This window comes from Rhinolophus ferrumequinum, chromosome 17 (assembly GCF_004115265.2).
Source record: "Rhinolophus ferrumequinum isolate MPI-CBG mRhiFer1 chromosome 17, mRhiFer1_v1.p, whole genome shotgun sequence".
NCBI lineage: Eukaryota > Metazoa > Chordata > Mammalia > Chiroptera > Rhinolophidae > Rhinolophus > Rhinolophus ferrumequinum.
The window spans coordinates 8,863,818-8,934,669 of record NC_046300.1 but is presented as its reverse complement, the minus strand read 5'-3'; the positions used below and the strand labels follow the sequence as shown (position 1 = coordinate 8,934,669).

General features: G+C 44.5%; 3 protein-coding genes across 7 annotated transcripts; 2 read left to right on the top strand and 1 right to left on the bottom strand.

Moving 5' to 3' along the window:
• Positions 1 to 18,080: 18,080 nt before the first annotated feature.
• On the top strand, positions 18,081 to 24,562 carry RTP3 (receptor transporter protein 3). Of its 4 annotated transcripts, XM_033131501.1 has the most exons (5): positions 18,081 to 18,179; positions 18,858 to 18,940; positions 19,887 to 20,038; positions 20,258 to 20,612; positions 23,119 to 24,562. In XM_033131501.1, exons 4-5 carry the CDS (start codon positions 20,458 to 20,460, stop codon positions 23,834 to 23,836), a joined length of 873 nt encoding a protein of 290 aa, XP_032987392.1. In that variant the 5' UTR covers positions 18,081 to 18,179; positions 18,858 to 18,940; positions 19,887 to 20,038; positions 20,258 to 20,457; the 3' UTR covers positions 23,837 to 24,562. The 4 variants fall into 4 exon arrangements, with proteins under 4 accessions (XP_032987392.1, XP_032987393.1, XP_032987391.1 ...); XM_033131502.1 differs by lacking the exon at positions 19,887 to 20,038; XM_033131500.1 differs by lacking the exon at positions 19,887 to 20,038 and having other exon boundaries at positions 20,101 to 20,612.
• Positions 24,563 to 26,745: 2,183 nt separating this feature from the next.
• Positions 26,746 to 56,165, bottom strand: LRRC2 (leucine rich repeat containing 2). 2 transcript variants are annotated; one of them, XM_033131458.1, is made up of 9 exons: positions 56,054 to 56,165; positions 45,141 to 45,284; positions 42,765 to 42,972; positions 40,606 to 40,762; positions 38,568 to 38,704; positions 36,945 to 37,090; positions 35,366 to 35,521; positions 31,101 to 31,237; positions 26,746 to 28,765 (listed from the first exon to the last, which is right to left on the bottom strand). In XM_033131458.1, the coding sequence occupies exons 2-9, from the start codon at positions 45,263 to 45,265 to the stop codon at positions 28,716 to 28,718; spliced, it is 1,116 nt and encodes a 371-aa protein (XP_032987349.1). In that variant the 5' UTR covers positions 45,266 to 45,284; positions 56,054 to 56,165; the 3' UTR covers positions 26,746 to 28,715. The 2 variants fall into 2 exon arrangements, with proteins under 2 accessions (XP_032987349.1, XP_032987350.1); XM_033131459.1 differs by lacking the exon at positions 56,054 to 56,165 and adding an exon at positions 53,929 to 54,057.
• A 10,455-nt stretch (positions 56,166 to 66,620) lies between these two features.
• Positions 66,621 to 70,302, top strand: TDGF1 (teratocarcinoma-derived growth factor 1). Its single transcript, XM_033132781.1, has 6 exons — positions 66,621 to 66,711; positions 67,496 to 67,548; positions 67,633 to 67,767; positions 68,208 to 68,322; positions 68,418 to 68,527; positions 69,761 to 70,302. The coding sequence occupies exons 1-6, from the start codon at positions 66,623 to 66,625 to the stop codon at positions 69,868 to 69,870; spliced, it is 612 nt and encodes a 203-aa protein (XP_032988672.1). The 5' UTR covers positions 66,621 to 66,622; the 3' UTR covers positions 69,871 to 70,302.
• Positions 70,303 to 70,852: the final 550 nt, after the last annotated feature.

The following is a 70,852-nucleotide window of genomic DNA, read 5'->3' as shown; positions in this document are numbered from 1 at the left end:
GGTAAGTGCTTCATCACTGGCTCCAACACGAATATTGGTTGATATTTTTGTTTATGTTAAAGAGTAAAATGAAGGAGAAATGGCTGGACATGTGTGGGAACTTCACTTATTCATCAGTGACATGAGCAACTTCTTTCCTGAATCAGATAATAGTTTTCTGTTTTGTTTTTAAAGTTTTTAATTTTTTTATTTTTCAGTTACAAGTAACATTCAATATGATATTAGTTTCAGGTGTATAGCACAGAATAGTTTTCCAATACTGAAGAAATATTTCCTCAATTGTCTGTACTAGTAACAATATTGCAGCTATAGAGACGACACACTTCTGCATCATTAACATAATCTGCATCGTTAACAATTTCTCTATTACTTTCATAAATTTAACTCTAGACACTCAACAAAGCGATAAGTCTATGAAGCCCTGATTTGTAGCATTTGTCCACTTCCATGGTATAAAAGCTCCACCATGGCCAGTTCCATGCTACCAGCATGGATGGACTTCACTGAATTTGGATTTAGGAAGAGACGAGTCATATCAATTATGTAGTATTCCCACCATACACATCCAAGAGGCATAAGTCACCTCAAGAGCCACAGGAATGCAAGGGAAGAAGGTCAGAGTGGGACAACGTTTTGCTAATTCCTGACAATCCACAGCTCCAGCTCTAGCTCCAGTACAGCTCTGCCGAGGACCCAGCAACCCTTCTCCTAGGTATATGCCAACAGAAATGTGTACATGTGTGCACCAAACACACAAACAGGAACGTTCACAGGAGCATTAGCCATAAACCCCCAAGTGTCTCTTAGTGGTAGACGAGACAGATAAATCACTGTACACTAAGCAATGAGACAGAAGCCAGTGCTGCTACCTGCTACGTACGACATGGCTGAATCCCCCAAAGATAATCCTGAGCAAAAGAGCTGGGACACAATAGGAGCACCTCCCACCTGGCGGCACTCATATAAAGCTCAAGACCAGGTCAAATTAGCCTACGGTGTCACAAGATAGGAAAGTCGTCACTTTGGGGAGGAAGGGCAGCGACTGATGGGGGCAAGAGTGGGGCTTCAGGGTGCTGGTACTGTGGGTTCTTTTTCTTGACTTGGCTGGTGATTGCATGAGGGTGTTCATTTTGTGATAACCCTTCTAGCCTTACAGATGTTAACCCACTTTTCTGTGTGTACGCTATGTGTCAGTAACAAGTTTATTTTTAAAAGGCACCAGCATGAAGACACCCATGACTGCAGCCTTACGAGTAGTCTCCTCGGCTCCCCAAGGTGCCGTCCTGGCTTAGGACATACCAGAAATGCTCCTCTCTGAAGCCCTCCGGAACCTGCAGAGCAAAGCTTTCCCAGAAAAATGGCCTCCTGCCTCAAACGCCAGCACTCGTCAATGGCTGCAGAGAGAAGGGAGGAGAGAGCGGGAGAGAGAAGGGAAGGATATTTGTAAACAGACAACAATTCGGTTACCCAAGTCACAGTGGGATGGGTGTTTGAGCTGGGGCATGGGCTCAGAGAAGGAAGAAAGGAGGGAGGGAGAGAAGAAGGAACAAAGGTGTTTGGCAGACAGTGGCCAACACCTGAGCACAATGCAAAGCACTGTTCTGGACTCCGTGTGTGCACAACTCATTGGACCCACAGCCACGCCTGTGACAAAGGTTCTGTGGTCATGCCGCCATCTCACAGACGAGGAGGTGAAGCACTGGAGAGCCCTCCAGAATGCTGCAGGCCCCAGGGACTATGCTCTCCTCCCCACCCCCCACCACTGCTCCCCTAGAAAAGGAGGGGATTCCTTTTCTAGTGTATTCCTGCTGAGAAGGCAGTGCCCAGAAGGGGTCAGAATGTTCTGCTCCAGAATGTTCTGCCAATGCCCTCCCTCCTCCCACACTGGCACTGAGCCCTATGACCCAGGGGCCCTAGCATACTATTGCCAATTAAAATTAGCTGTGTTTAATGAAGCAGGGACATCAAAGGGGCCCACAGAAGGAACAAGGAAACAGACGCAAGTCAAATGTTCCCAGCAGGTGCTGATACCCTAAGCTGTGCTGTCTCATAGAACGCCCCCGCCCCTTTCACCTCTACTCCCCCAGGGCAAGAACCCACCACCTTGGGACAGACAGGGCAACTCTTCCACACCCTGGGGACCGTGAAGTGAGCTCCAGACTGGAAAGGGTCACCATGCCATATGGGTCTGGTCGCTGAGGCCATGCAATCTCCCGGGCCAGCCTCTTGCTCTCCCAAACCCCTACCAGCTCCTGGAGGAGTAAGGAGCGAGCTTTCATCTTTTCCTTTTGTTGATTAAATTCTGCATCAGGTCAGACCTCAGTCCAGGGCCCAACTGGAGTTTCAGGAATCAGGGAAGCTGGTATCAGAAAGCTCAGGGAGCAGCCCGGCTGCGACAGAGGCAAGTGGCCCGGAAGGTGGTGACAGGTCTGCTGCCTGGGCTCCAGGCTTGGTTCTCCTGGGTCCTGGCTGTGCTCTGGGCGGAGACCAGCCAATGAGGGCTATGAGACACTGCCCGCTGGGAAGGGAAGCAGAGTGCCCTGCTGGGGAACAAGAGTGAGCAGGAATGGGGGCTCTGGGACAAGGAAGTAAACTGGTGGGAAAGAGGGAGTTCTGTGGTGCAGGATGTCCACCCACAGTTCCCGTAACAGCTGCTGGTGGCAGTGGAGGGCCATCTGCTTGCTTAATGTCACTCACAGGGATGCTGAGGTCACAGGCCGAGGCTGGTGGAGCTTGGGCGTTCTGAGGACCGCACACAGCTGTGTGAGAGAGTATGGGATCTCCTCAGAGGAAAGAGGTTTCAGGAAGTGCCTGCTGCCTAGAAGGCCCTCCAGCCTTTCCTGCGCCCAGCCTTCCCTCTTTTCAGAACCCACTCAGGCTGACTAGCTCCTTTGCTCCCCACAGGGGTTGGCACGCAAATTGTCGCTACCATTTGCTAGGTGTAGAAACCCAGGCCGAGTCAGGTCAACGATCCAGGTCCCCTGAAGGGGTTGGTGGTGGGGTGTGTGCTGTGGCCACTGGGTGAGGAACCTCCCCTCTGTGAAAATATGTGAAGTGGGCTCCCTTCTCAGAGGAGAAGGCAGAACCTGCGGCAGCAGACTGCTCTGAAGCTGGAGGATTTGGCTAAGACTAAGAAAGACAGCAGAACTTCCACCCTCCGTGCAAAGGGCGCAGGAAGGAACCTAGAAGAGAAAATGCGCTGGAGAACCTTCCGGGGAAACGTTTAAGGCCTGTCGCAGCCCTAGAAAGGGAAAGACAGAAAGACAAGAGAAGGAGGTTGGCCTGTCCTCTAGAAGTGACAGGAGCAGGCACAGGCGGTTGGGTTCTGGAAGGGTGTGTCTGTGCCAGGAACCCGCTCTCCTGTAGACTACACTAATGCAACCCGCTTCCCTACCCACCCCCAGCAGGAAAAAGGGAGCCACTCTAAGTTTTTCTACCTCCCTACCCACCGCAGTACCCTTGTGAGATGGGTGGGAGAAAGGCCCAAAGTTGGGGAGGGGTGATCTCAGTCACCTGGCTCAGTCACCTGGCTGAGTCCAGTCAGGTGACTGGACGCCTCAGTCACCTGGCTCTTGAGGATGACACAAACCAGCCACGAGATGAATGGCAGCATCCAGCTTCCAACAGTGTGCCTGAGCCATAGGCGTGACATTGCTAATTCACCAATTTGAATCTCAGTTTTCTCATCTCTAAAATGGCAGTAATAATCTCCCAAAGCTGTGGTGAGGATTAGATAATTCATGTAAAAAAAAAAAAAAACCACAATTTAGCCTAGTGTCTGGCCCACTAAAGAACTGTTGGTTCCAGTCTTCCTTTCTGCTCTGCCTGCCACCTCCCAAAGCTACATACTGCTGGCTTGTTATCATCACTCGACACATGATAAGTGATTGATTGAAAGAATGGGAGAAAGGAGGCGGGAAGGAGGTGGGGAAGACAGGAGGTGGGGGAGGAGGTAGGTGAGAAGGAGGAATGCTAGCCAATACAGATACCACTCCCCAATTCCTCAGAGCCTCTCTTGGGGTTGGGGTGACCTAGGAATCGAGGTCCAGGGCTCTTACCCATGTCCCCAACCTCCTTCCACCCCACCGCACTGCTCCCTATCCCAGGGCCCTCTGTCAAAGGCCGGCAAACTTCGCTGAGCTTGCCAAGGACGTGTGGGGGTTCTTAGTGAGAGCTAGGGCTGCCTCACCCATGAAGCAGGAAAGTTCTTGAAGTTCGCAGAAATCTCTGAGCCTGCAGGGGTACACGTGTCTTCTCGTCTGTAGTGACCCTCTCATACCCCAGAGGGACTAGGGCTTGAGTGAATAGGTGTTGGAAAGTTGGGGCTGTGTTTTGTGGACGTGTTCAGTAACTCTGTTGTTCTCGCTCGCTCTCTCCCTCTCTCCTTCTTCCCTCTTCCCCCAACCTCTCCCCCTTTCTCTCTCTCTCTCTCTCCAATAAATCAGAAGCCCTTCCTAAAAGGCAGAGGGCTGTAGGCCCCAGGAAGCTGGGTTCCCCCTGGGAAGAGCAGTTGCGAGTTGTCTCTAGGCAAGCAAGCAGAGGTCCTGTTCCAGGGTGCTCGGCTGAGGGGCTGGAGGCTCAGGCAACCAGGGTTCAGCGCGGATAGAAGTGTTCAGAAAGGCTTTAACTCCTAAGAATAAAAATCTGAGGGGCCTCACCAGCTCACTAGGCCCCTGAAGGTAGAGGAGGGATCATAGCAATAGGCCTCCCTGCTCTTCTTCCCTGGGGCTCAGACACAGCCTGAGGCTCCTGCCGTCCATTCACTCAACCCACCTTTGAGCACTGGGCTGGGGCAGGATATACCAGTGAATACAACAAAAGTCCCTTAATTCCTGGAACTGACATTCAGGGGGCAGTGAGGTATGAAGAGACAGGTAACATAAACATCCTGGGCCACTCAGAAACATGATTGGAACTGTTGAAAGATAAACGGAGGCATTTAACATTTTTAAGAATTTATTTGAGCAAAACTGGATTTGAATTGGGCAATGCCACGCCAGAAGTGGTTAGGAGAGCTCCAATAGGAGCCAGGGGAAGGACTGACGAGAGAAAGTGGGGGAGCAAAGGAGGAAGTCATTGATGGGCTGTACATAAAACCTAGTCAGCTGTTTGTGACTGGTTGTCCTTAACATTTTCAATTCTTGACCTTGAGGCATTTACAGGCTTAGAGTTGGGTTTGCTTACGTAGGCCACAGCAGTCTAGTGGCCTTTTGTTTCATTAATTTAACCCAGCTGCCACCAGGGCTTCCCTCAGCCAGGTTCAGAACCGCCTTCCACACTCAAGACATCCTGGGTGGTGGAGTGAGTCCTCGGGCTCACAGCTGTCGGTGTGGCAGCAGGGTGGGACCCCTCACCCGCTCTTCTCCCTCACTCTGTGCTTGTGTCATTAGAGCAGGCTGAGGACTCACCCTGCCCTGAATTCAGAGTCCTGTCACCCTGCCCTGAATTCAGAGTCCCGGTGTATTTGAGCTGCAAGGCTGAGGGGACTATGTGGTGTGTGTGTGTTTACTGACCTGGCAGCCACAGTTCCTGCAAGGCCCATCTGGGGGGGTAGGAAAGCTGTGGGGCTGAGAAAGGCCGGCTCAGCCCCATGGGTGGGACCAAGGTGCCCTCTAGAGGTGCAGAGCCGGGACTCCTCTCCATCCCTCACTCCAAACCCCTGCACCCCAACATGCTATGGTCAGCCTCTGCTAACGACAAAGATACTGCCTTCCTCACGGCCGGGGAAGGAGCTCAAAGAGGATCCCCTTGTTTTACAGGGGAAACTGGGGTTCCGGAAAGAGAATCTACTTGCCCCAAAATGGGTAAAAAAACAATGGGTATATTTTTTAAAATCAACTTTTCATTCTGGCTTAGTTTTAAATTTAGAGTTACAAAGATAGTTCAGAGATTTCCCATCCACCCATCTTCCAGCCTCCCCCATGGTTCCCGTCCTACATTACCACGGCACACACGTCACAACTGAAGAGTTGACAGTGGTGGGTTACTAGCAACTGAACTCCAGACTCTGTCTGGATGCCACCAATTTGTCCACCGATGTCCTCTTTCTCTTCCATGATCTCATCCAGGACACCATGTTGCATTTAGTAGTCACCTCGGATCTGTAACAGTTTTTGAGTCTTTCTGGGTTTGTCATGACCTTAGCAGTCTTGAAGTCCTGGTCAGGTTCTATAGAATGTCCTCCAGGCTGAGTGGGTCTGACGTGTGTCTCATGATTAGACTACGGATGTGGGTTTTGGGTAAGAACACCACAGAGGTGGGACGTTCTTCTCGTCGCATCCTATCGGGGTGGGTGACCTCCACACATCGCTGGTGGTGTTCACCTTCTCATCACTTGGTTAAGTGGTATCTCTAGGCTACTCCACCAAAAAGTTACTGTTTTTCCCTTTCGCTACTGTACTCCTTGGAAGTGAGTCTAGCCCACACAGAAGGAGGGTGATGAGACTAAACAAAGTCTCACCTCCTACAGGAGGGAATATCCACATATGTTACTTGGAATTATTATGTAAAAAGGATTTGTCTTTCTCTCCTATTTAATCTATTTAATCCTTTGTTTATATCAGTATGAATTCACGTATGTTTATTTTATATTTAGGGTTATAATCCAATATTAGGTTATTTACTTTGTGGCTCAAATTGTTCCAGCTTTGGCCACCAGGAGCTCTTTTTATTCTTTTTTTTTTTTTTTTAATGATTTTATTGGGAACAGGACTTTATTGGGGAACAGTGTGTACTTCCAGGCCTTTTTTCCAAGTCAAGTTGTTGTCCTTTCAATCTTAGTTGTGGAGGGTGCCGTTGAACTTCAAGTTGTTGTCCTTTCAGTCTTAGTTGTGGAGGGCGCAGCTCAGCTCCAGGTCCAGTTGCTGTTGCTAGTTGCAGGGGGTGCAGCCCACCATCCCTTGTGGGAGTTGAACCCGCAACCTTGTGGTTGAGAGGACGCACTCCAACCAACTGAGCCATCCGGGAGCTCAGCGGCTGCTCAGCTCAAGGTGCCATGTTCAATCTTAGTTGCAGGGGGCACAGCCCACCATCCCTTGCGGGACTCGAGGAATCGAACCTGCAACCTTGTGGTTGAGAGCCCACTGGCCCATGTGGGAATCGAACAGGCAGCCTTCGGCGTTAGCAGCACGGAGCAGCACGGAGCTCCAACCACCTGAGCCGCTGGGCCAACGCCACCCGGAGCTCTTTCAGGTTGGTTCCTGCAGCTCTTTGACATGCCCCCATCCTTTGGGGTTTTTTTAAGCACTTCCTGTCTTTCTGACACTACAAGACGCTCCAGGATCATCTTATATTTTCTCTGCCCGGGCCTAGAACCAGCCTTTTCACCAGGGAGCCTTCATTCCTTTTATTGGAGAATGGTATTTAGAAACCAAAATATGAGCACTGGGTGTGTATGTTGGTAGTAGGCCTTCTGAGCAGACAGAGCGAGGTAAGAAATGGACAGGTAATATATGTAAATTACATATTGTGGCGCGGGGCAGCCTGCGGGGTCTCTCGTCCCGCTCCCCACAGAAGAACGCAGGATGTGGCGAGGCCAAAAAGGAAGACCCACGGGGCCATAGGTAGGGGAGTCACACCACTATAGTCTCACTGGAGGCTGGATTCACCTGATGTGCGACCTGCTGTCCGCTTTTCTGCCAACCAACCGACTCCCACTCCCCAGCGCAGCCGCGGCAGTTGTATCAGTGGCCAATTGGCTAACCTGCTACAGCTGACGGCCAACTCGCCACAGCCGATGGCCATACAATCACAGTTGATGGCCATTTATTACCTGAGCCAGCACTTCTCCACGTGAGGCTGAGAGCCTGGAAACTGCACTCCTGGCTCTGTCCCCACACTCTACCCCTACAGGGTCTCGTCTCACAATCTACGTGACAAGCGTCTTCCACGAGGGGCCCTGTGCGAGGAGCCTGGAGGTGAATGCTATTTCCTGGACACAGCCAGCGTTCTCACATATTCTCGGCAGCGGCTGGTCGAGACACAAAAGCAAACATCCGCCAGTTCCACTACATGGTGGTATGTTCCCAAACAGTCAAGCGGTCCATTAAATCAGGGATGGAAGGCAATTCCCCATAGTCCATAGTCATTCGCCAGGGCTGTCCTGGGGGTGAGGGACGACCTTGACCTCATCCTCAGCTCCCACGGAGGACTCAGCAAGTGTTTCCTCCTGGGACTACAAGTCCTGCGTCCGGGCTGCCTCAGCAAGCACTTCCCAACCCACAGGGCCGCAACGTCCTTCGCTTTCTCCGGCCTCTGCTGGTTGGGGAACCGTCCACATCTTCCCACCCTTCCACGGGGGTCCAGCTCTCCGGCAGCTCCTCCTGGTCTTCCTGGGACTGAGTGTTCATAGGCACAAACTGCTCCACCGTCCTTTGGAGAGCTTTGGCCGGTACCGTACCCTGCTCGCTGCGCCATGTGTCATGCAGGGCAGCCTGCAGGGTTTCTGGTCCCACTCCCCACATAAGAACGCAGGACATGGTGAGGCCAAAAAGGAACACCCACGGAGCCAAAGATAGGGGAGTCACACCACTATATTCTCGCTGGCGGCTGAGTTGGAGACACAGGAAGCAGGAGCCACAGAATCCGCAATCCACACTCCGCCACACGTACACAGACATATTTACATTGTTCCCGTCTTTCTCCATATGTGTATATATTGAGTTTCATACTGATGTCTCCAGCTCCTCCGGACTGGTGCTAGCCTTCTTTTCTTGAGTATCTGTAGCTCCTCTGTCCTACGGTGTGAACAACCTGGCTCACCTTCTGTCACCCATTTACTTATTTGTTCAACCCCAGCACACCTGTGAAGCAATATCAAAATCAGTCACCTGTACCCCTCTAGGGGAACAAACTTACCAATTAGGGTTATGATGTTTACAGCCGCCTTCATCTTTAGCCTTACAATTTCCAGGCGGAACCCTGCTTTCCAGAGTTATTTAGATTGCCCCCTTCTTCCCCAACCCCTTCAGCATAGTTACGTCATGCATTTGTATAAAGTTTGTGCGAATTACCAGAGCATTGCCTCCCAGCTCTGAATGTACCCTTCCATACATGCTCTGAGATGGAATTCAAGCGTTTGTCCTCTAGAGGGCGCACGATGGTAAACTTACCAGTAGAGGGTGCTGGAGGAACATTGCAGGAGGAAGGGGCCCTCCTGCCATTTCCAGTGTGGGGCAGGGAAGGGCGGGGTGGGTGTCAGGATAAGCAGTCTGGGCTGCAATTTTGCTGCCTGGATCTGGTGATAACCTTTTCTGCAGCCTTCTCAGTACACGATCCAGAGCCCCGCGCAGGCTCTGTGCTCTGGCTGGCCTGCTGTATGCTGGCACTCAGATTCCCTGCCCAAGACACTGAACGGCCTGCACACCGGGCCTGTGGCCCCAAGGGTCACATACTCCCCTGTGCCAGCCTCCACGTGGCTTCGCTCAAATACTCAGAAGGCCTGGCACCCAGTGAAAGTCTCTGCTATCTGCTGGGCTGACTACCTTTCTCAAAGAGATCTGACCCCCCTTCCAAGTCTGTCCTTCCTTAAGCACTCTCCTCAGCCCTGCTGTATCACACAGAGTTTCCTTATATAGTTATTCTTGTTCGTAGTCCTTTATTGGTTCCTCTGCTGCCCTAGGAGCACTCCCGCTGGGCGAGGTTAGCCTCAGCCCCAGAAGAATGTGCCCTATTTAATAAAACAGCCCAATTATGGCACTTTGGGACCAAGGACAGTGGTCTCAACTCAGGGGGTGGTCTGTGCCCCTGGGCCAATGGCAGCTGGTTAGCGTCCTGCTGCCAAATCCCAGCCTTGAGTGTTCACTTGGAACTTGGCTCTGGGAGCACTGACCAGGGATCCCTCCTGGTGGCTCTCCCTGGCTTTCCTGAGTGGCGGTGAGAGTGTATCTGATGTCACTGGACCAGGTGAGCTTCTCCTGCAGTCTGGTCCCGGGACAGGCCAACCACAGCCTCCGCCATAAGGGAACAAGGACCCATAAAGCAACCAGGGTCAAGGGCAACTCCGAGTTACAAGTCAGTTTTCTCTCACATGAGTCCAGTGTGTTTCCTGCTTCCTGTCCTAGCCATGCACCCTTTGCTCAGAGATGCTCAATGTAGCAGGTGGAAAGGTAGGTAACATGCACGCGCCCAAGCCCGAGAGGGAAACACCCTCTAGTGCCACAGCCAGGACAGCTCATGGCCACAGTGCAGCCACAAAAGGCCTGAGTCAGGGGACCAGGACCGGCCAACCACATAGTCTGGAGTCCTTGAAAAAACTCTAATCCTTCCCTCATCTTATGTCTTTGTATTTTCGATTTCTTATAAGATACTTAAAATATACACAAATACAGAAAGATTGAACAGACTCTACTTCCAGCTTCAGCAATGGAATACGGTCAATATAGACAATGCCCCTATGTGTCCCCTCCGTGATCACATCCGCCCTCCTTTTGTTTATGAATTTCCTTATGTTTTAGTACAAGTGAGGGAGTCCCAAAGCGACATACAGTATGGTGTTGGGGTTCTGTGCGTCATATAAGTGGGGTCATACTGTGTATATTCTCCAGCAACCTGAATTCTTTGCTCAATACTGGGATTCTGAGATATGTCCATGTTGATGTATGTAGCTCTAGTTCAGAGGTCAGCAAGCCTCTTTCAGTAAAGGACCAGATGATAAATATATCAGGCTTTATGGACCAAGAGGCAAAATTGAGGATATTATGTTAGTATTTAAATAAGAAGAGGGCAGGCCAATTTCCACAAAACTTTTATTGATGAAACTCAGAGTATAATAGTAATAATTGAATACAGTTGTTTTTTTTGTTGTTTGTTAGTTTTTCGTTTTTGTTTTTGTAATACGAGTCTAATAACAAGAAGAATGGAATGCTTTTGGGGGGAATAACATCAAAGTTAGTATTCCCTTTCTATTGCAAATGTTCATGTTTATAAACCATTCATTGATTTATAAAATGTCCCTGTACATTGATTAACCTCTTTTTAGTTAAAATGTGTTGAAAATAACTTCTCCCATTTTGTACCTTCTTTTCTCCATTTTTGAATGTCTTACGAGGCAAAAATTTAAGTCAAATGTATAGCTCTTCTGCTTTTTGTGTCTTGTTTGAGTATGTACTTCAAAAAGTTTTAAAAGTTTGCTTTTTATAGCGGGTTCTTCATCCACAGGAAATTAAGGTAGGGATCTAATTGAATTTATTGGATAACCTATTGTCCTGCAAAATTTTGTTGACAACTCCACCTTTTCCTAATAACTTGCAGTAGTATCTCTTTCATGTATCATATTTCTAGGTATGGGAGTGTTCATTTCAGGGCTTTCTATTCTACTTCGTCAGACAATTGTGTACACGGCTTTGATTACTATAGTGAGTATTTTTTTTAAGGTGTTGATATGTAGTAGGGAGAATTCCTGCCCCAACTTATTTAAAATTATCTTGATTATTTTGGCCCTTTCTTCTGTACAAATTTTAGAATCAAATTTGTCAAGTTCTATGAAAAATCCTGTTAGAGTTTTGATTGAAATTGCATTGACCTTTTAGATTAATTTGGGAAAAATTGTCATTTTTATATTGAATCATCTGGCCCGTGTGCATTGTATAGTTCTCATCTGGGGAGAGATTTGGGTCTTTTTTAAATGTATTTTTACAAAATTATATAATTTTTCCATAAAATCCTTCAACATCTTTCATTAGATTTATTCCTAGGTCCCTTAATTTTTCATCATTATTATTGCCCTGTTAAGTGTCACTTGAAAAATTTTTTGTTTTCTAAGTATTTGTTGGTGCTGTATAGAAATGCACCTAATTTTAGTCTATGCACCTTCTGTCCAGAAAAATTGGTGAACTCTTAATAATTCTCATTGTTTATCTGTAGATTCTTTGGGGATTTTTTTCCTATGTGAACAATTATACTATCCATGAAGAATGGTGGGTTTTCTTTCTCCCTTTCCAATCCCTATAACCATTTCTTTTAATAACTTATTGAGCTGCCTAGGACCTCCATTACAACATTGAATAGAGGTTCACAGGTTAAATGATGACAAGTACACTTGTCTCATTTCTGATTTTTTTTTTTAAGATTTTTTTATTGGGGGAGGGGAACAGGACTTTATTGGGGAACAGTGTGTACTTCCAGGACTTTTTTTTTTTTCCAAGTCAAGTTGTCGTCTTTTCAATCTTAGTTGTGGAGGGTGCTGTTCAGCTTCAAGTTGTTGTCCTTTCAGTCTTAGTTGTGGAGGGCGCAGCTCAGCTCCAGGTCTAGTTGCCGTTGCTAGTTGCAGGGGGCGCAGCCCACCATCCCTTGTGGGAGTCAAACCAGCAACCTTGTGGTTGAGAGGACGCGCTCCAACCAACGCTCAGCCATCCGGGAGCTCAGCGGCAGCTCAGCTCAAGGTGCTGTGTTCAATCTTAGTTGCAGGGGGTGCAGCCCACCATCCCTTGCGGGACTGGAGGAATTGAACTGGCAACCTTGTGGTTGAGAGCCCACTGGCCCATGTGGGAATCCAACCAGCAGCCTTTGGAGTTAGGAGCATAGAGCTCTAACCGTCTGAGCCACCGGGCCTGACCCTCATTTCTGCTTTTTAAGGGTAAGCTTCTACTGTTTCACCTGGTGGAATAATTGTGCTGCAGGTTTTTATTAGATACTATATCAAGCAAAGTATTCTATTCCTACTTTGTTAAGAATTTTTTTGTTGTTTGTCTTGCATGGATAGTGGGTTTTTCTGAATACTGTTTTTTATTTGTTTTTTTTCCCTTCTGTTTTGAAGATTATGTGTTAATATGGTGAATTGCAGTAGTATTTTTTCTGTTGAAACATTCTAGCATAAATGCAACTTGGTCCAATAATTACTAAATTAACTTTGCTGGGTTTTTTATGGTGGTGGCAGAGGTGGGGTGTTATAACTTAAGTTCTTAGGTGATGTTGGCCTATCATTTTTTCTTGGTTGTTTTTGAATCAAGGTAATACTGTACCAATAAAATGAATTATCAGTGTAACTTACTTTTCTAAGACATGTACAAAAATTGTGTAAGATTGGAATTATTTTTTCCTTGAATGTTTTCCAGAATTCACCTAGAACAAACTAGATCACATAATCTAGACCCAGTTTTTGTGGTTTTCCTTAATAACTATAGGAATATTCAGACATTAAATCAATTTTAATATTCTATAATTTTTAGGAAATGAAAATTCTTCTAGGTTTTGTTTTATTTATTTTACATAATAAGTATTTATTTTATTTAAATTTATTGTTATAAAGATCTCCAAAGTAGAAAGCAAGACATATTTGTCACACATGTAACTGAAAAAGAACCAATATGGAACTTTTATTTTCAAAATTCCAACAAACCAATAAAGGAAAGCTACACAACCCAGTTTTTAGATGAAGGAGAACTTAACCAAGTAATTACACAAATGAGAATATCCAAATCATTCAACATTATGAAATGGTGCTCCACTTCAATAGTCATCAGGGAAACTGATCACAATATTTAAATCACAATAAGATACCTCTACATGCCCACTAGAAAGGCTAAATTTTGAGAACAACAATACCAAGTGTTGGTGAGGATTGGAGCAGTTGAAACGCTCATACACAGCCAGAGGTATTATCACTTTCAAAAACTGGTGTATCTAACATGTGCATACCCTATGGCCGAGCACTTCCACTCTTAGTTCTATTTCCAACAAAGGCATGTAAAGGTGCACAAAAACATGTCTATGTATATGCATAACCCCATTATTCATAATAAGCCCAAACTGGAAACAACACACATGGGCCACAACAGCAGTATGGATCAATATATTGCAGTTTCCATTCAGTGCAATTTTCAGGATTGGGAATGAATAAATTACTGCAACATGGATGAATCTCATATACATACTATTGAGTAAAAGAAGTGCTGAAAGATTAACTGAGGCACGTTAACAGTTTTCAAGAGTTTATTTGAGCATACATCCATTTGAATCAGGCAGCACCGAAGCCAAAGTGGCTAGGTGTGCCCCATGGACAGGAGCTGGGGCACAGGATTTCACAGAGAAGACACAGAATCTAAGCAAGGGAATGATTTAAATGGCCATAGCTTCAACAGTTGCCGTGTTTGGGAAAGCCCAGTTGGCTGTTTGTGATTGGTTGTTCTTAAGTTTCATTTTCTCGGAGTCCAGAGCGTGAACTCTGGCTTAGTTTTCAGTTCACTTAGGTAGGCTTCCAGGGCATGAGAGCCACCGCAGTCTAATGGACTCCTTTTTAATTGCTTTACCAGAAGGAAGACTTGGAAAATAAATACAGGCTTATTCTATTTATGTAACATTTTTTAAAGACAAAATTAAAATGTCGTTGAGAGTTGCATGTGCAGTGGTAATTATTACACCAGAGTTAGGAGAATGGTTATTTCTAGAGAAGAGGAGAGAGTTTTGATAGGAAGGGACACCTGGGGGCTTTATAATTATTCATTATGTTGAGTATATGTGTTTTACACACTCTTCTGTCTGTCTGTTGCATAAAACATTTTTGAAAACAAAGTGCACATCTTAGAAGTCAGGATAGACAGGTATGAAAGGGATAAAAATATGTACTGTTAAAAACACAACAGGCCCAAATTGGACTCTCCTCATAGCACAAAAGCAAGACAACTTAATTACAGGGTTGGCTCTCCCAGAAATGGAATCTTAGACTAGTCAGCCAGGAATTGCCAGATCAGCACTAGTCAGGTAATCTGCCTGATAAACCTCTGCCGTTCCTGAAAGGAAAGTAACCTGGCAATAGCCAACCCATTTTTGTTTTTGTTTTCGTTTTTGTTTTCCTAATGTAAAATCCTTGCTCTTGCTCCCTCCTGCGTAAAAAAGCTTTTCATTTTCACAGCTCCTGGGAGCTCCTTTCTATCTGCTAAATTGGATGCCGCCCAATTCATAAATTGCTGAATAAAGCCAATGAGATCTTTAAAACGTACTTAGTTGAATTTTGTTTTTTAATGGTATCCGTACCTATTTTCTTAAAATGTGGCCTATAAAGGAGATATTTTAGCTGTATTTTGGACCATAAGTGTGACTGCAGATTTAAAAGATTTAAAGGAGGATGAATGAATATATCAGGAATTAAACTGGAATGACTTTCCAGGAACCAATAACAGGTGAAGTGGGGGATGTCCGTGGTGAAACCCTGGGCCATTCCCACTTCTCGATTTTCCTAACTAAACACATAATTTTCACTCCCTCTGCAGTGTTTTATTCTTTCTTCAATCAGCCAAGAATATGGTTACATCCTTTTTCTTTAACCCTGTTTAATTGTTCTCATTTTCATTTTAAAAATGTACTGTGAAAAAAATGTTTCTTTTCGTTGTTTTGTGGAATAGTCATATATTCAGATTGTTTGTTCTACTTGAAGACAATGTCAAGAAATTTACAGGAGCTGGAGATGCTCAATTTCAGGCAAGAGTGGGATTAACGTCTAAGAGATGTTTTAATCTTTGGCTTCTCTCACTTAAATCTGTAACCAGTGAGACCGTGAGTGACCTTGTGGAGGGCTCAGTCAGCCCAGGGCCACTTCACTGCCTGTCAGCTCATCCCTGCTTTCTCCTTTGCCCTTTGCCAGGGTTCTTGGAGTATATTTTGTGGGGTAAAGCATAAAAACCCTAAAACTTGGGAATAATTTAAAATATTATTTGTTCCTGTTATGCAGCTTTTGGATCTAAGTGCATCAACACACACTTCAAATGGAGGGAACCTGACGCTTCTCATATGTCTGACTTGGTCTCCGAATAGGGGACTTTCGCTCTGAAGGCAGAGCAAAGAATTGGGGCTGCAGCAGAGGAGGGAGTGCCCTGCACACCTTTCTGCACACCCCCTGCCCACCTGCTCTCCCTCACCGCAAGTCCTCTGCCCAACTAATCCCCACTGCACCGTGCATTCTCAGAAGACTTGTAGTGTCCTGCCCACCTGGCCTGCCTACAGCCCTGAGTGGTCTGACACCCAGGGGCATGAAGCCCCCCACCTAAAATGATCAGGTTTGGCAGAAGAAAACAAACACCGAGACACCCAGGTAAATATGAATGTCAGATGAGCAACCAATCAATTTCTTGGGTAAGATAGTAATTTTCATGTAAAATACAATACTAAAAATATTATTTGTTATCTGAAATTCAAATTAAACTAAAGTTCAAGTTCAAACAAAACCCTGAACCACTTCCTTTATTGGGGTCTCACACTTGGAACTATTTTGCACCCATCCTAATCACCCCTGGGCCCCTAGGCAAGCCCACTCCAACCCGAGCTCCATGGGAAGACAACAGAGGGCCTGAGCAGACAGGTCACAGTGTGAAATCAGACTTCATCACGCCCCGACCCGGAACTCTTCAGTGGTTCCCCATCACACCTGAAATCAAATCCTACAAGGCCCTGCAGCCCTCGGCTGCTTCTCCACCCTCATCTACTCCTTCCCCCTCGTTTGATTCTAGCCGTATTGGTTTCCCTGCTCCTCCTCAAACACGCCAGGCCCGCTTCTACCTCAGAGCATTTGCACTGGCTGTTCCCTCTGATCTGAATGTGCACCCCCCACCACCCCGTCATATATTATACTTGACCCATTCCCTCACTTCAGGCACTTCTTGGTGCAGATGTCAGCTCACCTGGCAGCCTTCTCTAATGCCGCTGAAACAAGAAGGAAAGTGTTGTCTTGTTCAGTCTCCGTTGGGGAACGTGTGCATAAGGGGATTCACACTTTTCACCACCCTGTGCATGTGCCAAACTTTCAGCGACGGCCTCCTCCCAGCAGCAGGCCTGGGATCCAGTCCAGTGTTCAGAGTGACGGTGAGTGTCCAGCAGAGCCCTGACCGTGCCCAAGGAGAATGGACTCTGGGTTGGAAAATGAGTGTGGAGGGCCGTGCCACAACCCTTTCCCACGAGGTAGGGAGTGACAGAACCCTGCAGTGCCATTGCCAGGTAAGAGGCAGTGAAGCAATCTCGTGTTTATGCTTATAAATATCCATTTCCAGAGTGGATGGGTCTCTGTGAGAGTTCAAGGTATTCCAAACGAGATCCTGGAAATTGTTTTTGTCAAGCTTGAGAGACTAGTACGGGCTTACAAGCCTTTCTCTGCACTAGGCATGCAGAGCATCCCTCCACATACGAGGGACCATTTCATCCTCAAAAAGCCTGAAGTGACTTGTCCACTGTCCCACAGCTTCTCAGAGCCCCAGACCAAAGAGCCCCTGACTTCCAGCCCAGATTCTCTCCCCTTCACCCTCATTCCCTTTAGAAATCTTTTAATTTGCCCTGAAGTTGACAGTGGGTGGGAGGAGCTGAGAGAAAGAGGTTGAAAGAAATAAATTAAGAGGGCTCCCCAGGGGAGAACGAGTGGCTCAGTTGGTTAGAGCGCAGGCTCTGGGCAACAGGGCTGCTGGTTCGATTCCCACATGGGCCAGGGAGCTGCACCCTCCGCAACTAAAATGAAGTCAATGAGCTGCAGTTGAACCCCCAGTGGCCAGATGGCTCAGTTGGTTGGAGCGCGGGCTCTCAACCACAAGGTTGCCGGTTCGACTCCCACAAGGGATGGTGGGCTGCGCCCCCTGCAACTAACAACGGCGACTGGACCTGGAGCTGAACTGCGCCCTCCACAACTAAGACTGAAAGGACAACAACTTGACTTGGATGGAGCTGATGAGAGTCCTAGGGAAAACACATCACTGTTCTCCAATAAAAAGTCCTGGAAATACACACTGTTCCTAATAAAGTCCTGTTCCCCTTCCCCAATAAAATCTTTAAAAAAAAAAAAAAAAAGAGGGCGCCCCAAATCTAGTTAATTCATGATCTGAGCAAAGTAATGTTGAGAAACAAAATTGGAGGAGGGAGGGCAGACATCCAATTAGGGTCCCCCTCCCCCATGTAGGAGCTAAACTTGGGAGCAACAACGAGGGCAGGAAGGAGGTGGCTTGGGAGGTTGCCCAATGCTGCCCCTGCCAAGCCCTCCCTTCCTCTGACTCCTTTCCTTTTCCTCCCTCCCTGTCTTTCCTCTCTCCTATTCACTCTGCCCCCTCCCACTTCCTCCCAGAGCCCTCTGCCCCTCCCTGTGGCCCACTGCTCAGACTGCCAGCATCTGACCCAGCTGGTGGACGTGACCAGGCAAATCTAGGACTGACCCTCCCCAAGAACAGCTTCTGCCACAGCCTTGCGGAGGGAGCGGACACCTCTGGCTCTGGGTCTGTCCCCCTCCTGTGTGATTGCTGACCAGGATCTCCTGGGTTTCCCTTCCCCTTAACCTCCCAGGGTGGCCTCCACCATAACCACTTGGGGGAGTTTTGTAGAAATGCTGACACATTGGGACCAATTCAATGAGACCTTCTGGGGCTGGGACAAGTAGTGTCCCTGTGATCCCTGAGGACAGCTGCTGGGACGGATACGAGCACTGGGCTCGCTTCAGTCCTGCCCAGCTGTGTGCATTTCCCTAGGCCTTGGCATCCCTGTCACCACTCCAGAAAGCCAGAATTCTCTGGAGAATCAGGTACATGATGTTACTCATGACAGAGGGAAGACAGTTTGCCTACATTAATTTAAATGTGACAAACTTTCCCGCATTCTTAAACATTTGTGTTCAAATAGTTATATCCTTTAGGAACGCAGAGTTTTTCAATTAGAATATTCTTATCAGAGGAAGAGGCCAAAGGTTCCCTTTACAGTATGCAGCAAGGCCCGGCTGTTTGGGTATCTTTCAGAGTCTCCTTGCCCAATTACTTCCAAGCGTGGTTTTAATTCAACAGAACAGGCTATGACTTTTTCCCACAAGATTTCTTTCACAGCAGACCAGAAAGTAAGACAGATCCTTTGTTTCAAATTCTCTGGTCACCACTTCCTCTGAACTGGCTCTAATATTGATGCAGGAACTGGAGGAGGCGGTTTCTTTCTCCAGCAGCAGTTAGGAGGCGGTGCAGGGCAGAGGAGTGGACAACGGAGCAACTCGCAGGTGAGCGGCCACCACGTGAGGGAGTGAGCAGAGGTGCTCTGCGTGAGGCGGACTTGAGGACAGGCACAGGGTAGGGATGTGCAGAGGATGGTAAGGAGTGAGGGCTGTGGTTTAGGGTGTAGGTATGACTATGGGCTTGGAGGAGGATGAGCTGGGCAGGGCTGAGGCTGATAGAAAGGCAGGGGTGTCCTGTGAGGGGTCCAAAGCCATGCTAAGCAGCACTGGAGGAGGGAAGTGGCTACAGCCGCACTGGAGGGGCCAGGAGGCCAGGACAGAAGCGACTGTGTGGCCTGAATTAAGATAAGGCCGTCTATACTATTCGGCAGTAAGAAAAGATGATATAGGACCATTTGTGACAACATGGATGGATCTTGAGAGTATGATGGTAAGCGAAATAAGTCAGACAGAAAAAGCAGAGAACCATATGATTTCACTGATATGTGGTATATGAACCAAAAACAACAAAGAACAAGACAAACAAATGAGAAACAAAAACTCATAGACAATAGTTTAGTGGTTACCAGAGGGTAAGGGGTGTGGGGGGTGGTAGATGAGGGTAAGGGGGATCAAATATATGGTGATGGAAGGAGAACTGACTCTGGATGGTGAACACACAATGGGATTTATAGATGATGTAATACAGAATAGTACACCTGAAATCTATGTAATTTTACTAACAATGGTCACCCCAATAAATTAAAAAAAAAAGATAAGGCTGTCTGGCTGGAGGACTCGCTGAGGTGGGGCTTTCCTCCTGGGAGGGAGTCATCAACACAGGTCAGTGTCTGGCTGTCCGTGGATTTGGGGCCCTGGGACACAGGCACCCAGAGTCTTGCCCAGCCTCCCTGCTGCTCCTGTCTTCTCCTTCCTTCTTGAGCCTCTCCTTGAGAAAGTGGGGGACAGTGAAGCACCTTTGGACATAGCCAGTGGTCTCTCACCCACACAGGGACCTTGTAGCCTCATCTCCTGGGCGCAGGGACTGCACCAGCTTCTGTCACCTTGGACAGCTCAGTGTGAATACCGACCTACAGAGACTGGGTGCGAGAGGGAAGGAAAGAGCGTCTCTCCTCCCTGATCGTGAGCACAGCAGCTCAATGGGTGAGGATTTTCAAATGTTAGAACTAGAAAGAGCAACCATAGACCCTCTCCACCGTTTACAGGGGCGTCTGAGATAAAAAGGTGTGTTCCAGGCTAAGGAGAGGGAACAGCAGAGCCAGACTGAGATCCACTCCTCCTGAAGGGGTCTGAAGCTCTCCTTGAGTAATATTTTGATAAATAACATTATACATTCCATGTCTTTTGAAATTCCCTGTGGAGCCTGGTGCTGTCCTCTGAACGTGGAGCCAGACTCAACTGACCTTTGTCCTTGGGCAAACATCTGGTCCACATATCCAGTCCAGGTATAGAGGTGAGCAGGCGTGAGTCTGAGTTCTCTAAAGTGGGAGACTTCATGACCTGCTGGAGACCAGTCACAGCCCAGGAGACCCTGAAACAGCAAGCCCACCACAGCAGTAACAATGCGTCACGACATGAAGGTGTGGCAGCAAGTGTTTCAGGAATTAATTCAGGAGGTGAAACCATGGCACACATGGACCCTGAAACTAGATGAAAGCCTCATTCCCAACACCCTGCAGCCAGGATGGACACAGTACCAGCAGTGGGTCTTTGCCAGGTGAGTGGGGAATGAAACGGGGTGTATTCCAGAAAATTCTTCATTACTGTGTATACCTGTCACTTTTCTTGTTCCATTCCATGTTTGTAAACTGAAGATTAGAGGAAGTAAGGTGCCCATCACCCAAGAACTTTTAGCTTCGTTAAAGATTGTTTTCCTTAATACAATGAACCCCCAAACAATAGCAGGACTGGGCACCGGTGTGGGCTAACACTTAGATACAGAGAAATCAGGGTGTGGGGGGTGAGGGTGAAGAGCAGTGAGGCAAAGAGAAGGGAGGAATGACAGCACAGGAGACCTGCCTTGGGGTCCAGGAGGGAAGGGCCTTATGAATTGAGGAGACCCCCTCAGGGAGGGGGCAGCGGACAAGGGGAGCTGAGCCACACACAGCCATCTTAGCCTTCTCCACTCTGAGCTAATGGAATCTTTTAAAAATAGGACCCTTAGAAGCCATCCAAAGTCTCACCTTCTCTTTTCCAGGTGGGAAAGCTGAGCCCCAAGGGTGGGGTGTTGCCCACCTGCACAGAGGTTGGGGGCCTGGAACTCTATCCCAGGATGGGGGCAGGGGCTTGTTGTCTGCCCACGGCCCCCTCTCTGGGAGAGAGTCTGGGAAGAAGAAACAGAGCTCTCCTCTCCTTGCAACCTGTGGTTTTCCCAGGACAAGAGCTGGCACCAGGGGCATCTGAGCAAAGTCTCAGCTCCTTTTTTTTTTTTCTGAGAACTTTGAACTCTGAGTTGGCACATGAACAGACCGGCATGACCCAGTGTGGGGGCAGAGGACTGCAGCTCAGAAGAACAGGGTCCAGGCCCCTTTACACCACTGACTCTCTGAATGATCCCCAGCAAGGTCATCTCACTCACGGTGGTCAGAGCTCCTTGCATCTTCCCTTTATTTCATCCTCACGTTCACCCTGTGAGGTGGAGGGCTAGGATCAAGATACAGGAGAGAAACCTTGACTGACTCCTTCCTAGCTCCCTCTGACTCAAAATCCCAGACTCCCGGTGCCTCTGCATCAAGCAAGGCCAGGCTAGGCTTGGATGCTGCAACAAATAAACCCTGAAATATCAGTGATTTAACCTAACACATGACCCCAAGGTTACCAAGGCACAGGAGGAGAGAGCTGGAGGGTCTTCCAAAGGCTTCTGTGCCAGGTCTGGAAGTGGCGTACATCATTTCGACCCACATCCCATTAGCCAACTGGTCACATGACCCCGACCTAACTGCACAGCGGCTGGGAAATGGGAGGGAGGGCATGGATAATTTGGTGAGAACTGTCCCCGCCATACTGCAGCCCTCTACATTCCCATAATTCCTACCCTGGGTGCTGCCATGTGCCTCTCTGCCTTCTTCTCTCTCTCCATCTGTCCTGACACGTATTTGTCCAATTCTCTTAGCTCAAAAAATTGCCCTCCTCCCTGCTGAGATGAAGTGTCACTCTCCTGTATTCTGTCTGAGGCAGAGGCATGAGGAATATGGAGTTTTTCAGGCTACTCTGAGCAATAGATTGGGTTGGAGGGGGGCAAAAAGGGAGATCTGGACACTGATCTCCCTGTAATACTGGCAGATTGGGGTGGGGTCCTGGGCAACTGAGAGCAAAGCAATGCTTTTCCCTAGGACACTGGAGCTTTCAGGGTCCCTCCCCGACCTGTGGGCCTATGACTTACTGTCTTAGCCTTTTGGGGCTGTTATAAAAAAGTTTTTTTTAAACTCACAGACTGAACAGCACATAAGCAACAGAAATTTATCGCTCACAGTTCTGGAGGCTGGAAGTCCAAGATCAGGGTGCCAGCTAGTCAGGTGAGGGCCCTCTTCTGGGTCACAGACATCTCATTGTATCCTCACGCGGTAGAAGGAGCTAGGGAGCTCTGTGGGGTCTCTTTTCTAAAGGCACTTATCCCATTCATGAGGGCTCACCTTCATGATCGAATCACCTCCCAAAGGCCCCACTTTCTAACACCGTCACCTTGGGTGTTAGGATTTCAACACATGAATTTTAGGGGCCACAAGCATTCAGACTGTAGCACCAACACCCACCTGTATCCATTTGTGGATTTCGGTTCACGGTTCTTGGGGGCAGATTTAATGGCTAGCACTGCACTTGTAGCCTTTGACCCACTTCACTCTGCATTTGAGGAAGCCTTGGTTTGGAGTCAGGAAACTGGAGTGCTCATACTGCCTCTTACGCTACTGAGTCTCTGGGCATGACAAGTTCCCAGTGTGTGCTCGTCTCCAAAATGATCACGCTGGACTTAAAGGTGCCCAAGACCCCTTTCAACTCTGACAGCTTGTGGTCTGCTGTCTTCCTGATAGACACCTGTGAGTCACAGAGCCAGTGGGTGGCACAATGGAGATAGGAACGAGGGGTTGGTCATTTCTTCCCCCACTAATCCATGACCTCAGTCAAGTTATGTCCCTATGCTGTCGGTAGCTCCTTCTTCCCTCTGGTACAGCCCACACTTTGGCCATATTGAGCCAAGCTGAGGGTCTTGCTTTTTGTCTCCACAGGTTCCAGTGCTCCTGGTGCTCTCGCAGTTGGGCCTCTGCCCAAGTTCAGGTCCTTTTCCACATGCACTGGAGTAAGAGGGAATCCAAGGGCCGGGTAAAGATGAGAATCTTTGCCCAGAGATGTCAGAAGTGCGCCAATCCTCCATTTGAGATTCCTGAGTTCACGGAAGAGAATATCTCAAGGATCCTGAACAACCTGGTGTTCCGAATTCTGAAGAAATGCTATAAAGAAGGATTTAAATCAATGAAGGAGATTCGTACAGTCAAGGACAACTATATCGAAGGCCCACATGACATTAACAACTGTGAGGCATGTCTGCAGGGCTTTTGTGCTCAGAGTGGGTTAGGTCTGACCACACAGCCCCCAGTGTCCTTAACACTTCCCGTAATAAGCTTACCTACTACCGTCAGGACCCCCATCCAGAAGCCTTCGCCCACAAAGAGTAGCACCACAGCAGGTGTAGTGACAGGGGGTGCCAGGGTGAAGAAAAGAGAGGTATCACCCAACCCCTGGTTTCCTAAGCCCACACAGGCTGCGAGTCTGAGAGCAAATACCAATTACCATGTGGAAACTAGAATCCAGGTCCCCCACTCAAGTGAGAATTTCTATTCCCACACAGCCCAGAATCCCAAGCGTAGGAATGTAGGTATTTGCTGCTGTTTAATCATCCTAATCTTAATCACTGTCGTGGTGATTGTTGTAAAAATCTATGTATGAACCTCAAAAACATGATGCTAAATTGAAAGAGTCAGACACACACAGTCATATATTGTACGATCCCGTTGATGTGAAATATTCACATAATAAGTAAATCCAGAGACAGGAAGTAGATTGGTGGCTACCAGGGACTGGGGAAAAGGGAAAATGGGAGGAACCACTTAATCTGCACAGGGTTTTGGGGGGCTTGTGGGGGTAACAAAAATGTTTTGGAACAAGATAGAGGTGGTAGTTGCAGAACACTGGGAATGCACTAAGTGCTATTGAATTGTTCACTTTAAAATGGTTACTCTAGTGTGCATTTTAATGGGTAATGTGAATTTTTTTCAATTAAAAAAAGGACTGCTGAAATTTTGTTCATTCTCTAGAGAATTGATACTGAAGCATTCATGGCTCACAGAACCATATCAGGAAATCTCATGAAACCTGGGGGCTCTCTCACCAGAAAATTTTGCACAGACCCTCTAATGTCAGTTTGTGGAGGCATTTGCAGTCAAAAGTACTAGGCTGAAAAACTGGGTTCTACAGTAGTGGCCTCCACATTGTGGGGATACACACAGCTGAGGGGTGAGGCAGGACCATCCACTAAGGTCGGTGAAATATCCTTAAAGCTCCATTTAATCTTTCTTTATACTTTAGTATTTCTTGTTGCCTGTTTTATAATGCATGCGAATGTTAGTAGAATAGTGATACACTGTATAAAGAAATAAATATATACCCATTTGGAGTGTCTGCTCTGTTTTTCATTGACTTAGTTGCACAGTTAAAAACACGGGGGCGTGGGGTGGGGGGCTGCTCTGAGGACCAAGTGTGGAAGTCTGTGCATGGATTCTTACCAGAATTCTGAAACCCAGTAGCTTTTTAAAAAGGTGTCTGTTCCGATTCATGAGAATAATTTTAAGACTCATTGCCACATCTTTTTCATTTTAGCCTCAGTTTATGTGGCTAAAATTAAAACAATAGTCGCTTACTGCAAATACTTCTTTTCCCCGCCCTCTCCCCAAGGACTCCAACTGTTTCCACTGGCACAGGGTTGGCCCAGCCCCTGCCTGCACCCCAGCCACTCCCTCTGGAGCACTCTCTAGAACTTTCCATTCTTCAGAACTGAAACTCTATACCCACTAAACAACTTCCCTCTTCTCCCTACCCCCAGGCCCTGCTAACCACCATTCTTCTTTCTGTTTCTACAAATTTGACTACTTTAGATACCTCATGTACTTGAAGTATACAGTATTTGCCTTCTTGTAACTGGCATACTTCCCTTAGCAATAATGTCCTCAAGGTTCATCAAGGTTGCAGCATGTGACAGAATTTTCTTCCTTTTTAAGGCTAAATAACAGTCCATTGTGTGTGTGTATATAGACCATATTCTGCTTACCCATTCATCCATCGACATACACTCGGGTTGCTTCCAACTCTTGGTTTGTGAGTAGGGCTGCTATGAACATGGTGTGCAAATATCTCTTTGAGACTCTGCTTTCTGGGGAAGAGGAACAGGACTTTATTGGGGAACAGTGTGTACTTCCAGGCCTTTTTTTCCAAGTCAAGTTGTTGTACTTTCAATCTTAGTTGTGGAGGGCGCAGCTCAGCTCCAGGTCCAGTTGCCATTGCTAGATGCAGGGGGTGCACCCCACCATCCTTTGCGGGAGTCAAACCGGCAACCTTGTGGTTGAGAGAACACACTCCAACCAACTGAGCCATCCGGGAGCTCAGCGGCAGCTCAGCTCAAGGTGCCGTGTTCAATCTTAGTTGCAGGGGGCGCTGCCCACCATCCCTTGCGGGAGTCGAGGAATCGAACTGGCAACCTTGTGGTTGAGAGCCCACTGGCCCATGTGGGAATTGAACCAGCAGCCTTCGGAGTTAGGAGCACGGAGCTCCAACCGCCTGAGCCACCAGGCCAGCCTGACACTCTGCTTTCTTTTGAATATATACTCAGAAGTGGAATTGCGGAAGCATACGGCATTTGTATCTTTAATTTTTTGAGAACCCACCACACTGTTTTCCATAGAAGTTGCAGCATTTTACAATCGCACCAACAGTGCACAAAGGTTCCAATTCTCCACATCCTTGCCAACACTTATTTCCTGCTTTATTTTAATATATGTAATAGCCATACCAATGGATATGAGGTGATATCTGATTGTGTCTTTGATTTGCATTTTTAGAAAAAATTTTATGGTGCATATTTCCACTTTCAAGGCAATATCAGAAATAATAACTGTACATCTCAGCACAGAGATAACCACTGGGAACAAAACAGAAATGCGTGGGTCAATTCTTCACAGTCTTGCTATTCATTTTCAAACATCTGAGCACAGTCTGCATATCTATATTAGGCAAACTCCAGGAACTTGAAATGTAATAGTGGGACAAGACAGATACATGCCTAAGAAGCATGTAAGTCAAATAAGCATATTCCAGGAGCCCATAAATACCTGGACACTGAGTGACCAGTGAGGTGGGGAAGACATGTTGGGTCGTTAATATAGGAGGGGTTCTTAATGAAAGACACATCATAAAATTTTAAAGATGGGATCAGCCTTAGCAATTGTCTTCTCCAACTCTATTTTTTATAGGTGAGGAAATGAGGCTCATCCAAGGTGAAGTGATTTTTTTCAAATCTCTATTTCCACTAAGATGCATATTCTACTTTAGAATCTTTCTGTATTTTTATTTATATAAATAAATTAAATAATATATCTACAAGCATCATATTCAATAATATATTTGGGGTATTATGTAACATTAAATAGTTAGATATCAATGCAGTGCTTTTTTATTTATTTATACTGGGGGTGGCAAAAAAATGGATACAAGTGGACACTTTGGTCAACGTTGCTCAAGCAGTAGTTCACCGTAATCAGAAGTGTCTGGACGCTGATGATAACACTTTGAGCACCTCTTGTAATTGCAGAAGTCAAATGTGACTTATATTCATCTTTTGATATCAGTATATGTACTGAGTATTTCAATTTTAATAGTTTTTTTCCTTTCTTAAAATGTGTATACATTTTTTGGCACTCTCTGTATGTAACACCGAGACAAGGTTTTTGCACAAAGTCTCGTTTTATTGAAACAAACTTTGCATAAGTTATGGACAGTCAATATGTATGAGAGCCCCCATTTCCCCCCTTTTCAGATATATTTTCCATTTAACTATAGTCAAATATAGCACAACCTTGGCATGAAATAAAATTCCAAAATCATTCAAGTAGTACAACTAGTAGATATGAATCATATTTTTAAAGAGTGAAAAGAAAAATACAATTGTTTGAAGTTCAATTAAAGTGATTTCTCCCTTTCCTACTCTTTTCATCTCTTCACCTACCTCACAGAGTTTGTCTTTAAGTTGAACCAATCCTCTACTGTGGTTTTAGAATGCTCTGCCTGTTTTACATATGCATATATTGAGGATAAAATATTTGGAATTATGATTAGGCCCATGAAGACAAAATATTAGAGTGTCAGTAGTAGTTCCTCTGGGGACAGACGGGTTCTTCAGATAAGAGTAAATGAAAGTCACCCTTCATTTTTAGCCCAGATTAATTTCCAAAAAACCCAACTAGCTAGACCCATGCTGTCCAATATGGTAGCCATCTGTGGCTATTTAAATTTAAATTTAATTTAAAATTTTGTTTTTCAGTCACACCAGTCATTGTTCAAGAGCTCAAGTAGCTCACGTGTCTGGTGGTTACTATATTGGACACACAGATATAAAACATTGCCATCACCACAGAAATTTCTATTAGACATCACTGGGCTAGACCACATAGAGTCGATTCATACATAAATATATGTGAATATACGTGTGTTTTTTTCCGTTTTAGTCACAAAAGCTACTTGTTTAAGCTTATCTTCAATACACGCACCATCCTGTTTATTTTAGCCCAAGACAGTGGTATAAAAGTCATTATTTGTACAATTTCTCCAAATCATGTGATGTTAGAGTGCAAAGCCCGCCAGTGAAGCCAATCTTTGCCAACGTAAAACACAGTCTCATAGCTCCCTCTGGACCACAGCATCTTAGCCATGGGCAGAGTTCTCCTGTGGTACCCGTGAGGGAGCCTTGCGGGAGACTCCTCACCAATGTGGACTAGTCATCCCTGCTCCACTCTATGGCCCCCTTAGAGGGGGGTCCCTAAGGGCATTGCCTTGGCTCCCCGCTCTCAAGTGGGTCCCAGGACCCCCAAGGAGCCCACTCAGGGTAAGATGACTACCCATGCAGGCCACGCAAAGCTTCCCACGACCAGCCAGCCCGCACCTCCTCCGCTAGGGCTGCCAGGACACCATCTGAATGTTCCGTGTCCTGCACAGGCAGACATCCCAGCCCGTCTTTCTACCTTCAAGGCCAGCTTATGCCTAAAGTCTCTCCTGAGAGCCCACATTACAAAATTTAATTTAAAACATATGGAAATAGAAGTTTGTATAAACCCAAGGAAAATTATTCTGAGTCAAAGAAATATTGCATTATAACTCCTTTAAAACTACAAAATAAAATAAACTCTCATCTGAGGAGTCCAGTATTAATGCCTTTTTCACAACACTTTTATCCCTTGATTCCTGAAAACAATGCAATCAACTTCAGAATTTGGTCTAAGTTATAATTTAAAAAATTAATGTGCATTATTTGGAAACAAGTATATGCAAATGAACTTTTCGATATCAATATAGAAACCCATTTATCAATTCTCCAGTCCACAGAGAGAGGTAGTCATATATTTGAAATTTAAAAATCATTTTTCCTAACAATTATGACCATGGTGTCTAGACTTTGTCCTTAACCACAAGCTACTATGCCTCGATGACACGACCTACGACGCGAACAAAGATTGATAGCTCCATATGATAGGGAGATTCTGTAGTCTTCTGGTGGATGGTATCAAAGCTGAAGGCTAAAAGAGACTTTCGTGGTATAGCTGGGAACAGATTCTGTAAAAAAAAGGAAAAATATACTCAACCATTCTCCATTTCATTATGAAATGTAACTACATGCTTATATCAGTTCAAATTATTCTGCTTCATATTTTATATGGAGATAAGTGTATTTATCACCATTAAGTCAACCATCACAAATGTAGTCATACTTTAGAAATATGTAGATATAAAAAAGAATAAGGTAGAATTATTAACGCTCGTTCTTTTGCAACCTTTCCAACCAACGCACACACCTGCATCAGGATCCTGGAAAATGTATGACCCTAAAATAATAAACATGGTATCCCTAGATAGGGTATATGTTGGCCAAGGGTATAGATGGCCAAGAACTTGAGACTGTGGGTACAAGGTGGAAGGGAATATGGTTTATAAGAGAAGTTTGGGCTATTCCTAAACCAAGCACGACCCTAGTGAATAGACCCGTTCTCAATCTTGCTCTTCCCACTGCTTACTTCTCTTTCTCTTTCTCTCTCTCTCTCTCTCTCTCTCTCTCTCTCTCTCTCTCTCTCTCTCTCCAGCCAAATTTTGTCAGAGGATGGTCTATACCAATGGTTTCCAGGCCCAAGGCATCCATATCATCTGGGAACTTGTTAGAAACGCACATTCTCAGGCCGTACCCCAGACCTGATGAGTCAAAAACTCTGAGGGTGGGGACTAAAGGTGATCCTTACGTTCACTAACATTTGAGCACCAATGAGGGGTTTCACTTCCTCATCATTCTTGAATCACACAAGGTTGGAGGTCCATGTGGACTCTCTAAATCTTTTTTTTTCCTTATAGCCATGGCCTCTGTGACTGACTCGGACATGAGTTGGATAGGGAAGGAGAGAAAAGAGGGAAGACACCATGATGAAGAAAAGAAAACGAACTTAAAAAAATTCAAAGCGCTTGGCCGACCACAAATAGGTTGAACTATTTTTAAAAATTGTCATTTTTGTGGGTCAACGTCAGCTGTATATTGGCAATGTGTCATATGGTTCAACCTCATATGAATAGATGAAGGATAGAATTACTATAATTATTTAGAAATAAGTAAATGAATTCAAAATCTATCATCACTAAAGTTAAATTATAAAAGCAAATTATTTTATTACTAGCCACAATAGAGCCAAAGCTTAATACCTATTTTCTCTAATTCTTTCCTATATTTTTGTATAACAGCACTAACATATAATTATGAATAAATTAATAAAATACAACAATGTTTTTCACATGAGGAAAATTATACAGCCCAAAGACAGATTTTGACAAATAAATGGTTCTGTTATTTCCGTTTTATGTTTAACATAAATTTCTAAATTATTTCATAATATTTCAGCATTTAAGATTAGGGATTATTAGATTAGTGGTAACTGTAGAAATTTTCTTATTTTAGTTGAAAACAAATGTAATTTGACTAATAAATGGTATTTTTCATTAATGTCATGAAACCTCTTAATATCTCAATGTGATGAATTGTCTTCTGACATCTACTAACGGGGAGGATGAATGCATATCTTCTGAGGGTGATGGAGGGAACCTGCTCTCAGATGGTCTTCAAAGTCATGGGGACCAGGGCAACCTTCTCCCTAAATCCTCACGCATGACATCTTTCTGTCAGGTACCACCTTGTTTACCAAAAGAGAGAACTGAAAACATTAAGGGATAACTCTCAGGCATCCACACTCAGAAAGGGGGTGGTGATTAGAAGAACAAAAACTGATTTATGTCTTTTTCCTGTTTATGTATTCTTGTGACAGGAGGAAGGGGCTCTAAATGATCCGGAACACTCTGGAAATAGCCACTGGGAAAAACACTTCCTGCTTCTCCTGAGGTCCTGTGACTGCTCATCCTCCATATTATCACCATCTTGTGGAAAATCAAAACCTAATGGATCTCTTTACTAATCTGCCATCATCTTGTGTTTTTCCTTTTGTGATTTTGATACAGATGCACCCTGATTAATATAAGAGATGACTTTTTTAAAGTTTAATTTAAATGTATTTTGAAATGGAATCTTATTTTCCTATTAACACGGATACTCTTTTCTCAATATCATTTAGTTAAAAACTCATGTACAATTAATAATGCAACCCTCACGTCTTAAGTGCATGTTTCTCTGTCAAATACTTGTGGGTGTATCAAGCATTCGAGTGCTAGGAAATTGGATATTTTAAGGAAAAGTGGTTGGGTTTTTTTTTCCTTTGATTGTTTTTTTGGTAAATGAAAAAATAATTTACAAAGTAACCTGCCCTTAACCCATTAACTTTTTGTCAATTTGACATATTAATAAATGTGTTGCATGAGTTAATGGAATTCTGTATATTCATTTTAAATATGAGTAACTTACCTCTTTCTTTAAGATCTTCAAAATAGGCTTTCATAACTTCTTTATCAAAGTGTTGACGATCTTGTTCACTTTCTGTCATTTCTTCACCATCTTGACACTGGGTATTATCAATAGGATTATCCATAAGATTTACAAATCTATTCAAGGAAATATAGACAATATCACATTTTCAACTGTGCATTTTTAACTGCAAAATTCCCCTCGTGGGAAGTCAACCTTTGTGGTTCTAAATCCCAAATTCTTACTTGAAAGTCACAGTTGACCACATAAAATTAGGGTCACCAGTGGAATAATCCATCAGGATTATGGAATCGGTCTTAAAACAGACTGTTCAGAGGGAAATGAGAGCTACCTAGCCACAGACAGAGGGCAGTGGGCAGAAAGCCAAAGGGTGGACCACAATGCTTTCTCTCAGTCAGATCTTTAAAACTGTGTGATGTCTTACTATGTTTGATATTATTCCCGATTAGTGACATCAAACTCTAAAACGATGGCTTAATTAAAAACGACTCAAGATAAAATCCCCATAAAAGAAGTAGGTATTTAGAAGACCGACTACTGCTACCAAAAAAAGAAGCTAAAGGAGAGAAACTAAAATGGCAGTTGGTCTTCTGTCTTCACAATTTTGAAAGATGTTATGATGTGAAAGATGACACAATTATTTCCATTTAGAATAGAAAATCCCTCAATTAGTCCTTGGTTGCAATTGTAGGCGCTACCATCTTCAGTGTTAGCATCATTCTAATTGGTTTGTAGAAGAGTTAACATATATATACATATATCACACATCCACACATATTTGTCGTATTTTAGCACATATATTTCCCAGTTCATTTTCCTTTTAATGTCTAAATATGGAGAAAGCAAAAAAGTCTTAATTTTTATGTGGACAGATCCATTCAACTTTTCCTTTGCGATCTCTTTCTTTGGATTGACATTGCCCCTCCCTATCCAAAAAAAAATTTTTTTTTAAATAGGCCTATATTTTATCACTCTTCAGTTTTTTTTAAATCAAAGTAATCATTATACATATTTTAAAATTTGAATAGAGCAATGATCCTTTTTATTTAAATCACTAGTCTCTCGCCCTACCCTTTGTCACTCTCACATCCCAGAGGCAATCTCTTTCATCGGTCCATCACTATACCAACTTGATCTGTTTGAAATATCTTTTACTATAGGACAAATACTTCGATGTTGTTTAACCAAGTTGGGGTCTTCTTTCCCTTCTCTTCATTTCCCCAACCCTCCCACCTCCCAATTTTTTGTGATCTATACGTTTACTTTTTCAACGTTTTATTATGGAAATTTTCAAATATTCAGAGAAGTTGCAAAAATTTTTACAGCGAATACGCCTGTACCCACCACCCAGGTTCCACATTTAACATTTTACTGCACCTGCTTCATCTCTCCACCCCTCTATCCACCCATCAAGCCGTCTTATTTTCGGACGTATTTCAAAGCACATCACAGGCATCGTGTATTTTTATGTTGTTAATGTCAGCAGCATCTGCATTCTGACCCGTAACCATATTGAACTTTCCTATCTTGCCTGAAGTTTGATTCTAACATTGAAAATCAGTACACAACATTTACATTTTTGTGATAATTATCTGGCGAGGCTTGGTGAGGCCTTCATATTTAAAAAGGGGGCAACAAAACATTGGCTGGCCACCTGGACATGCAGCCAGTGTTTGCCCTGGGGCCAGCCTCACTGTGAGTGACCACTCGGCAGGCAGCTAGCCAGTTCCCCAGGCCCACCCTGAAGGAAACCTGAGGGTTTGGGTCAGAAGGCTGGACTGCTTGCTGGTGCTCAGTGTTCTGCCCAATGGAATCAAGGAGGAGACTGGAGTGTGGGAGATCACCTGTTTATACGAAAATTTCCTTTTTTCCTTCTGTTTTTAGCACCATGCCTCTCCACTCTACATCTCCCTGTGCCTGGAATTTCTTGGTGGAGAAACCACCAGGTTTCTCCAGAGTTCTCCAAGACTCACCGGCTTAGTTTGGTTTTTTTTCTCTCAGCATCATCCTATTTCATCCTAATTTGGTCATCACTGTTCCGTCTGTTACAGTAGGTTGGTACAAAGGTAATTGCGGTTTTTGCAATTTTTTAACCTTTTAAACCACAATTACTTTTGCACCAATCTAATATATCTCCCATATACTGTTGAGATCCCATATATACTGTTGAGATTTCTCATTCTGTGAAGGCCTTCCTCTGCTTTCTCCATCTTTGTGGGTTTAGATTGTTTTTCTTTTGTCCTCATTTTAATGGGGACTCAAGAAGTATGGGTGTTAAATACGTGGTCAATTCATCACCATTAACACGACATTTCTTATTCGTTTTATAGTTTCCTTTTTATATTTAATCTGTATCTTTATTTAGCTATTTTTCTATATGCTAGATATACCACATATATAGCTATATGGTAGAAAGCTTTCTTACGCTATAAAGTGAAGAATAGGCTTTATCTTTCTAGCCAATTTTCTTAGTGCTATATTAAGTCATTGACACCTTCCCCCACTAGTTTATATCATGTATTAGTGTCAATTTCAGGACTACCTAATAATTTATCTACAAACCATCGCCTGGTACCACATCATTTTGATCATTACACCTTTCGACCACACTGTAATTCTTGGTAAGGCAAATTCTGTCACATTACTCTTGTTTTTCACACTTATCATTGCTGTTCTTAGCTTTTTGCCTTTCAGATATACTTTCAAATCAGTTTTTCAAATTCCAAAAAAGAAATTCCACTGGAGTCATAACTGAAATCATATTATACTGAAGTATAATTTTTAGAAGAAATCATACCTTGACAGTCTTTACATCCAGGAAAGACATAGTATGTCTTTCCAAATATTCAAGACCTTTGATATTCTTTTGGAACACTTCTTAGTTCCCTTTGTATAACAGAATTATTTTTTCTAGCGTTTTTTCGAGATAGTCTGCATTTTGGGTTATTACTATTACTGCCGTCATTTCTTCCATTATTTTTCTATAGGTTATTTCTAAGAAATCAGTAAACTATTGAATTTTTAATGCACACTTATATCTAGTTTTTTTACTGAACAGTTATTAACTCAAAGACCTTCTATCTGACTCTCGTAGATCTCCACGTCCTAAAGTTACATTGTTTGAAATGAATTTAGTTACCTGCACACAGGTCAGCTTTACCCTGAGCAGAGGTCCCCCTCCTGCCTTTGATGTGAGACTGCTATGCCTGCTCCAGTTGCCCAAATGTGTAAAGGATTCTAGGGGTGGATCCTGCTACCCCTCTCTTATCCGGACAGCATTTCTAAGCCAGCTAAGGACAGTGAAGGCCTATTCCAGTGGAAGGAGTGGGGTGGAGCAGGGGGCAGAAGATGTTATACCCCTGTTAATCTGGTGCTTATACAGGAATGAATTCAGTCTGTCTTTGCAAGTTAACCTCTTTATTTCTGTTTGCTATACATCTTATTGTGAGGACCAGAGGTAGGAAAGATATATGCTGATGGTGAGCATTTGCCACTGAGAACTGGCAGTCCCAGGGAAATATTCCCTTGAGTGGTGGTTTAAACAAGCAAATGGTGTTCAAGGCAGATGGGTCTGTGGACACAGTGAGGATGTGGTTCCCACTGGACGGGCCTCATGTGAAGGTTCTCGGGGAGGCTTCAAGCCCGAGACGGGCCAAAATGGTCTCAGGATAGAGGTGATAGGAGAACCCAAAGACCCAAATTCTGGCAGGACTCACTAACAGAGGGCTAAGGGGATACACTCTGGAGTCAGCTTTAGGGGAAGGTGGAGCTGGGGCTTCTCAAGTCCACTTCCAAGGTAAGAAAGAGGGTTCAATATCTCACCCCAGATTGGAATCTGTTTGTATCACATTTGCATGGATGGTTTTCCTTGGTTGGGGCGGTCTGCAGGTTCCTTTAAGGAAACCAAAGAAGAATGAGGCAACTGTGGAGGATTCAATAGCCACTGACCCATCCGGGCCAGTGGCAATGTGAGTGCTGAGTGACAGACCCAAAGCCCTGGGCATGTGCCCCGCTGAACCTTCAACCAGCACATAGAATTTGTCCAGAAATCCTATAAGCTCTACCTCCCATGTCATTGGCCGAAAACTTCAAAATCCTGCAAAAAGACATCAGAATCCCTGTGAGCTGGGAACAGGTGCTCAGAGTATGAGAACCATCTGATCTGGTTCCTGAGAAGGGCGCCCAGGCTCTAGATGCTCCTCGCTCCTTACCTGTGTCTCTACCAGGACCTCTGGTCTACTCACTTTAAAGGGGTAGATGAGTCACAAAGGGCAGTCGGGAGCTCCACCAAATGGTCCCCGCTAACCACCAACAAGGTGAGCTTCTTGAGATTCAGCAACTCATAAGGAAGATAGGTCAGCTTGTTCTTATACAAGAGAAAGGTCTGCAGTTCTTCTAGCCTAAGAAGATGGAAAAGGGATCAGAACACAAGGGCTTAGTAGTTAGCTTCATAGCTAAGAAAACCAGAGTGAATTACAAATGAATTCTAGGAAATTCCTACTTAGTTTATTTTTTATATGTGACCCTTATGAGAATAAACTAACTTTAAAATTTAAATAAAGTCACGCCAGGTGACACAATTCCTTTCTAAGTTTTTACTGACTTTATTGCCAATTGAAGACACAGATATAGCAGCAGCATAAGCAAATTGCACAATATACAATAGGCCGTGACCGTGCTGGGCCCTAAAAAAAAAAAAATCAATATATCCCTCCAAACATCTGCCTCATTCCAAGGGTGAACAGGGCATGGGAAAGAAGTATTAGAGGTGAAATGAAAATAAACAACTTTCGGCAACATATTTCCTTTTGCATGTCTTGAAAGCACAGTGATTATTCTCTCATCATAGTTTCTAACTTTAAAATAGGAAAGAAATTGCAGAGTGAAAAGGAAATGAGCAACCTATGCTCCAAATACGTTTTACTCTATTTTCCATTTTATTCCAACCCAGTGACTCCTCCCTCTAGTTTTTTCTTTCATTCATTTGCAAAATCTTGACTGATCCCACAAGTATCTCACAAAGCTCCCCTTGTGTTTCAAACTAAAACAATTCCACTTAGTCTCACAAACCTAAAAAGCATCAATACATATCGTATGTAGCAGGAGTAGAAAAAGGTCACAGGAGATGGCCTTCGGGACTAAGCCAATTTTGGCTTCTGTATCATGACAGCTTACTTATGCTACTTTATAAAGAAGATTGTGGATTCGTTGTATAATAAGAAGGAGGCCAGAGATTTTGTTTTATTCACCGCTTCAAACCCAGCCCACTCTCCAGACCTGCCATACAGGAGCCTAATAATAATGGTGGAATGAATGAATGGACCTTACATGATTCAGAGTAATAATTATTTTTTAAACAAGAAACAGCTACATGGATATAATTTGAAAAGCTTACTAAGCCTATCGATCTCGTTTGAAAGATTATGTATACTATATCAATGAAACTAGTAAAAATTATCCTTACTGATATTCTAAACATAGAGTGATCTGTTTCTATTCCATATATAATAATTTTACTTTTCTACTTTTGTGGAGTAAAGGAAAGTTAATGATGCCATTCATTGGGGACCGAAGTAAATTACAGTTTGCCAAGACAATGAAGATGTGCTCAAATGCACACATACATCCGTGTATATGTATGATGCAGACTGGAAATTGTCTTATTATACAACAAACCAAATTCATTTCCTGGAAACAATGAACTCTGGAACACTCATTGATTTCAATGAACATCCATGTATCGTGCATATTTAAAATGCCAGCAGTGTTTTAAGACGTTAGTAACTAATCCATATACCTCACCTTCAGAATGCAAGTAGCTACCTGTCTATATCTTGTGGCAGGTCGTTCAGGTTATTGTTGCTGATATCCAACCACTGCAAATTAGACATCCTCAGGACGCAGATCGGGACACTGGAAAATTTGTTGGCTGAGATATCTACAAATATAACTTGCTTCAAATTACTTAACTAGAAAGGAACAACAAAATATTCGAATTATTCTTGTAAGGGTGGAAATTAAGTTCGACTGATAATTTTTAGATTGATGTTTCTTCCCAAAGGCATTTTTCTATGAATATTTGCAACACAGATGGAAGGGTATGTATTTTGGACACTGTGCAACATGCTGGGGGAGCTGTGATAAACATACGGTGTCTGCCCTTGAAGAGTTGGTGCTTTCATAGGTAAGCAATACAATTTTATGTAGTAAGCGGGCAAGACAACATTCTTAGAGGGTGATGGAAATATCCTAAAACGGAATTGGTGAAATGTACATTTATAATGGGTGAATTTCATGGTATGTAAATTATATCTCAGTAAAGAGGATGGGGGAGTACAAGAAAAAGCAGAGAGACCAGCCCAGAAGGCTGCTGTCCCTGTCCAGATGACAGACAACATGGGCTCGGACGAGGGCGTTGGTGGAAAGGTGTTGGGCAGCGGTCAGATAACTGAACATGTCCTGGAGGGGCCTGCCCCACAGGAGTGACTTACCGCGTGGATATGGGTGTGGGAGCAAGAGAAGTCAAGGACGACTTGGCTTGCTTCCAGCCTGAACATCTGAGAGAAGATTGAACCATTTTCTAAACTGGGGAGGACTGGGGACTGACACTTGTGCAGGGAGTCACGACCCCTAGAGGTGCCACTTCACCAGGACCACTGTCTGGCATTTCTTGGGGTGAGATGCATGCTGATAATAGAAATAGCCACTCCCTCCCACCCAGAAGCTTTAAGGAAAGGCGATTAACACCGCTTGTAGGATTTTCATCAGTGGCCAGGGCCTTGTCAGTACCTCCCTCCCCAGCAATACTGTTTTTAGCCTGTTCATTACCAGCAGGATTGTGAGATTCTTATCTCTCTTCAGTACAAGAAGCGTGTTGAGTTTTATTTGGCAATAAAAACTGTTCATTTTCATCTGTTCCATTTTATCAGAAAATGATTTCAAATCATTTCTCCAATGAATACAGACCAAAAGAAATTATGAGTATTTTTTAAGTAATGGACTTCTTAAATCCTATCTGTAGGACTACTTTAGTTACCTACAAGTTTTGTTGAATATAGAAAACCTTTTAAAATTTTACCCCCTTTATTTATTCCCAACTGTTTCCAATTTATTCTACCTTGTAGATAAATAAATCAGGACCTGCCTTACAGCCAACAGGCATCATATATTAAATAGGAATTAAATTAAAAGATCTTATGTGAAAATAGGATATTTTGCCTCGTTTTCCTTCAATGGACTCTCTGAACTTAAATCCAGGTCCTGGTCTAGTGTAAGAACATTTTAAAGAGTTTATAATAGCTGATATAACGTGATTGAAATGTCAGGAGAATGTGAAATAATAAAGATGGATTTCACCTTTTAAAATTTCTTCCCTATATTATAGACCATTCCATGTCACAAGCCAAATAAAAGTAAATCGTAGTGCAAAAAAATTTACTCTCTTACTTCAAAGGGGAGCTCAGTTAATTCTAGATTTCCAGAACAATCCAGTTTCTCTAGATTTTCACAGTCTCCCAGTTCTGGAGGAATGCTCTTCAGATGGTTGAAACTCACATTGAGTTCTTTCAGATTCGTCAAACGGCCTGTCATCAGAAAAAAAAGAAAGAAATTAACTTCCACAGTGTAGGTCCTTTAAGGTCTTTTAAGAACAAAAAATAAAACGAAGATGTACAACATTTGTATAAATGATGACGGGGAAGGCATCAAACATAATTGTGTATTCGTTTTTAAGCACTTTTTATGAAATGTCTGCTCATCATTTATCCTAAGTATTTTGGTCCTGGATCAGAGCATTTTTTGCTTACTCTTTACCTATTTAACCCTTCGTGAAACTATAGGTGAGGTACGTGCAGTGGATTTGTGCTCCAAAAAGCTTGGGTCAGGCCCCAGCACAACAGAGTGCAAACCCCTTTGCAATTAGATGATGAAGGAAATAACAGGCAATGGCTTTGAAGAGTGATACAGTTCCCAGAAAGCACAGTGACCAGCTATGGCCTATGTAACAAGAAGTGAGCTAGGTACCGAAATATGCACAAAGCTTTCTGTATGTGGTGAATGATTCAAACAAGTACATTGTTTATATAGAGTGCATGCGATTCATTTATCATTGGTTTCATATCTACATTGATTTAATTATGACATAGCATGCTTCCTAAATAATATGCTTTAAAAAAGAAAGTCCCTTTCACAGGCAGGACGTGAACATGCTAAGAAAAACAGGCAACAATTGGATCGATGAAGGAACACTGCATTTATTCAATCAAGAAAATCTCAAGTCTGTCTTGACTGAATAAAGACATAACCAGTTCCAAACCAGAAACTAGCACAAGAGCAAATATAACTAATATTCCAAAAATCACGTCATGAATGTTCTAAGCCATTGAACACGTTAGCGTTCTTAGCCAAATTTTTTAAATGAGGAAACCAAAATTATTGGTTACTTCTGCAGAGTAGGCAGTCAAAATACAAATCTCTTGCCATTTTGTAAATGAGAAAGGGAAACATATGAAGACAGTGTATCGGAGGCAGGGCCATTTCTGAGTTAATTCTGTTGGCCTCGCTGATTGTTAGAAGATAATGCTAACGCCGTTGAAGTCACTGGCCCTCTAACATACCCACCTGGTACATGCTGCGAGCCTTGTAGTCATGTGCTGCAGTCAAAGCAGCAGGATGGATAAAGGGGCTAATATAAAATAAAGACTGTTTCTCTTTGGGGGAAGCCTGGAGAGCACATGACCACACTAATGACTTCCGCAGCCATGTGAAAATGCCTGGAGAAGTCTGTAACCCAGAAAAGGGTCCTCACCCCACCCACTGGCATCCTGATCTTGAACTTCTAGCCTCCAGAACAGTGAGCAATAAATTTCTTTCATTTTATAGCAAGCAGTGAACAAGCGTGCTCTTCGTCAGGGGTGACGTCACCTCACCCCAGCCTGGGAATAAAGGTGGTCAGGGCCTTGCAGACTTGGCACGTCCAGCAAGATATGTTCGAGTGTCAGACGCCCAGCTAGCCACCTTCTGCCTCACACTGTCCTGGCTTTTGGTGAATTTTCACATGAGTGTGGCAAATCACTAGTTCTGGGCATGTGCTGTAAGAATGGGGTTCTGTGCAGCCCCCAGACCTTCACCCCTCACACCCCAAAAGAAAGAGAAGCAGTAATGATCACTGCGGTCTTCAACAACGAAATGATTGAGAATTATAAAGTGTTGATCAAAACGACATAATAAGCTAAACTTATCGAGGGACTAATGTATGGGAACAATATATTGTATTTTATATTTACAATAAACATGTCATTGCAAAGTTTGTAATTCTACAGCTCGGGGACACTGTGGACAAGCAGCTCTAGGAACACAGGAAACAGCCCTGTCTGGCAACTTCCTGGGACAGGAGGAAGAAGGAAGCAGTTCTCACAGCATCACCTGCCCACCCGCTGCCTGCTTACCAGAACAGAGGCCTGAAGGCTCCTGCTAAGCAACATACCAATTTCAGCTGGAAGATGGGAGATTTGGTTTTTTGGCACATCCAGAATTCTCATCGCTTGGAACAGCTCAATATACGTAGGAATGGTTTGAATCAGGGTATTGCTTATGTGCCATTCTTTCAGGTGCGTCTGCTTCTTCAACGAATCCGGGAGCTCCTAAAACGGATGAATTAGAGCAGTCAGCGCTAGGTCCTCGAAACGATGGAGATGAATGGCAGTGTGCACAGAGCCAAGGAAAACCGTGCATTTATTTAAAACACCAGAAGTGAGAGAGCACACGTGAGGGCATTAGACTTAACTGCCAGCTCTCCAGCCATTTCAAAGAGACAGCAGGGACGCTGTAGTTGTCATTAATCTCACAATAGCAGATTCGCCCAATTTCAAAACTGCTGCGAAGTCGTAACAGCCCTGAAATCAAACGCCTGGTGAACACAGACAACCAGGCTCATACCCATCGCCATGACGTAACTTGTTTACTTACAACGTACCAATTTAACATCTTCTAAAAATAAAATCTGTCCATGCATTCGGTTTTTAAATGTGTGCTGCCTTTCCCTTCCTCTCTAGCTGCATTTAAAAATATTTGATAAACGGATATTTGCTGGGCCAAATTTCTAAATGGTTTTCTGAGTCTAGAAGAGGGAAAGAGCACCAGAAAGACAGCGAGCATTCCGGGCCAGGTGCACCATCTCCCTGGGCCTTCGCGTCTGAAGTGACAGAGAGGAACTCGGTCTCCAAGGCCTCCCCTCGCTCAGGTGTTCTGGATAAAGTTGTAACGGTGTTGACTTGAGAGGGGCTATCTGTCCTGTGGAAGAAATTCGGTTCACCAAGTGTTTCCCCAGCCCCTGAGCAAGCGAGCAGTGCTCAGCACTGAAGGGATGGAACAAAGATGAGCGTGGCACATCTGCTTCCTGACCTCACGCAGCTGACCCCAGTGCACCATCAGCAAAGTGTGGCAGGTGTGCAGAGGGGAGGTGGCCATCAGAAAGTCCACAGTGGCCCTTTTTCTTCGCTCTCAGTACTTGTAATGTGCTTTGTTACTGGACACGTGGGTTAAGCTTTTTACTTACATAAGTATTTTCACCCACAATGTGCGATGTGACTCCACGTTAGTCCCATAAGACAGGCAGAGTGGACGTTCTCCCACCCATTGGAAAGAGGAAACCAAAACCCAAAGACATTTAAATGAGTCACTTAGGGTAAGCACCGGCCACGTAGTTTCAGGAACTAATACAAAATGAAAATGCAGGCCTGTTGCTAAAAATAATTAAGAATTTCAAGACAGTGGCAGCAGAGCATTCAACCAAGCCCAGAGCCCTGTGCAACCCGCCCCCAGCCCTGGTAAAACCATCTTGGCACCTCCTGATCTGAAGGCAACCCACACCAGACCAGATGGGGTCCTACGGCCGAGAGAAAATGAAGGACTAGGCCATGAGGGAGCTCACCCCAGGCTCGTAAGAGATGGAGAGCAGGTCCCAGAGTACCCTGTCCCATCGAAATGGACAACAGCCAGAGTTTACTGGCCCATGGCACCCCCACCCAGGTACCGCTCCAACCAGGAAACGGCAGGTGGTAGGCAACCCTGGACATGTCTCACCAACAAAGCAGCAGGTTGGGGGAGGGAGAGCAGGAAGCACTTGTAAACAGGTGGGAAGAAAAAGATGACATCATTGTTCTGGCCTCAGAATCCCAGAGGAAAACTAGCTAATGGCTTTGCAGATATTCCTCTGCTACTCTATTGTGGCAAGTCAGCAAAGCCACCACCCACTGAGGAGTGTTAGATAAGTATAAGGGAAAGGCTCCGTTTGTTTAAAAAAAAAAAAAAAAAGGCAAAGAGTTATTTTAAACGTCTGGGGGAAAGGCCGCAACTCGAAGCATTTTAAACAGTGTGCCATCCTGGTGAGGCCCGCTGGAGTCCCAGCCACTCCTCTGGCCTGCAAGGGATCCAAATGGACCCCGCTGCTCTTTCCAGGGCTACCCTGCCTTTCACAGAGGAGGAGACTCGAGAATCTGGTTCAGGACGCATCCTGTCAAGCAAAAGCACTCAGCAGCCAACGCCAAGGCCCTAAGCTCAGCTTAGCAGTGGACATCAGCCGTGGACATCAGCTGCAGTGCTGATGTGTCCACTGGCTGCAGACACAGGAACACATCAACTCACCTTCCACTGCTCCCCTGAAAGTTCAAACACAAACGCGCTGCTCTGTTTGTCTCTCTCCTTGGAAGGTGAACTCTGCCTTATGAGAGAGTTCCTTTCGATCTTTTCCAGAATCCTCACGCTGGTGTCTATGAAGCCATTCTTGCAGTACAGAGTCTGGGGGATGCCTTTCCTCCTGCATTCTGCCACGAAGTTCCACTCCTCCTTTATCCTAAAAAGCCCAGCAGAGACCGCAGTTACTCTCCGTGGTATTGCCATCACCTGTCTGGAGAAGGCCAACTGTGTGCAGGCGCAGTCCTTCCCGTTGCTGGCAACTTCCCTGCCCCTCACTTTCTCCCTGCCCCTCCTTTTTTCTTTCTCCTGCCAATGAGAACATAAAGGGAACCTTAAACCTTTGGAGCTGTGAATTATTAGCAACTTGACTAAAAAAAGTAGAGGAGGTGACTTAGAGGGGATTTCTGGCCAAAATTTCTCCCAAAATTACCTATGTTTTTGATTAATCACAATTTCCTTTGACAGTATATGGTGCCAACCCAAATTTTGTAAAAATGCAAGCCCACAGGAATTTGCTGATCTTTCAAGAGCATTTGGATAGAAATACATAGGCAGCCCCAGTTTATAAAATACCTAACATTAGAATATCATCCATCAGCCATCTTGAGAAATTTCTCTTCTGTAGGTGAACCTGTTATTCATAAACTCCAAGTCCAGTCAGACACTCGAGCTGGCTCAGGACTCTTCCCGGCCCCCACCACCACCGTCACCACCACCGTCACCACCACCATCACCAGCACCACTCCTCAGTACCTTCTTGTTGCTAATTTTCTGACCTATCATTTTATAACGTTCCAGATTTATGCCTTATCCCACCAACTTGATTATTAACTCGATGAAGACGATGGACCAGGTCTTGCTGCCCTCTGATGCCAGTGCGGTTGTTAGAACAGTGTTTTCACTTTTGCCCATGGTGGGCCTTTTTCCATTTAGGGATTTGATATCTGCTTGGGGCCTTTAATAGGCCAATATTCTGTGCAGTACAAAAATAGGATTCATTGTCGTTTTCATTCCAAGCTATCAGATACAGACTTTGTCTCAGACTAGGTAGCCAGCCCTTGACAGGAACTTGGTGCATTCCACACTCAGGAAGGCATCTAGGCTCTGCTCAGGGACGGCTGGCGGGCAGGATGCAGAGCTGCTAGAGGCGGCTATTTTAGAAACAGGGTGCAGTTGCAGCCCTGATCTCTACAGGGCCTGGGGCAGTACAGATGCTAAATGACAAATGAAAAGAAGTCCCAGCTACCTGTGATTCCAGCATTATGTTGGAGAAAGGGCTTGGCCAAATCCTCCACTTGCCAACTGTCTCCACCTGGGCAAGTTACTTAGGTCCCAACTCCCTGGTCTTCAAACTGGGGATAACGATAACCACCACCTGGAACAGCTACGATGCTTACAGTAGCAGCTTAATGATCAAGCATGATCAGAATAGGTATTTGTCCTATCCAAATAGTTCATAAAAGTGAAGAGCCAAAAATAAAGAGGGATTCACACCGTACACATTTTGTTTTGAACTTCAAGCATAGGAATACATCACCATTTGCCAACTTGGTATAGGGTTATGGGCTTCCTTCAAGAAAGGGTCTACCCATCAGAATCCATTCTGCCTTTCCGATAAACCACACCCATAATGCATCATCCAAGAGTTCCAGTTTTGGTTTCTTCACAGGGGATAAAAATTACAGACGTACAAAGCCACCTGGGTGTGCAACCTTCCCAGCTTGTCATACTTTCATCAGTCTTGGATGGTGTTAATTCAATCATATGGTTCATATTTATCACACATGTCGTTTTTCCAAAGCACTCAACTTAGTTTTCATCTACACGATCTCTCTCTTTTACTCATACTTCATGAGTTTACAGAAGAGCAGTCAAATTACAATCCAAGTAAAAATGGCATCAACACAGTGAGTCTTATCTAGCATTCAGCTCGCCGGTGAGGGCTGAAGTGCATGACAGACAGCAGCCATCACACAGCTCTCAGGGGTGTGGCGAGCCTCAGTCAGCCTAGGGAGCCAGCTCAGCAGTCTTCTACAGAATCGCCTGTAGAGGAATTCACCATGTCATCGCTGGCTTCCCTGTGCCTAGCACGGTGCCGGGGATGTATGTGGGTCCTTACAGCTATGGGTGTTCCTTTATAGGAATAGATGTTTGTTCTGGGCAACAGTGTGAAGACTGTGAAGTCCGGTAAGCAGGTGTAACTGACAGTGAGAAACCACAGAAGAAAGGTACCACCCCCACCCACCCCCCTCCACAACGCAACTGTTGCCTGCCTGGGTCCCTATTCGCTAAAGAAGCTACGAGCGAGTACAGGAGAAAATATACCTTTCCAATGCGCTTTGCTCGATCCTTTCTGTCTCCTTCTTTTGCCAAGCTTTGTGCTTCTTGACACGAGTTTCCCACAAAGCTCTGACGACAGAAATGTCGAATACGACCACTTTATGTCCCATTTTGGGAGCGTGAAGTTACCTATTTAAAAAACACATATGTGTCAACTTCATACACACACAGAAGAAAACAGTTTTACCACGAACTTTCAAATGAAATGTGAATGAATGAACTGTCATAAATAAGGATGAAATGCCTTGTTACCTCCAGGATGGCAGTTTGCTAATATTCTCGAGATCTAATAGCGCTGTGTAAGTGAAAGGGCAACACGCACCCTGGGGTCACCTCTTCTAGAAATCACTCTTGTCTCCCTACCCGTCAGCTGAATTGTGGGTTCCCAAAGCCCCCCGGCCATTCCTCAAGCTTCATTTTCTGTTTGATCCTATTGAGTTTACTAGTATCAATCTTCCCAGTAGGTTGGAACACACGCAAGGGTAAGCTTGATGAGTTCATCACGCACGCACCTGGTTATCTGATCATGCACGCACCTGGTGACTACACACTAGCCACCATTACGTAACAAAAGCAAACATTGCACCAAGCCCCGCTGAGTACTTTCCCACCTGGGACTGACCACACAGCCTGCAGACATGTTCTGTGAGGTTCCCCTTCAACATGAACCCTTACAAGCTGCTGCCCTCTGTTCATGTGGTTTTCCAAGTACAAAGACAGTCAGACTCAGGTACATCTCGGCCATCACATCTTAGGGAGAACTAGCACAGTGCCTGGCACATAGTAGGCCCTCCATAAATGTTTGTTGAATGGAATGAATGAATGAATGGTAAATAAAAGCTTTGCATCCAGATTGCTTCTCTTTCAGACCACTCAATGAGCTTTCTCTCTTCTTTTTATTTTCGCAATTCATCCTTATTGTGTGTTTTAGGTGATTATTTACTCACTGAGAAAATTATCAGAACATAAAAATACATTCCAATGTTAACTCCACTAAGCTATACTTATTTCCCTTATATAAGTAAAATAACTTTCTAGAGATTGTTTTAAACTCCCCCTACCTACAGCATTGAAATCTGGCTAAATCCATTTCCTGATCTGCACAAACACACACAGAGTGTTGGTTGGCAAATAGTAGGGCTGTTGAATATTCTCTGTTCCACTTCCAAATAGCAGTCAGTGGGGATGCAAAACCAAATATTTAACCTTCTGACTCAGGTGTGTACTCTCCATTAATGGCTTGCCAATATAGTGGAAAACTGGCTTATGTTGGTGCAGCTGAACATTTGTGGTCCATAATTTTAGGGTAGAGACCTTAAATGTTGACTCCAATTCATTCCTCTCTTTTCTTTAATTTCTGACATCTGAGACTGTCTTTTGTCTCTCCTGAAACCCCTTCACCTGAAGATTTCTAACAAAGGAGCAAATGGTGAAAGTTTTTGTGTAGACATCTGTTTTCATTTCTCTGGGGTAAATACATGGGAGTGAAATTGGAGGATCATATGATAACTCTATGTCTAACATTTTCAGAAATTGCCAGAGTGTTTTCCAAAGCAGCTGCATGATTTTACATCCCCACCAGCAGTGTATGAAGTTTCTGGTTTCTCCACATCCTCTCAACACTTTTCTTTTTTTTTATAGACACCCCAGTAGGTGTGAAGTGATATCTCATTGTGGTTTTGATTTGCATTTCCCTGATGACTAATGATGTTGAACACCGTTTCAAGTGTTTGTTGACCATCGGTGTATCTTCTTGGGAGAAATGTCTATTCAGAGCCTTTGCCCATTTTTTAATTAGGCTATTTGTCTTTTTATTGTTGACTTGTAATAGTTCTTTATATATTCTAGATACAGGTTCTTTACCAGATATGTGATTTGCAAAAATTTTCTCCCATTTTGTAAGTTGTCTTCACTTTCTTGATTCCACCCTTTGACTTTTACCATAACTATATGGTTATGTTTGATTGAGATTTTGTAGACAGCATATTGCTGGATCATTTAACCCATTCTAACGGCATCTTTTAATTGGTATGTTAGGCAATTTATATTTAATGTAGTTACCGACAGGTTTGCATTTAGGTCGAAATTAATTTATTATTCATTTTCTGTTTGATCCCTCTTTTGTTTTTCTCTTTTATACTTTCCTGCCTTCTTTTGTGTTATCTGAACATTTTTTAGTATTCCATTTTATTTTCTCTATTGTGTTTTTTACCATCTTTCTTTGTGTGACCTTTTCCTTATCATGGTTGCCCTAAGGAATATAAGATACATGCTTAACTTTTCATAGTCTACTTAGAAACAGTATTTTACCACTTTAAGTGAGATGTAGAAACCTTACTACCATATAGGTCCCCTGATGCTCTCACCTTTATGTTGTAGTTCTCCTCTGTGTTTTATCAGTCAATGTTATATCTTTGGCTTCCAATCATCAAACTTATTTTAAAGAATTCAGGAGGAGAAAGTTAGCCCATGATACCTGTCCTGATACGTACCACATCTGTTGTTCTTCCTTCATTCCTGTTGTCCCAAGTTTACCCCTGTTATCATTTCTCTTTGATCTAAAAAGCTTCCTTCCCTTAACAATTCTTTTAGAGGAAGTTGCTGATAAATCCTCTGTTTTTTTTCATCTGAGGCTATCTTTTTTTCAACCTTCATTCCTGAAGATTATTTTTGCTGGATATAGAATCCTGAGTGGACAAAATTCTTTTCTTTAAGCATTTTAAAATGATTGTACCTCCATGGTTTCTGGTGAGAAATCTGCAGTCATTTGAATCATAATTTTCCCACAGATGATTCATCATTTTTCTCTCAATACTTTCAAAATTTTTTTCTTTGTCTTTGGTTTTCCTCAGTTTAATTATGATGAATCTGGGCATGGATTTCTTTGGGTGTATTCTGTTTGGGATTTGCCTAGCTCCTCTAATCAGTAGGTTTTTGTCTTTTGCCAAATTTGGGGATTTTCATCAATTACTTCTTCCACTATTTTTTTCTGCACTGCACTCTTCCTCTCCTTCTGAGACAATGATAACACAAATATTAGGCCTTTTGATATTGTTCCATAGATTCTTGAGGCCCGGTTCATTTTTTATGAATCTCTTTTTTTTCAATCAGTAATATCCAGCAATCTATCTTCAAGTTTCTTAACCTTTTCTATGTCATCTCTATGTCACTTATGAGCCTATCCAGGAAGTATTTTCTTTCAATTATTGTCCATTTCATGTTCTTTATATCTTCTATTACTTTGCTGATACTTTCTATCTTTCCACTCATACCCCAGAGCAAAGGGAGAGTATCCAAGAAAGAGGTTCAGACCTCCTTTTAGGAGCTCTGCCTGATAGCAGAGAAGTCCTCTAGTTTAGTCTGGCTGCTACTACACCACTCCCCCGAGTGCAGGTGGAAGGCCAGCTGACCAGCAAGTGATGGCATGGGCAGGCAGTGGGAGTTAGGTGTCGGCAGGGGAAAGAGGCCTTCAGAGCGTGGACTACACAGGGACTTGCCGAAGGCGTGGCAGCTTGGTATGTGGCCCTTCAGACCACAGGAGGCTGTGTGCAGGCCAAGTGGAAGCTTGTAGAGAAAGTCCAGGTACGAGCAGGGGCAGGAGGCCTTCAGAGTACATGGGCTACACGAGAGCTCTATTTGGGAGTCAAGAGAGCTGCAGAAAGGCGATTGCTAGCCAAGGTTGCCAGGTTGCAAAGAGACCATGTTGTGGGCCTGTGGCTGGCGCAGACTCCAATACCTATCTCACACTGCTGATCCCTTACCCACAGTGGTAAAGGCAGGAAGCCTCTTCCTACCACACTGTCTTCCTACTGAGAAATTTTAACATGGTGTTCATTTTAAAAGACAAATACTTAAAGGAATTCCATTGTATGTCACAGAATACATCCACTGAAAAGTGCATTCAGCGCTGAAAGGCAATACGTTGATAACTGACACAGTAGGTGATCAATTAGGTCAGGTTCAAACCTCACACTCCAACCTGCCTTCTCTGGGCTGTGATTCCTGCCGTCAGATCAGTTTTGACTTTGCAGTGCTGCTCCGCTGTTCCATATGCGCCACCCAGTGGCCATCTGGGACGGGGTGACAGTCTTTCCTAGCATTCCGCTCAACAGACCGGCATGCTGGTTAGGGTCAGAGCCCCATGTGCAGCTCAGGAATGAGACCAGAAGTTCATGAACAACCTCGCAGGGTTGCTCTCTGCAGCCTCTCCCTCTCTGTGATCTCCCTGGTCCTTCCAGAAGCCTGAGGCTTTAGTTATCCTGCTTTTCTGTGCACTTCCTTCACTGAACTCAGGGTCAAGCAATAGGAAGACTGTGAGCGGAAGAAAGCAACGAGAGTTTCCTCCATCCCCTGAGAACCAAAGCTCCTCTGGTCAGAAAGGAAGCATCTCCTCCCTCAAAGTTTAGGGTGACTGAGTTTCTCTACTCCCAACCTTCTCCAACCCTCTCACTGCTCCTACTTCAAAATCCTATGGGTCTGAGGCAGGAGAGGATGGAGAAAATAAAAAGAAACTAAGAACAGCAAAGATTTACCCCTCTCTCAGCATGAGGAGTCCCCTTTCCCACCTCCTGGAGCAAAATTAGGTGCCTTCGGGCCCAGTTCTGGTTTCAGGCTGCCTTGAGTTCAGGGCAAAAACAGGAAGCACACCACAGATCCTGCGGTGCTTTGAATTCTAAAGTCCTTCCCTCATTCTCTTGCAAGCATTTGCTTTCCAGAATCTTCCTCTTGCTGCCCCATGTGGTCTGCCCAGGATTGATAGCGGCATTTTGTGGGAGAGATTGGGTGAAATGTACCCAGAACCAGACACCCCTGAGTTTAATTTGCCTCTTACCACTTTCCTGACTCTGTTTTCTTCAGCTAAGGAGCACCTAAGCTGCGAAGGTGTTAAGGCTTTGACATAAAAGCCTCCATACAGGAATGACAAGCATCAGCCTGAAAACAAGAGATGGAAGTCCATAGCCAGTAATGGAGAAAAAGTTTTAAAAGAGAAACAATCAGGCAGCCTAGCTTCTTGAAGAAATCTCTGCACACAATCTAAGTCGGCACATAAAAGCCAACCAAGTACAGTGAACTGAGTTTCAACGGCATAAACAGCCCAGGCAGCCAAGAGCTGTTAAAGCTGGAAGAACGGCTCGCCATCCAGGGTGTGCGGGCTCCAGAGCAACATGACTCCGATTCTGTTGAGTTGCTTTCATTTTCTTAGGCCAGTAAACCCTTGAGAAGCAACCAGATCTGTACATTAACTGCCCCTGCATTAAAAAATCATTGCTCATTACTTTAGAGGAATGTAATTCAAGTTCTCATCTCAGAGGAACGGTCTCTCCTTGATGCCTTCCTGTTCTATTTTTAAACAGCTGTAAATCAATATCAGTCTCAGTATTTTAGTAGAAAAGAGTATACCCTGTCTGTCGTCTAACCATGTTCACCATTTGTCCTGTGTTTTGCAAAGCAGGTAAGGAGATTCCATTCTTCAGGCAAGAGGGTTTTAAATGTGCCAGGATTTAAATCAGGGTCTTTGTCTGTAAGATGTTCTGTTTGCAAATGTGTGTAATAAAAACTGGAGCATCTAAGCACAGTAAGTGATGACCACATTTGCTAGGGATCTACATGTCACATCCAGAGATCCTAGGAAGCTAAGGTACCAGGTCCTAAATGCCAGGTCCTGCCCAGCTGCTGGTGTCTTGTGCAGGGCAGGGCTGAGGCCAGGACTCCCTAAGACAACCAACAGGTTCCACTTAAGCCAGGACCCAGTAGCCCCATGGGTGGGTGCTGAGATCAGGAAAGCGATTTTACAACAAGAACCCATGAATCACTCCAGGACAGGTAGGAGGCCTTAGGAAATAGAGAGGGGGCAGATGTCAGGGACAGATGCAGGTGTCAGTCACTTAGCAACTTGGAGGACAGAAGATCTCTGTCATATTTACAAAGCTATTCTCTTCTTTGTAGGATAAACTCTAGTCAACACAATCTTTCAGCAAATGCATAAATGTGGTTTCCTGAGCATGAACTTTCTCCAGCACTATGGAAATAGCACCAGGATATACTCCACCAAAGCAGAACAGAGAAGAGCTAACCTACAGGATCCAGTCTGGAGGCCCTCCACACAAAGAAAGCTATCGCCTCTTTAAGGAAACTACAACCATGTAGATTCTGCTGAACCACAAGACTGCAGAGCTTTCACCTGGGCCCTCACTGAATTTGACAGCAAAGATCCAGGAAGACATCTGATTGCAGTTCCCTGCTGGAGACCTGGCACTGACTGATGATGGCAGAATCACAAGGACAAACCTCCCTAGGGCTGGCTGCATGGCCCACAACCACACAGCGTCTTCCCGAGAAGAAAACAGCAGGGGCTGTGAGAGGGGAGGAGAGCAATGACACTGTTCACTGCCACAGAAAGGCCCCTGGGGCACAGCACGTCCTCAGGCTCGCACCTCTCCAGGTCCTGGGTGAAAATGTCAACTATCAGAGACTCTCAAAGACTAGATGGGCAGTGGGAAAGTAAATGGTAAATTCCTCCTGGGAAAACCTTTTGCTTTACTGCAGGGGTCAGCAAACTTCAGTAAAGGGCAAGATGGTAAATATTTTAGGCCTTGCAGGCCGACCAGCAAAATCAAAGATATTATGTAGGTACCTACGTAACAGAAAACTCGTGGCCTGCCCCTCCCTGCTTACCTGGGGTGGGCCTGCCCGAGCAATGAGCACGCTGCCAAGCTTCTGCCCAGTTGCCACTGCTGGAGACATTCTCAGGACAAGAGCGACAGGCCCAAGGTAAGCAGAGGAGCAGAGGAGGGGGGACCTACTGCAGTCAGTTTTACTCTCTGCCCCAGTGACACCCACATAGATGCCTGTGTGTCCTCTCCACCCAGTCCTCTCCAGGTGGGCAGCTGGCTGGAGGCGAGGTGACTTGCTAAGTAACCATCTCCTGAGCAGAGATTCTACTACTCGCGTTGCCGCAGCAGCATCTCCAACACGTAGATGGCAGCCAGTGTGGGCCTTGGGCAGCCCCGGTGGACAGGCACTGAGAGCAGACGGGGAATAGGACAGAGGGGGATACTCGGGCTTGGTCTCCATGGCTCACAGTGCTTGCCTGTTCCAGCGGCGCCCACGGGCCATACAAAAACACATGTAGGCCTGTGGGTTGTAGTTGACTGATCCTAGCTTTAGTGAACCACAAAATATAAAATATTTTGCTTTGGTGGATGTGATGGCTTTAAATTATACCCACTAATTCCTTGATATTGTTCCCATTATAAAGGTAGAGCTTAATTCCTTTCCCCTTGAGCGACGGTTAGACTTAGTGACTGAGACAGAGTGTGACTTCTTAGACTAGGTTGTACAAGGTTTCTCTCTCTCTCTCTCTCTCATCACTCACTCTGGGGGAAGTCAGCCACCATGTCCTAAGGATGCTCAAGCAGCCCTATGAAGAAGCAACTGAGGCCTCCGGCCAACAGCCATGTGAGCAGAAGCTCTCTCAAAAGCAGACCCTCCAGATGACTTCAGATGACTGTAGCCCTGGGGACACCTTGACTGCAACTTCATGAGAGACCCTGAGCCAGAACCACTCATAAACTATGAGATAATAAATTTTTGTTGTTTTAAGCTATTAAGCATCAGGGTGATTTTGTTATGCAGCAGTAAATAACTAATATGGTGGACAGTAAAATAAGAGGCACTTATATAAGTGCCTTATTTTATAGTACATCTGGTGTCTATATCCAGCTGCTTCCTTTGACATATGCCCCTGGATATCTCACACATATCTCAAAGAAACATGATGCCCTCCAAATTTACTTATTTAGAATCTGTCCCTCCCTGGCTGCCTTAATTCCCATCTCGAGAATGACTTCATATTTATCTTGAAGTTGCTCCTTTATACTTTCTGTTTTCTCACTCTGCCCATCCCCTGCATACACACACGCACACACACACATCCAATTTATCACCTAAGTCTTAGAGGACATGCATTTCTCACCACCAATTAGTGTCACATCTGGCCTCAGTTGTACAAAACTCACAGCTGGTCTCCTGAAGTCCCGCTCACCCATATCCAATCCATCTGCCACACAATAGTGACAGTCATTTTCCAAGGAGAACTAGATTACGCCGCCACCTAGCTCAAGTCATCTAGAGACTTCCCTTTGGAATGAGAGGGAGACGCCAGCTCCTCACAGGGTCCAGTAAGACCCTGCAATGATTTGCCTTGGGCCAGCCCCTCTCACTCATCCCGACCTTTCTCCTCCTCAGTGCTTGTCCACCCGCGAGTCTTCCCACCTCAGACTCTGCACACACCACTCCCTCTACCTGGGTGCTCTTCCCCCATTCATGTGGCTTCCCCCTCACACATACACAGTGTTCTCTCCTCAGTGTTCTCCCTTCAGCGTAGTCTTCCCAGCCTCTTCATCTGAGGTAGATCGCCTGTTATTCTTTGTCTGAGACTCTTGCTTATTTATTTCACAGAACATAATAAAAGTTGAATTATTTGATCGTTTAATTATACTTCATCTGTCCATCAACCGAGTTGAGAAGAGCCATGGTTTACTGACAGGAGCAGCGACCTGGTAGGCCCCAGACTTGGACCCTGAGCCTGGTCCCCTCAAATCAGCCCTCTCCATCCCCCACACTGAGCAGTCACCGAGTAACAGACAGGAGGAACTGGAGAGCAGTGAGATGCCAGGCTCCTGCTTCTGAACCTCAACACAGAAGCCCTGTGCATTGTGCCGGTTTACTTGGTGCATATTTCTGTTCTTTGATTCCTGGGAACCCTACGTACCTGATATTTAAGGGCACTCATTCAGTGCAGACAGATGAATGACCTTGCCTCCGAGTTCTCAATCTAGAGGGGAGAGCAGATGCTGAAAGGGAGACATTTCAATGCGTGTGGATTCAACAACAGAGACTCAATGAGCTGCTGTGGGAACCAAAAGAGAAGAGACGCCCTTAAGTATGTGGGGGGAGAGAGGGAGGGGAGGAATCCTCCCGTGGGGACCATCAAGCAGGACAAATAATTTTCCATGCTCCCTCCATCACCCCGGCATATCAGAAGTACTTTACAGAACCATCCACTCTCCTGAGCCAGAGGGCATGACTGGAAAAACATGTCCCCTGGCACCAGAACACTAGTCTCCACTCAGAAGTCAGATGCCAGGGTTCCAGGCAGGAGGGGGGACTTTCTGGTCACCTTGTCCTCTCCCTGCTTGTCAAATGACAAAGTGGGCTAGGGGCAGGGGGTTGGGGACCGGGCTAACATCTGAGAGAACCTAAGAGGGGAAGGGTCTGGGAGGAGGCCCAACCAAGTCCACAGTGTAAGTCCCAAACCCTTCTTAAGGCTCCCTCCCTCCTCAAGGCTGGAAGAGGGTCAGCAGCCAGGGAGGAAGTGGGAGGAGGGGAACAGAGCTGGTATCAGGGGTCACCTGAACCAGCTATGGGGAGAGGGGCCTGGCTCCCCTCTTCCCTGCCTGGCCCTCACAGCCCCCAGGACCCCTCTTCCCCTTAGGCAGACCAGCTCCAGACCATCCACAGCCTTCTTCCAGGTGTATCTGCCATGTGAAGAAGACACTTATCATCAGCCTTGCTGGATCCAAGGGCATCACAGTAACGCATAGGAACTTTTGGTGACACCAAGGCACAGTGGGGGGTCACATGGCACACAAAGGGCTTTAGTGACACACAAATTCCATTCTATCCTCACATAAGGCCACTGCCTGGACCCCAGGGTTGGAACGCAGAGTGAGTTTTCTGATAGAAACAGTGGGGTAAATAGGGGCTAAGTGAGGTCACTTAGTATAGGAGCTATACTTCGTCACAATATTTTAGCCAAATTCTGAATTAAATTACACTTTATGTCACATGATCAGGGTTTCCTTGGGCACAGCCATTATTTTTATGGTATTTTGCTAAAATAGAAAATCCAGCGGGGGGGCAGGGGGGCAGAGGCTGCAGATGGGATGAAGAGGACCATGTCTGAGTCAGCCAGCCTGGGCTGGAGTCCTGGCACCCCTGCTTTACTGCTGCATGTCCCTGAAATGGTTACCTAACCTTTCTGAACCTCAGGGCTCAGCACCAGTGTATCAGCACCCCAGAACTCACAGGATTGGTGAGAGGATCACGCATGAAAATTGTGTCAAATGCTTAAGATAGTACCTGGCGCCTAGTAAAGTTTTTAAAAATGTGTTAGTTAAAAAAAAAAAAGAAAGAAATCAAGACAGACACTGTCACCAATTAAATGTAAGCTAAAAACAAGAGGTGCATGAGCATCTGAGGACTTCTCTCTCTCTACGCATAGATAGCACCCGTCTTTTGGACAACACCCCGATTATGTTAGAGGACGCGGTCCAGCAGGAGAGCTGCCAGCACAGCTGAGCTGCTTACAGAGGCGGACAATTCTCCCCTGGGCGTCCAATCATTTTTCCACCAGCCTCGGGCCCGACAGTCTCCGGCAGGAAAGACTTCCCGAACAGCTGTCAATCATCCCTCCCCGGCACTGGAGACAACAAAAACAAACTTGATTTATCTCCCTTGGACAGCACTTCGGACCAGAAACTTTTGAGCTCGGCCTTGGGCACCAGGGCAGAGCGCCGGGAATAACGCACTACCCAGGAGCAGGAGTCGTGGGGACCCTGCCACAGCAGCAGGCTGGTCTCTTTCCCCATTCAATTTCAGTCCTTGTCCTATAACGCAGATTACTGCGTAATCCTCAGCCCCGTGTCCCTCGGGGATGTCCACCCCCATCCTGCCATGGCACAGTGGGAAAGACGTAAACAAGGAGCGCACTGCCCCCATCCCCCCAGCCACACGTCGCCCCCCTCCAAATCCTTGCAACCCGCCGGGTTTCAGGAGCAGCCGCTCACTCGCGCTCCAGCGCCCCATCCACCACGGCCACCTACCTACCCACCTACCCGTGACTGCGCCGCAGCCAGAGCCCCTGCCCGCCGCCGCCACACTCTGGAGCCGGAAGCGCTCCAACTGCCCGAGCTCCCTCTGTCTGTGCGCTAACAGGCTATATTTGTAAGCTGAAAACATGATCTGTGGGACATGTGCTGATAAACTATCTATCTATTCTATGTGACTCAGACCGGCATGAGACAAAAAGGACTTCGTAGGGGAGGGCTTGGCACAGTGCAAACGACAAGCCGGCCAATGTGAGTCTATAACCCAGGATTACCTGCATCTCCCGGACAGATGGCCGGGCCTTTTGACATTGGAAATCCTGAAGTGTGTTCAATAAAACAGGCCAGAGGAGGGAAGGGTCCCTGTCTCGGCACTCTAATCTAGGAACCGCACAAAAAGCAGGATAAGAAAGCCCTGTGACCCAGGGATGTATGAAGCAACAGATGTGAAAGGGCTTGATTTTCTCCTTACTTTTTTTTCTTTTCAATTTCCTAAAACATACGTGAATTTAGTTTCTCTTCAGACATTTTACTAACTGAGCAAATATGATTTGCCGATATCCAACATTGTGACAACTTGACAATTACTTAATCATCAGGAATTGAGCCTCCCCCGCAGTCCAAACAACGCCTTTCCTTCATGGCAACACTCCTCATACACCTTTGCCCTAAACAGAAAAACACCTTTGTCTAATACATGCACAATAACTCTAACTACAAACTGGTTTGCTTTTGAAAAGACAATTTGCTGTGTGAAACTTTTCCTATTTGTTGACATTTATAATTGTTGATCTTTGTAATGAAATGACCATTTAAAATTATATACTAAGGTGGGGCTCAAATAAATCTTTGTGACTATATTAAATCAGGCCTCTCAAGTGTTGGCTGTGTTTTTCATTACTTAGGATAGAATTTTTATATTATTTTTCTCTTTTGATAAATAATATAAATTCCCTATTTAGTTATTAACGTTTGGTTTTTGTTTTGTTTTGTTTTTTTTTATGGTATTCTGAACCAAAGAATATAAATGGAAAAGGCAGTTACAGTTCAGATACTCCTTCAGTACTATTTCAATTTATGAGTGGACTACTCAAAAGCTTAATCATATTTAAGTAGAAAAAATATTTTTTCCCCACAAATGCATTCAAAATTCAAAATGCAATGGGACGATGACTTCACGATGCTCATGATGGAGAAGGCTCGTCACACTGCAGTGTGTAGCCAAATAGGATTGAGAAATGTAGCAAACAAAAATGCTTGTTAGATACATTTGAATTTCAGATAAACAAATAATTTTTATATGAGTATGTCTTCAATATTGCATGAATCATACTTACACTCAAAAATTGTTTGTTGTTGGGGTCAGCTGGATGGCTCAGTTGGTTAGAGCAGGAGCTCTCAACAACAAGGTTGCAGGTTCAATTCCCGCATGGGATGGTGGGCTGTGCAACTAAAGATTGAAAACAGTGACTGGACTTGGAGCTGAGCTGCGCCCTCCACAACTAGATCGAAGGACAACGACTTGGAGCTGATGGGCCCTGGAGAAACACACTGTTCCCCAATTTTAAAAAAAAATCTTAAAAAAAAATTATTTGTTTTTTGTCTGAAATTTAAATATAACTGGGTGTCCTGTATTTTATCTGGCAACCCTACATGCAAACCACCAGGGAGCGACTGCTTAATGGATCTGGGTTTAATATGTGATTTAAATGTTTTGGAATTAGATAGCGGTAGTAATTGCACAACACTGTGAATGCACTAAATGCTACTGAATTGCTCACTTTAAAATGGTTGATTTTATGATGTGTGAATTTCACTTCACTTAATAAACAGGTAAATAAATAAAGTATATACAGGTATATATATATATATTATTATATATAACAAATATAATTATTCACTGATATGATTCCATATGTTTATAATCCAAAGGAATCTACAAACTGTGGGACTTGACAAGTGTTATGGTCTAAATTAGACCACCCCAAAACTTATATGTTGAAGTTTTATCCTCCAGTACCTAAGAAACGACTGTTGGAGGTAGGGCCTTTAAAAAGGTATAATAATTAGGATAAAATGAGGTCATACAGGTGGACCCTAATCCAATATGACTGGTATCGTTATAAGAAGCAGAGATGAGGACAGAGCCATGCACACACAGAGCAAAGACAAAGCCAGAAGACAGCCGTCTGCAAGCCAAGGAGAGAGGCCTCAGCAGAAACCAAACCTGCAGATACCTTGATCTTGGACTTGTAGCTTTCAGAACTGTGAGAAAATAAATTGCTGTTGTTTAAGCCACTCAGTCTGGGGTATTTGTCATTGCAGCTCTACCAAACTAACAGAATAAGTAAATTTCATAAGGGTATTAGATACAAGGTCAGTATAGATATCAGCAACCCCAAAAATGGAAGTAAAAGATACCATATCCTTTAACACCAGAAAAACAAATATTTAGGAATAATGTAACAAAACTGTATCAACCTCTACACAGAAAACTATAAAAAATTATTGAAAGATATTAAACAACACCTAAACAAATCTTTACGGACTGGAAGATTCAATATAATATAAATGTTAATTCCAACTTCCCTCTGAAGAGTCAATGCACTCCAATCAAAATCCCAACAGAATTTTTTTTGAAATTTAGAAATTGATTTAAAAATCATATGGAAATATAAAAGATCAAGCATATTCAAGATAATCTTGAATATAAAGAAGAGAGAGGACTTACTCTGCCAAATATCAAGGACTATTATAAAGTTACAGTAATGAAGACAGAACGGTATTGGCACAAAAAAGAGACAAATAGACCGACAAAACAGAATAAGACATTAAGGAAACAAACTCACAAACACACAATCAATTGATTCCTGATAACAATGGTATTAGAGCAGTAAGATGAGAATGATCTTTACAATAAATGGTGCTGAATAGGAAATAGAGTCAATAATGTCACAATAACTATACACAGTGGCAGATGGCTACTAGATTTATTGTGGCGATCACTTGGAAGGTATATAAATGTTAAATCGGTATGTTGTAGACCTGAAACAAATATAATACTGTATGTCAACTGTAATTAAAAGTAAATTTAAGTAAAAAAAAAAAGTAAATTTAAGTAAATAAATAAATAAGTGGTGTTGAATCTTTGTATAGATTCAATGCAATGGAATACTATACAGCAATGAACATGAGCAAACTTCTACAAACAACATGGAGAGGTCTCACCAACATAAAGTCAAGCAAAAAGAAGTAGACATACACACACATACGCGCACACGCGCACACACACACACACACACACACACACACACATGATTATATAAAGTTTGAAAACCATGGAAAAACCAATCTATGGGATTAGAAATTAGAAAAGTAACTTTGGGGAAGATGGAGGGGGTAGTGATTGTGCAGAAGTACTGTGTTTCCCCAAAAATAAGACCTAGCCGGACAATCAGCTCTAATGCGTCTTTTGGAGCAAAAATTAATATAAGACCCGGTATTATAATATAATATAATATAATATAACATAACATAACATAACATAACATTACATTACATTACATTACATTACATTATATTATATTATATTATATTATATTATGCCTGGTCTTATTTTACTATAAGACCGGGTCTTATATTAATTTTTGCTCCAAAAGACGCATTAGAGCTGATTGTCCGGCTAGGTCTTATTTTCGGGGAAACACGGTATGAGGAAGGCTTCTGGAGTTCTATCATCTTTTACTTGATCTGAATAGTACGTGATACACGCTTTGGAATAATTTATTAACTTGTAACCCTTATTATCTGTACACTTTTCTGAATGTGTACAGAAAAGTGCACTTCAATAAAAAAGCTTTAAAGTCTTTGTGTTCATTTTATATGCTGCATAACAAATTCTCACAAACTCAGTGCCTTAACACAACATTATTTATTATCTCACAATTGCCATAGGTCAGAAGTCCCGCCTGGCTCCCTGGAGTTTCCAGAGTGGGGCACACACACACACACACACACACACACACACACTTCAAAGTACCTGGGTTGTTTGCATAGCGGAAATCTTCTCACTTTAATTCATTTCTGATACATCTTGGGTGTTGCACTCCCGCCTCCCTGCCTCCACTTGTGTTTAATCCATTTCAAAAACCATTAAGAGCTGTGAAGAATGCCTGGATGTAAACAAACACAAAATCCACTTAGGAAGCACTTTTAAATGAGACTCTCCAGGTCTTGTGAAACCAAGTGGGATCCCAGCTTGCCTTCCCAAGTCTCACTCCTAGGAGTCTGTCTGCCCATCCATCTGTCTGCTGGGGCCATTGACCTTGGAATCAGGAAGTGACTGCCTTCTCCCTTGATAACACTAAAATGGCACTTGAAATAGATTACTGGGCTTGTCTTATCTGGGAAAACGGGAACAGAGTAAAAGCCCAATCTTGGGAATCTCTGTCCGCTCCTCCCCATCCCCCCACCTCCCTCTGTGCTCAGCACACGGTAGCTAGGAGTAAATATTTATTGAATTTGATTGGAAGGAGAAAAATTTGGGTGAGAAAGTTCTAAACCATAGTGACGTCCAAAAGTCTAAATCAGACGTTCCCTACCCTAATATGGTTTCCAGTAAGTGCATCAAGATTATCTTGTCTTATATATGAACTCTCTTGAACAAGCTGCCCAGAATTCAGCATTACTTGGAGTTCTTAGGATTCTCTTTCCTTCTTGGTTGTATTTCCTGGCTCAGGATAGGGGAAGCAAGTTTTCTCATGGTGTTTCTCAAAGTTCTTGCCCTCACCTCACCCCCCTTTTAGAAACTCGGGCTGAAACTCAATGTTTCCATTAGCCACAGATGTGCAGATGCAGTAAGATTTAGCAAGAGGAAACCAGCACAGGCAGACACTGCACTGGTTGGGGAAGCAGTGATTTCCAGAAGATCAGGTTTCTGGACGGCCTAGTCTAGGGGATAAAGGATAGGGGGTGGGGTTGGTGAAAAACAAGAAAACAAGCAGTTTGGGCCTGCCGGGTGGCTCAGACAGTTAGAGCTCCATGCTCCTAACTTCAAAGGCTGCTGGTTCGATTCCCATATGGGCCACTGGGCTCTGAACCTTCGATTCCCACATGGGCCACTGGTCTCTGAACCACAAGGTTGCCGGTTCAACTCCTCGAGTCCCGCAAGGGATGGTGGGCAGCGCCCCCTGCAACTAAGATTGAACACGGCACCTTGAGCTGAGCTGCTGCTGAGCTCCCGGATGGCTCAGTTGGTTGGAGCAGGTCCTCTCAACCACAAGGTTGCTGGTTCGACTCCCGCAGGGGATGTTGGGCTGCGCCCCCTGCAACTAGCAACAGCAATGGCAACTGGACCTGGAGCTGAGCTGCGCCCTCCACAACTAAGACTGAAAGGACAACAACTTGACTTGGAAAAAAGTCCTGGAAGTACACACTGTTCCCCCAATAAAGTCCTGTTCCCCTTCCCCAATAAAATCCAAAAAAAAAAAAAAAACGAAAACAAGCAGTTTACAACCCAGTGTTGACAAGATAAAGTAAACTCCAGCCATGGGGGCCAGGATGGGGCGGGGGAGGGAGGGACACCTCTTAACCGGAAGCCAAGGAAGGGAGAATGGCGTCAGGAAGGGCTTCCCAGAGTAAATGGGCGGAGTCTCCAAAAACAAGCCAGTTCAAGTTTCCTCTAAGAACTACCTGCCAAGCCAAGGAAAAAGAAATACAGTTGACCTTTGAACAACATGGGGACTTAGGGGCACTGACCCCTGTGCAATTGAAAATCCACATATAACTTGTAACCCCCAAAAAGCTTAACTACTAATAGCCTATGTTGACAGGAAGCCTTACTGATAACATAAACAATCCATTAACACATATTTTGTATGTGATATGTATTATATACTGTATTCTTACAATAAAATAAGCTAGAGGACTGTTATTAAGAAAAATCGTAAGGAAGACAAAATAGATTTACAATATTTATTGAGAAAAAAATCGCAATAGATATAAGTGGACCTGCACAGTTCCAACCCATGTTGTTCAAGGATCAACTGTACAAACATCTCATAAAATACCAGAAACAATGCAAATCCAAACAACGAGATACTGTTTTTCACATACTGAATTAGCAAAAATTAAGATGCTTTGGTGCAGCCAGCTGGTAAAGACATGGGGGAGGTGTGGAGAGAGAGGAAAAGGAGAGGAGAGGAGACCGGAGCAGACTTCTCAGAAAATTAATGTGGAAAGGTCCACCCTTTAACCAAACGATTCCAGTGCTAGAAATTTACTGGCTGGATATACACTCGAGCATTCACCAGAATATATGTCCAAGGGAGTTCACTGCAAAATGCAGACACATGCCAAGTGTCCATACATTGATAAAATAATTTATGATGCATCTATAGAGGAATTCGTGTGATATACCCTCCCCCCCATACACACACAAAAGTGGAATCCTCTCTTAAGCACTTCTCTTCCTTTCTACCCAATGTATGTAACAGTATAGCTCTAAAGAGACTCCATTAAGCTTGTCTTCCCCACTGAGATTGCAAATTTTTGAGAGCAAGAATCTATTCTTCTAAACCCCACACAGAGATCTACAGCAAACACAGACTAGGTTTCCAGCTGTTGTTTAAGTTCACCGGTGAGAACAGAAAGCCATTAACTTGTTAATGAACTGGCTAGGTTTTATCAGAAGCTGGTGGGCGCTGAGCTTGGTGGGATTAGAGGCTGGAGAAATTCCCCAGCCTGGCCTGCCTGAATGTTTGGGGGACAGTGACAGAGATAAGACAACCCCATCCCGAGGAGTTCTATAATAAAAGTATGCTTTTAACCTAAAAACCTCGTCATTGTGCTACAGAAATGGCTGTCCTTTTGATTGACTCTTTAGATGGGACTTAATTCTATGTTCTCAACCACTGAAAGAAGTCTGGATTGGCTTTTTAAAGCTAACATCTACCCCATCTCCAAATGTTTTCTTCCTTGAATTTTAGACAGACACTGGAAGTCTATTTTTTTATTTTGATGTGTTTTGGTTTGACTAGTCTTGGTTGGTTGGATGGTTTTAAGTCAAATGCATATCTGTGCGATTTTTAAACACACAATTGTCTCTCTTGCCCCAGTCTTTAATACACAACAGTTCAGACAGTAATACAGAAACATCCAGAGGCCAAGAGCAACCGTTTTTCACCTTCAGCCCTCAGTGCCCTCCATAAAGGAAGAGGTGAGCTGCCTGGGACTGGGGAACCCCCACTCTGCGGTGCTCCTAACCCCAGGCCTGGCACTCCACGCATCTGACCTATAGCACTTACTGACTGGAGGCTGGGTGGCTTCTGTCAATTTCAGCCGTGACCCAGTGGCCATCCTAGAGTCACCGCTCAATTCCCCCACCCAGAGGCAGAAGCAACTTTTTGCAGTTACCACACTGACAATCACTGATTACTGTTCTTCTTTCTCCCCCTCCACACTGTAGGGTCACTTGTCACCACTGTGTCCCCAGAGCCCAGCCCTTGACAAGCAACATAGTGGACTCATTAAATACCTGCTGAATGAACAGCCTGTGGGTCCCCAGCACAATAGTAAACACCTGGCCCCTCAAACACCACAACCCTTCCCTAATTGTCCATCCCAAATCTTGACCCAGGTTCTGTGTACCCTATGTGCACTTGACTTTCTCTGCTTTCTACACCTGTGGCAAATGCAGGTCTTTTCAGTAACTTCCGTCTTTGGCTAAAAAGGGATTTACCGTGTTTCCCCGAAAATAAGACCTAGCCGGACAATCAGCTCTAACACATCTTTTGGAGCAAAAATTAATGTAAGACCCAGTCTTATAGTATAATAAGTACTTATAGTAAAATAAGTAAAATAATCTAACATAATATAAGACCGGGTCTTATGTTAATTTTTGCTCCAAAAGATGCATTAGAGCTGATTGTCCGGCTAGGTCTTATTTTCAGGGAAACACAGTAGTATGGCAGGAAGGCTGGCAGCCTTGGGTTGCAGGCTGAACTTGAAGCAGGGTCCGGCTGGGACCCCCATAGTAGAGGCCGCACAATGTCCCCGACCTCACCTTTCCTTGACCTATAGCTTAACAATAGATTATCCCCCTGCGACTTGAGCACAAAATGTCCTGTCCCAGTTCCCTGCTTTAGAAAATTACCTTGAAACTCAGGATTAATACCTTTATGCTTATTGATCACAATCTCTATGGTCTAGCATTCTTTCCAGGCTACTCCCACCATTGTTCCTGGGTTGCTGATGCCACCGGAGAGCCAGGTTGCCAGAGGAAAGGCTTCGTGAAGCACAACAGACCCCTGGCCTCTGGATGAATGCCCAGATTTTCCATTAAATACCCTAAGCCGGTCTGAGAATGTGAAGGCAGTTGTTGAAGGTGTTAACCTTCGGCCTTCCCAGGTCGTTAATGCTCTGACAATCAACGCTTATTCTAAATAGCCCAACCGCTGTGGCGGTCTGTTGGCTGAGTGGCGCAGAAAGCACCCGCCCCAGACTCGGTTGCCCTCCAGTTTCAAACTCACCCCAGCCACGGTACCATCGCCAGACTGGGGCCTCCGTTGCTTCTTCTGAAATAGGGGAGGTAATTGCCAGGGATCCTAGTGCAAGTTCTAAAACTTCAACAACAGCACCTTTAGATAAGGAAGTGCCAATGCAGGTGTGGCGTTCTGCTGCCAGTTCCTTCCCAGCCACGGTGAAGACATTTAAACCCACAAATGGGATAAGTCATCTCATCCACAGAGTGAGACTAATAATGCCCACGCTACTTCTCTACTTGGATTTATAAGGACCGAAGCCCAGTACTCTACCAAGTACTTTGTGTTCTTCAAGCTTCCTTGCAGCTCTGGGGGTTGAGAGGGTAGCTTTCTCCTATACACGGCCCTCCTTCACATCGGGCATCCAGAGCTTCAGGCCAAATTCCCGGGGCCTCTTTGTAGGTCAGTCAGCATGCCACTGGAACCATTTACCGAGCTGAAAGGCCACACAGGGAATTCAAGCGCTGCGGAAATTAAGTGGCCAGTGGCTGCAGATTGGGAAATGCTGCTAGATATAAGTAAATGGGGGGCATCCCACCATTACTCTGTTGGGACCCTACTCCCCACGAAAAACAGTTTTACGTTTAACTCTGCCAACAGGCTGGTGGAGAAGCAAATACTGGCCCTTCTCCGCAGCCGTGGACCCGGCGCAATCACACAGGTAGACACTGACGCTGAAAGAGCCTCGGTGCGGCCCATTCCTTACGCCGCGTTCTAAATATAATGAACAGAGATGAGTAAAAACAGAAAGAACTACATAAAAGCTTCACACGTGTGTCTGGCAATATTTGGTAAACTCCGGGCTTTCACTTTAGAAATTAGAATTAAATTATATGTAGGAACTACTCGTGACTTTGGACGTATTTAGTAACGAATTAAATAATCTTGAGCTCCGAGATGTTAGTTGAGTGGGCGCGCCTCTGCACCTGCGGCGTGACCGCCAAGTAAATGCATTGAGGGAAATAGAGGACACCCCTGAATCTGGGGTTAATTCCGGTGTCGTGGGGGCAGGGCGCCGAGGGGTTGAAAGAGGCCGCCCTGCGGGTGCTGGGACACTGAAAAAAATCCCAGTGAAACCCAGTGGCCAGGCTGAAATGGCTCCCCATCCCGGACTGCCGTGTTTCTAGAACGTTTTCCTGGAGCAGGCCTTGCACCCTGAACGCAGACCCCCAGTGGCCGCGCCCCAGCCCCGGGTGGGCCAGGGACACGCAGTGCAAGACCGCCCACTCATACCTCGCAGCCGGCCCTCCTGTTGCTTCTTTCCAGCCTCCACTTGCAATTCAGCTCCGCCAGGAAGTTACACTCAGTCACCTGAGGTCAGGAAGCCCGCAGGGAGCCTTCCTGACCCTGAACTTCTACAGCCTTCCCGCTCACACACCTCACGCCCCACAGCAGAGAGCACACTCTTCTCGTTCACCTGAGTATGCCCGGTGCCGAGCACGGGGCTCAACACACCTCTCTCGGAAAGACAAAGGTGAAAGCAAATTTCAAGAAATAAAACCTGGCAATAAATATCAAACGCCAGGAGAGACCCATACCCAGGGTTTCCTGATTAAAGCAATTACTTTCCACCACTCCTCCAACCTGGAATCACCAATGGGATAGTGTCATTGATTTCTCGCCCCCCCAAGAAAGTAAATCTCATATTTTCAACTTGCAGCTAATGACAGAGCCTCTGGCCTGATTAACCTCAGTTTTACCAGACTCCACCCTACCCATTCTCTCTTTGTTTCGCACCGTCCCCCCTGGGGAGGTTAAGCCGTGCGATGGGCGTGGGTCTCCCGCCTCCCCGCCCACCTGTGGGGGCATCCCCTCCACCCCAGGGGTTTGTCGTTGAGGAGGGAGTATCCCGGGGAAGGCTGAGCGCCTGGCTAAGGATTAGGACGCCGACACTGACGAGCGCCCCAGTTTCTCCGGACGTCCTGGCTCCTGCTTCTTCTAAGACCTGGGAAAAGCACATTTCTCATCCGGGATCTTTTTCTTTTTAAATTCCCATTTCCGTTTCAGGAAATTAATGTTTTCCTTTGGATGTTTTGGCATGACTGTGAATTATAGCCACGCTAACATTTTCCCCTTTAAATTGCTAGGGGCTATGGACGGCTGGAAGATGGAGTGCTTCTCTTCCAGGTATGAACCAATCTTGAACTTTTTGATTACTAGAGCTTGCCAATTTAGGAAGTAATGTTCTTCATCTCTCTGTTCGATTTCATCCTGCTCAGACCTTGAAAGAGCTGCCGACAGTGCTGCTGTTTTTCCTGAAAGACTGGGACTTCACACTTGTAGTTACATCCAACTTTGTCACTGGTTTTAAAGATTTTTTTCATCAGGTCAATGGCTCTACCAATGACTAGTGTTTTTCTACTCTTGTTTAAGAAAAGGTCAATGTTACAACCAAGTTAAAAATCTGTTTCTGAGAACATTAGAGGCATAGACAGACTCACAATTTGCAAAACCATTAAGAATAATGGGCATATTTTTAACCTGAAAATCTTTCAAAGGACTGGTTTAAATGAAATAGTTGGTAAAATGTGATTTGTCAATTACACAGAATGTTATACAGTCATTTTAAAGTTCATCTATGAAAACTGTAAATAAGAAAAAATGTATGTGAAATAGAAGATTAAAAAATTTATACTTAAAATTATGTGCATATGACGACAGCCTAAGAAGTAATACATATTGAACAGAGTTGGATATTACGTGGCTTTTATTCTCATCATTTTTCTTTGTGTTGTTACATGAATTAGCCATTTCAAAAGAGAGGGAACAGGAAAAAAAAGAAAGGTGATACTCTAGAATTTCTCCTTAGTGGTCGGTGGTCTTGTCCTTGTGATGGGAAGACCCAGGTATTAATTAACTCAGGGTTTTATTGGCTTTGTTTTACTAGCAATGTCTGATTTCCCCTTCCTAGGGCGATTTTGATCGTGGCCATTTTCAAAGCTTTTGAACTGGGATTAGTTGCTGGTAAGAGGTTTTTGGTTCTTTTGATCACTAGCAATTTTCATGTGGTCTGAACTACAGACTCCATGAGTTGATTTTGTCATTAAGGGTTGGACCACCATGAACTTGCACGGCTGTCACGGGGAGACCTGGCCTTCAGAGATAACAGCCCTCAATCCCAGGAGGAGCGTGCAATTCGTCATCAGTCTTTCCAGTTTGTGCCACGCATGAGAATCCAGGATAGTAAGACCTACCTGCTTTAGATTTACAGTGTGGGTGATGTCACTGTCCGCGCCCTTCATGTGTTTCCTATTTTTGACACTCTTTCACCTGAGAGAGTGGGCACATGATTCTGGAGTTGTGTGGTTGGTTAGACAGGTTTCCATGATGGAGGCGAGACAAGCATTGTGTACTTCACCTACCTGGAAGGACCTGCTTCCATTTCACACTGGGTACTCTGGGAACCATCCCTGGCCTTTGCATGTAAAGGATTTCTCTGCTCAAAGGCACAGGTAGCAAAAGGAACACTAAAAACCAGAGTCTTGTTCTGTGAGGTTTATAATGTTTAGACATCTACGGACACTTTGGGGAGAGTAAGTCCTTGGCACTGTATTAACCTTTGCTAATAGGAACTCAGCTTTTCAATCCCTCTACCCTCTGAGCCACCTCTTCATACATTTCAGGTAAGGAGCTCAACAAAACCTGCTGTCTGAATGGGGGGACCTGCATGCTAGGGTCCTTTTGTGCCTGCCTCCCCTCCTTCTATGGACGGAACTGTGAGCACGATAGGCGCAAAGAGTAAGCCATTAAAAGAGGGGATGGGGTGGAGAGGAGAGGGAAAAAGAAGCGGGGGTTTAAAATACTTATGGATCACCTTATCGGTTCATTCTCAGGAACTGTGGGTCTGTGCCACATGACACCTGGCTGCCCAAGAAGTGTTCAATGTGTAAATGCTGGCATGGCCAGCTCCACTGCTTCCCTCAGACATTCCTACCCGGTTGTGGTAAGTGGGAGTCCTCTCTTGCTCTTTCAGGTTAGTTAGTTAGTTAGGTGTGGGCGCTTAGTTAATGGGGCCTCTTTTCTCACCTCATGGCTTGTTAGAGGCTTGCAGCCAAAGTTCTGCTTGTAAAAGCATCAAGGACTCCAGATGGGCTATCACCTCAGTGTCCTTGATATTTACACCCTCAAAATATCACTAGCTGTGCTACCTTTCAGATAGAGAGTTATTTCACGTCTATTTGACATTTTATAGTATGTGAACTTCTATTAAGAGAAACAAACAAGGAAAAGCTTTGGCCTCTTAAAACACCAAGAGATGCTTTCTGGTGTACCTTTCCTTAGGGCAGGGAGAACCAGACAATCTCCAGGGGACAGCTCAGTTAGTACCCAGCCCAACAGCAGGGTGTGGGGGTACCCAACTCCAATGAATGCCCCTAAATTCCACCAGAGGCTGGACCCCACTCTCGTTCCTTAGGAATTTCTTCATGGGTCCTAAAACGTCCCTGCATAAGTCTCCTGCTGATTGGTCTCAGAACCTTTTCAGCTTGTTGATTTTCACTGATTTAAGGAAAACAATGACATGAAGAGCAGGGATCTAGATGAGAACAAGAGGAGAGGTTTCTCTCCCCACCCCGACCTGAGCCAGATTTCTAGGTCCACCCAAGTTCAAAGACCTCTCATAGTTCTCACCGTATAGATGTTAGAAATTGAAAATGTTCAAGTCCAGGAAATAAACGAAAGCAAATGCTTCACTTGAAGTACAAGATGGGGCCCCCAATTCAGGAGGGGATTTTCCATTTGCATCAGCATTGTCAGGCCCAGGACAGGCGTTTGGAAAGTGTGGGGTGAATGATTGGATAGGTGGGGACCATATTTTCTTCCTGCAACTTGGGACCCAAAACGTGCCGTCTCCTTATCATCAGAGCCTAACCAAGCTCTGCTGCACCCCTGCAATTGATTGACGGTGTCACTGGCTGGGGTAGGTTACCAGGTGTAAGAGCACAAGTCCAGGGAAGAGCAAGTTCACAGTAGAGTGGTGGCAACTTTTGTTGAAAGATTTGTTTCAGGAGAGTCTGAATTCCGTGTAGTCAGTACTGTTGATCCCATAAGCACGCTGTACTCATCAGATGTTGGGCCCCGACTGATTTTTGGCTCATGTAGATATGCCACATGTGTGGGCAGCAGGTTCAACTGCCGGAGAGATTTCCATTAATGACCGAGTGTGCCTACCTTCCAGATGGCCATGTGATGGATGAGCATCCTACGGCTTCCAGGACTCCAGAACTAACACCGTCTGTATGCACCATTCTTACGCTGGCTGGCATCTGCCTTGCTGTACAAAGTTAATATTAATCAACATTTGCATGTAACATTTGCTAATGAACTATAAAGACTTTCATTCTAATGTCCTAACTGAGAGATGATCATTTGGTAGTTGCCTTGAAATAGTGAATAGATTTCCACAGTGGTCTCTAACATTTCCTTAAAGTACAGGCAGACCTCAGAGATACTGCAGATTTGGTTCTAGACCACCGCAATAAAGCAAGCGCTGCAATAAATTGAGGCACACAGTTTTTGGTTTTGCAGTGCATATAAGTTATATTTACACTATATTGTAGTCTATTAAGTGTGCAGTAACATTACATCTTAAAAAACAATGTACATACCTTAATTTGAAAAATAGTTTATTGTTAAAAAATGCTAACCATCATCTGAACCTTCAGTGAGTCATCTTTTTGCAGGTAGAGGGTCTTGCCTTCCAATTTGTAAAAAAAAAAACAACACAGTATCTGTGAAGTGAAATAAAGCGCAGTAAATGAGGTTTGCCTATACCAACTGCTTTTCCTCTGCCCTGCCCTCTCCAAAAAACTACTTAAAAAAGGAAAATACTCAGCCATGTCTGCATTGTGCCCAAGTCCTATTTCTTGATATATGTAACTCTATCAAGGGCTTCTTATTATATTTTCCTTTAAACAATTTAATTTTATCTTCAGATTATTAAAAGCTAATCCTGATGTGGAATTGAGGATAAAGCTTTGAGTGGATCAAAACCAGTTAAGACAGTATGTTGAAAAGAAAGCATCTGTAAGGGGAGCAAATGACAGGGGAGGGGTCAGATACTGGGGGAACGGACATGTGCATGTGTGTGCCAGGGAGACTAGGAAGGAAATGGGAGAGAGACTGGAAACAATGAAATTAATTATTTGGTTGATGATTAGAAGGGCACAGAGAAGCAAGTTAAAAAGCAAAGTTGAAGAACAAGTTTCTGTCATCTATAGAAAGCTATAAAAGACAAGGACACCCCTTTTTTCCTCAAGGTATTACAAAG

Bases quoted from the DNA above. Each gene is read 5' to 3' on its own strand.
- RTP3 (XM_033131502.1), top strand. From the start codon at position 20,458: ATGCGTCACGACATGAAGGTGTGGCAGCAAGTGTTTCAGGAATTAATT. The intron at 20,613-23,118 runs GTGAGTGGGGAA...TTGTCTCCACAG, and splicing joins CAGCAGTGGGTCTTTGCCAG to GTTCCAGTGCTCCTGGTGCT.
- TDGF1 (XM_033132781.1), top strand. From the start codon at position 66,623: ATGACTGTGAATTATAGCCACGCTAACATTTTCCCCTTTAAATTGCTA. The intron at 67,549-67,632 runs GTAAGAGGTTTT...TTTGTCATTAAG, and splicing joins TGAACTGGGATTAGTTGCTG to GGTTGGACCACCATGAACTT. The intron at 68,323-68,417 runs GTAAGCCATTAA...GTTCATTCTCAG, and splicing joins GAGCACGATAGGCGCAAAGA to GAACTGTGGGTCTGTGCCAC.
- LRRC2 (XM_033131458.1), bottom strand. From the start codon at position 45,265: ATGGGACATAAAGTGGTCGTATTCGACATTTCTGTCGTCAGAGCTTTG. The intron at 37,091-38,567 runs GTAAGAGAGTAA...GTTCCTTTCTAG, and splicing joins TAACTGAGCTCCCCTTTGAA to TTAAGTAATTTGAAGCAAGT. The intron at 28,766-31,100 runs GTAAGTTACTCA...TTTTTTTTACAG, and splicing joins TGAAGATCTTAAAGAAAGAG to AATCTGTTCCCAGCTATACC.